This window comes from Physcomitrium patens, chromosome 20, assembly GCF_059467195.1.
Source record: "Physcomitrium patens ecotype Gransden chromosome 20, ASM5946719v1, whole genome shotgun sequence".
Lineage (NCBI taxonomy): Eukaryota > Viridiplantae > Streptophyta > Bryopsida > Funariales > Funariaceae > Physcomitrium > Physcomitrium patens.
Window position 1 is genome coordinate 14,355,684 of NC_143429.1, and position 72,089 is coordinate 14,427,772.

Below are 72,089 nucleotides of genomic sequence, written 5' to 3' on the forward strand. Positions count from 1 at the left end.
GTTTTGTCTGATTCACGGTCAAGGAGGCTTCACTGTTAGGGATTTTGGCCTGCTTTTGATCGTGCATACTTGTCTTTGATTTTGGTATACTTTACTGGGATATACGTACTGAGTGGGAGAAAGTACTTGAAGTGTCTTCTTTTAAGTCTACTTCATACTGAATTTACGTCCAATGCACAGATTGTGAACGGTTTAATTCTAGCCCATTCCCGAGCAGAGGTTAAAATGTCAGTGACAACTGTCTGGCTGAAAATGTGTGCGTACTAATCAATGTACGTGATTCAAGACAACCAGTGACACTCGAAGTCACAGAACATACGCAAGAAACATCAGACATCAACTTTTGTTCGACAAACTCGGGAACCAACGACGCTCAAAATAGAATGCCCTACAAGTGTAGTACATTAGTCCCTCAAACCTTGCTTCTAAGACAGGTATCCCAGCAAGAGCACTATACGAATTCAGTATGCGCTGACCTGTGTTAGACGAACAGACACAGACTCAACTCTTCCTGCCACACTTTCGGAAGGGTTCCGTTATACAACTGTATGACTGTGATGTAATCTTTGGCCGCCGCCCTAATTCCTGGGAACTATATTAAGCTCCAATGCGGCATTCTAATCAACTTACTTAGTTCTAGTAGTGTGTTTACTTACTGTACAACATGGTATCAGAGCGGATGGTTTCAACTGATACCCCTTAGCGCTCGAGTGGCCACTGTCCTGTTCAGGGTGTCCGCGTATTCGTGGCGGCTGAAGTAGAATCAGAGCCAGCTTCTATTGTAGCGCAACAACCAATCGTGTCCTTACATTCTTGAGTATCTACGAGCATGACAAGGCGTCAACCCAGAAAGAAATTAAGTCTTGGCAACAGACAGCGGCTCGCAGACTACACTGAGCCAAGGAGGCAGATCACTAATCAGAGGAGCAGCCATCAACGATGTCTCTATTCCTAAATCTAGCAGATTAGAGGGCCAAAGTAACCACGCTGTGTGGTCCTTTCGAATGCAGAGCATGTTTGAGAAACATAACCTTAGGAGGCACGTGAGCAAGGAGGCCAGCGTACTCATTTCCGATGATGATCTGAAGCTCCGGAGGAAACTGCTTCACGTAATCTTTGAATCTGTCAAAGATCCGATCATCCCTCTTATTCGTAAGTTCAACGACCCTCATTCTTGCTGGGAATACCTAAAGTCCAGATACGAGTCAAAAACCTGGTCACGCAGCATGATGCTTCTTAGGAATGAGGAAGGAAGAATCTGTGAGCATGGAAGAGTGCCTGATGGACGTGAAGAACACCGTAGATCAGTCGGCAGAAATAGATGTTGGCATTCCTGAGGATCTTGTCGTTTTGCTTGTACTCAATTCACTCCCATGCCCCTATCAACTTTTCATCAGAGCGCAGACAGCAAAAGACAGATTGCCCGCATTTTTTGAGTTAGAATCTAGACCAATCGATGAAGAGGTACAGATTGGTTTAGATGCAGAGAAAGAGGGAATTGGAGAGGCGTTGTTTGTATGTGGTCCCAAGGCAAACAGAAAATCAAGTCGCGACTACAGCAGGGCGGGGTTCACAGATCGACGAAACCCTACCGACCGGCGGAACAAGCCTTACCGACCAACGAAATCAACAAATTCTGGCGATCGGCCGAACCTAGAGAATATCGCACTCAGAAAGTCGAAGGGAGTAGCAAGGAGAGACAATCTGGGCAACGGAAGGGAAAAGAAGCAGATACTTGTAACTATTGCGGCGGACTAGGTCACTGGGAGCGCGACTGCGAGGTATTGGAAAACTAAAATTCGCAGACTTCTGATGTCCTAGATTGCACACACTTGTACACTCGCCCTGATTTAAGAGACCCTTGCACACAATACAGATACGGACTCGCACACAATACAGATAGAGACTCACACACATGCACACTGTTCATTCATGAACACTACAGAACTGTGTGCTATACTGTGTGGCAATGATACGATACATTCGAGCTTGGCATTGCTGTTTATAATGTGGGACTCCTGGAATCGGAATAATAATTACCCTTCCTTTTTCTGTTTAGCTCTAACTGTAAGTTGTTACATTTCGGTAAACGACTAGTTCCACCGTTTGTATCTGATCTTCGCATGAGTGTCTGTACGGTGAAATCATAATTGTGGGAGGCCCCATAATTCTGGTCCACTCTCGGAGGCGGTTTGATATTCAACATAATGCAGATCGTCCGAAGAATGAAAAAGCTAGATGGAAAACTTAAGGACCTCACACACGAAAAGAGCAAGAAGCTACACGTTAACTCGCTGGAGAGCGGTGATTCATCTGCCTCCGACCCCAGCAGCAAAGAAAACTATTCTTCAGGAGACAAACTCGAAACATATTTAGTAGAATTTGAGGCTCATACTATAGAATCTTCGTCAGGTTGGTTGTTAGATTCAGGGGCAATACAGCATTGCTCTCCAACCTCACTTCTCAAACTAATCAGGGCTCAATGATAGCAGCAGGAGGTGAATCAGACGGCAAGACGCAGGTGACGGTGGAATATAGGAACGAGGGGACGCACTGGTGCGATTGTGGGTGCGTACGGTGCACTCAATTTAGTTACTTTCAGTTGAAACAAATACTGATTTCCTTGTAGTGTGAGAGCGGCTGCTGACATGGATTAGCATCCTAATTGATAAAGTTTTTGTCAAAAATTAGTCAGTTGTGTCTGAATCAAGTAGTCCAAATTATCAGAGTATATGACAGATTTTTGTGAAAAGTTAATCAATAAGGACGCATACATTCTTTCCAGTGATGCTTGCTGAGGGTTTGCTGATCCCAACAATGAGGGTGCATCATGAGAGATTTGCAAGTTGCATCAAGCATCGAGGCAATACGTGCTTAGTTTGTGGAGGCTAAATCATATCATAAGTTTGAAGCTTCCCCTGCACTATTAAACTACTGTTAAAACTCCTAAAATTTGACAGTGTTGCTATTCTCTCGGGGTGATGGTGAATATCAAAGCCAGTGGCGGCCGCACTTTTCTGATTGATTTAGGCTTGATGTTTGTTAGTAGATGTAGCGTTTGTATAAAATGTGGAGTTACTTACCAGGTGTGATGTTTGTCATGATGTATTGACGAGAGGTTTGTTTCAGAGGGAGTTGTAAGGCGGGATGGTTGGGGAGTATGAGATTGGAGAGAGCTTGAATGCTTGGAGGGTGAGATATAAGATCGGCTCTGCTATAGCAAGAATTTGACAGACGGGTTGGTAAGGCGCGGATTACAGGTTTCCGAGCTCCGACTTTGGCATTCTGAATTGTGATCTTTGCGTGCTTATTTTTTAAAGATATTAGGGTTTGGAGTCTGTGATTACATTCAAACTTTTAGTCCGTTCTTGTTGTGCAATTGGCTTATAGCTAGGGCGTTATCTTCTTGGGCCTATTGCAGAATCGACCTCTTGAATCTCTTTTTGTACAAGCCAGAGACCTCCTACTTTGGAATTAATTGTAACTCATTACTCTTACGTGAAAGGGAAGCTTGCTCTTGAGGTTCCTGTGAAGGTAAGCCTTTTTCAAGTTGTGCGTTATTTTGGCAACTTCGGGCCTCTCCATGTTTGTGTATAATGGGTTTCAAAAGTAATCTGTTACTTTGTGTTTTGATTTCAATCTAAAAAAGCTTCCTTTGGCATTTCTCTTGATTTTATTCATCTGGCCTTAAAAGTAGTACACCACAAAAAAGTTTGTTTCCTTCTACATTTGAAGACATAGTTATCAGTAAGCAAGGGTGTTGTTGGGGAATGGAATTGGCTCTAGCAAAAATTGAACCTTTGTCTTACTGTTCTAAGCCTAAGCAATGATTGAGACCTTATACAATCTCCATAGTAAGGTCCTTCATGTATAAGGTCTCCAAGGTGGTGATCAAGTATTCAAATGAGGGCAGCAAGCTCTCAAGCAAAGTCATGACCACATCTTCATCTCTCACAGGGACATCCAAGCAAGTGAGTTGATTAGCAAGGGCTTTCACTTGGTTGACATGGTTCAACAAGTCCCCTCCCTTTTGCATCTTGCTTATGAAGAACTTGTTGCAAATGAAGAAGATGTTCGACAAGCTTCTCATCTCATGGATGATACACAATATATGCCATGTCCTTGTGGCTTCTTTGCAAGTTGGTTGATGTGAACAAGTTGATTGTCCACCAAGTTGAGTCCAATGATGGACATTGCCTTCTTATCACTGATCATAGTTTTTCTTCACCTTTGGGTCTTGGTCAAAAGATGGAGGCTCTTCGGTATCATCCACAATTTTCCAAAGATCCATGGATGCCAACACCAACTCCATGTTGAATTTTTTAAGATTGGAGTTCTCACCCTTAAAATTGTCAATGATCGTAGTACTCTCACCATCAAATGTGGCCATGTTTGCACTCAAATGGCCAAGATCAGCCCTTTCTAGCTCTCAATGTGCCCTATTGTACCTCAATCACTTCATTGAGCCCTTTTTAGGCTTCAAGGTACAATATGCATCTGAAATACTCAAATCAGCTCCTTTTAGGTTCAAATGTGCACTGATGCACCTCATACACTCAAATCAGCCCCTTTGAAGCTCAATCATGCACTTACGCACATCAAACACTCTAATCAGCCCCTTTGAAGCTCAATCATGCACTTACGCACATCAAACACTCTAATCCACACGTTCAAGACTCAAGTATGTTACTTTGTACTTCATCAACCAAATCAACCCCTTCAAGGCTCAAACATGTAAGGATGAATTTCAATCATTTAAGTGAGCTCCACGTACACTCCAATGTGCATGTAAGCATCTTATTACTTAAATCAGCACCTAATAAGAGCAAATCAGCACATACACTTTATGTAAACACTTACAAGGTCCACAAGCTTGAATGTGCACCATCGACACTCTTAAAAACTCTTTGTATTGTCCCGAAACACCTCTTATATTCCAACAATCTTCAAGGAGCACTTGCGTACCTCTAAAGGCTCCAAACACCTCCAAGTAAGGTCTTGTGCACCTCCAAAGCTCCAAATCAGGCCTCGTGTACCTCTAATATTTGAAGTGAGCTCTTATGCACCTCCATAGCTCTAAATTAGCCCTTGAACATCTCCAAAGCTCCAAACAAACCTTTGTGCTCGTCTAAAGCTCTAAATCAACCTTTGTGCATCTCAAACACTACAAAGACTCTCAAGACCTCTTCCTAACAACCTTGCACCAAAATCTCTACATATGCAACTCACATGAACAAGTACATGTGGCCCATGTGGCCCATGTGGACAAAGAAGTGACTTACTAGTTGCTTCAAAAGCCACTTAGGGGATGCTTGCAACCTTGAGTGGTAGAAAAAATAAAGGCCTTCGAAAGAAGGCAACATCTCACTCAAAGAATTGTTTGGCATACTTTGTGTATTCCATTTATTTATGCAACCATTTTTCTATTCTTTTGAACCTCAATAGATTATGGGCCCACTCATGTGAGTTGCGAGTGTAAAGTTTTAGTAGCAAGATTATTTAGAGGAGGTCTTGAGAATCTTTGAGCGTTGGAGAAATATTGAGGCAGATTTGAAGCTTTGATAGTGCATAAGTCTCATTTGGAGCATAGGATGCGCATGGATTGAATTGGACCATTGGAGGTGTTTTGGGATGGCACAAGGAGATTGTAAAAGCAACGATGATGCATATTGAAGAGTTTAGATTTTGTAAGTGTTTAAGTTAATGGATGTGCATGTTTGCTCTTAGAAGGTGTTGATTTGAGTGATTGAGGTGTTTAGATGCATATTGGAGTCTAGGTGAAGCTAATTAAAGTCATTGAAGTCCATCTTCCCATGTTTAAGCAAAGAAGGGACTAATTTGAATGAATGAGGTACAAAGGTATAAAATTGAATCCCGAAGGAGTGGATTTGAGAGTTTGAGTTGTACCTTTACACATTGGAGTGTACAAGGGACTTATTTAATTGGTTGTAGTATACACTTCCATGAGAAAGCCTTGATGGGATTGATTTGAATGTGTGAGTTGCTTAGTTGAGTATTACAGCCTTAAAAGAGTTGATTTGAATGTTTGAGGTGCATATATGCATCTTCGAGTCTAGAAAAGACTGAATTGAGTGATTGAAGTGCATTAGTGTACATTAGAGGCTAGGAGGGGCTGATCTTGGCCATTTGAGTATAAACATGGCTACATTTGATAGTCGGAGTGCTACGGTCATTGACAATTTTAAAAGAGACAACTTAAACCTTTGGAAGTTCAAGATGGAGATGGTATTGGCATCCATGGACCTTTGGGAGATTGTGGATAACACCGAAGAACCTCCATCCTTTGACAATGATCAAAAGTGAGGAAGGACTACGATTGGCATGTAAAGAAGACAATGTCCATCATTGGACTGAACTTGGTGGACAATCAACTTGCCCACATCAAAAATTACAAAGAATCAGCGAAAGCATGGTGTACTTTGTATTGAAGTTCAATAGAGGTAGAGAAATGGTTGTATAAGCAAATAGAACACACAAGGTTTGCCAAAGAATGCTTAAAGTGAGATATTGCCTTCTTTCAAAGGTCTTTTTTATACTACCAATTTGGCACCTTTCTAGTACCTTTTCAAGCAACTTGTAAGCCACTTTAGCCCACATAGGCCTCATGGCTGCCTTCATGACTTTTGCTACTATCTACTTGACTTTTCTACCACTTCTATGACTTGGCTTGGTCAAGGCAAGTGGACTGGTTCTACCTCTTTGACCATTCACCTCTCCTTATTTTCTCCCCTTTTTCTTTTCCTCCAATTTCTACCACGATACATATCTATTCATAATCCCCTAATAATTATGAGCAAATATAAACTCTAACACTCTCACTTTGCAAGTAATTGTCATCTTATAATCCCATGTCTTTTGCTAACCTTTGATGTGGCTTCTCGCAAATACATTGGTCAACACATCTACCACCATTTCTTCCGTTGGACAATACTTCAAGCTAATCTTGTTGCTCTCTAATTTCTCTCGAATGAAGTAATATTACACATCAATGTACTTTGAGCGTGAGTGATGTGTGGGGTTCTTTGCAAGTGTAATGCACACTTGATTATTACACATGATGGTCGTTGCTTGTTCCTGAACAAGCCCGACATCCATCAAAAGCTTGTCGAGCCAAATGGCCTCTTTAGTGCATTGGCTAGCGACCAAGTATTTTGCATCCATTGTAGATAAGACAATGGTTGGATGCCTCTTGTAATTCCACAAAATTCCATCAATTCCAATAAAGAATATGTACCCCGCTGTAGACCGATGCTCGCTTGTGTTACCGATGCAATCCGTATTACAATACCTCCCCAAAATAATGTCCTTACCACCAAGGCACAACTTGTGGTCCAAGGTACCTTGTAAGTATCGCATGATGTGCTTTACGGCACTCCAATGTATTGAACCAGCTTTAGATATGAATTGATTCACCATGCTCACCAAAAATGTAAAGTCAGCTTGTGTGCCCACCATGGCATATATCAAAGATTCAACTCCCACCTTGTATGACTTGCCTTCCATCTCACCTTGAACCGTCTCAAACTCTTCCTCCGAGAGCTTCAACAACTTGACATTTACATCAACTGGGTCTCAGTGGGATTACACTCTTTCATGTTGAAGTGCTTGAGAACCTCTTCAATGTACTTTCTTTGGCTCATGGTGATGGTGCGTGCCTCGTGATCCCTCTCTAATTCAACTCCAAGGTAATACTTTAACTTCTCTAGATCGCTCATCTCAAAATCCTCCTTAAATTTGGCCTTGAGCTATGTCAATTTGGCCAAAATACTAGCCAAGATGATTAAGTCATCTACATCGATGAGCACTTTCATCAAATACTCACCCCTATGTTTGATGTACAAAGAGTGGTCCGCTTCGCTCCTCGTGAAGCCCTCCTTGATGAAGAACAAGTCAATTCATTGGTACCATGCTCTTGGTAATTGCTTGAGTCTATACAATTACTACTTGAGCTTATACAGAAGACGATCAAAGCCTTCTTGCTCAAATCCTTGCACATAGTCTATGTTGATGACTTCCTTCAACTCTCCATTCAAGAATGTTGTCTTCACATCCATTTAGTGAATCTCCAAGTCTAAGGCCGCTCTAAGTGCAAGGATGTACCGAATGGTGGTAAACTTGGCTATAGAAGCAAAGGTCTGAAGGAAGTCCACTTCCGCAACTTGAGAATATCTTTTGGCCACCAACCTTGCCTTGTGGTGCATGATGTGCTTTGAAGCATTCTTCCTAGTGCGAAGCACCCACTTGCATCTGATGCTCTTGCGATCCTTTGGAAGAGCAGCCAATTCCCACATACGATTGGCCATGAAGGAGTCGTACTCTTTTTGCATGGCCAACTTCCATTTGCTTGCATCTTTTGATTCGATGGTCTCACACATGTTCAAAGGATCCTCCAATGATGCCACATTGGCCTACTCCACTTCATGTTGAGGCAAGATGTGATTCATCTACCACTCATCAAGTAGATGTATCTCCCTTCTTGGATACCCAAACTCTTGTGTGCTCTCTTCGTCCTCATTGCTTGTTGTGTATTATGATTTATAAAACTAATAATTATAATTATTTAAGTTTTGGGTAAAGCCATCCAAAGTTATAAATAAGATGAAACTCATGTACTTGTGAGCTAAAAAACTAGCTCATTCAATCATTTTTGGAGTAAAACCTATTAATTAGTATTAATGAGTGTTAAAATAAGATAATTAGTATAGGTGAAGCCAACGATTATGGCTAAGTAGGCGAAATAGGCCTCAAGAAGGTTATTTTTAAATTTAAAGGTAATTTAATTAGCATTGAACAAAAAAAAAAGGTCCAAAATTGAATTAAGATCTATCAAATCAAATCCTTGAATCCATGTAAATTAGAACTAGCCTCATCGCCAAGGGTCATGGAAGAATATAACATATCATGTGCTTTTCAACACATTGAAGTTAGAAGTCTTAGAATGATATTAAGAGGAGATTTTAGTAATTAGTGTCAATTATTCCAATCACTAATAAAAAAAAATCAGCAAAATCTACTACTACTACTACGGAATTTAATAGACCCAACTCTACCGATTTATTAGTGAAAAATTTCATCATAATTAGCCACATTAAATGAAGATATTAATTATTTTACTCCTTTTTATTTTTTTTCTTCATTGGTGATCCTTTATTTTCTTTTAATTTTCTTTTATTTTTAATGGTTTTATTTTTTGCCAACTTAAAAAATCGGTGCTACAACCTATCATTGGGAAGCAACTAGAAAAAGAACATTGAGTGGAACAAGGCCCTTGAACAATTCAGGAGAATTGGGAATTCCTTAATTCCTTAGGGAGTCTTGTTAAGTCTTTTTGGATAATTGTGGAATTGTCTTTAAATTGGGAATTGAGAGAAATCAAAACAAAAATTGGAAAAAAAAATTAAAATAAATAAATAAAATAAAAATTAAAAAATTAAAAAAAATTAAAATATGAAAACAAAAGGAAAAGGGAGAAAATCGCATGTCCACCTGAATTGTCAAAGTTTTTTTTTTTGGTTGCAAGAGAAAAGAGTCGCATCCAAGCTGGATTTTTTTGGAAAAAGAATAAAAATAAAAATAAGAAATAAGAAATAAATAAATAAAAAGGAGAAAAGAAGTTGCAAAAAATAAAAGAAATAAAAGGAAAAAAGGAGAGGGTGGCCATGACCTTACCACTCCTTTGACAAGGAGGCCAAAATTACTCAATATATTAGGCGGCCATGGGCTCGGCAGGGCGAAGTCGCCAAAAGTTGCTATTTTATTTTTTGAAAATTTTCAATTCTCCCCTCCCCCCGAGCTTGCGGGGGAATTTCGGATTTCCTGGGGGAATATTCTCGAGAATCTCGCGGCTGACGAAGATTTCCAACAGGGCTGTCGAGACAGTCAGAGTCTCTCGAATGGCGTCTAAATGGGATAGCGAGGGTGCAACGACGAGACAAGTGGCAGATTAGAGCGAGCGGAGCCCGGGTCGAGGGATGGCCATTGAGAGCAGCGAGCATGCGCGGCAGATCACGAGCAGGCCAAGGGCAAGGAGGCGCCGCGGAGAGAGAGAGAAGCCGTCGAGAGCAGCGAAGTGCGGAAGCGAAGAGGTCAGCGTGAACTAGAGAGTGGGAGACGAGTTTTTGAGAGAGAGGGGCTGCAGTTAATGGCGGAGCCCTTGCTGAAATTTTCTGGATGCACGTATGTAGATCAGGGGATCCCTGCTGTTCATGGGCATGTTGTTTAGATCAAGGGCTTGCTAAATTTTTGGAATGAGGAGCTGAGCATGAGCTGGAGGTAAAGAGACGGCTGGAAGTGCGGATCTGAGGAGCTGAGCACAATATGGCGGTGATGAGGTGAATGGGCCTTGAATTTGAATGTGAATCACTAGATGTGCTTGGAAGAATTGTGGTGACTTGTGAAATTTTTGGTGCTTCCGGTGGTGCAGGAGGGCTGCCGAAATTTGGTTATAATTCAAAGTTAGGCTGATTTAGGATTGCTCAATTCATGCCCATGTTGTTGACGTATTTTGAGCATCAAGTTAGCCTTGATCCCAAAAGTAATAATAGAAAGGCAATGCATGAACAGTTGTCTTGTTTAGGGCTAATATTCCATAGCTCAAATTTTATGTTACATTGATAAGTTCACCAAGTGTATGGTGGTTAATGAATGTGATTACTTGTATGGTTAATTAAGTTGCTGGACGCTTGCTCGATAGCTGGCGGTACATGAGTGGCGAGTCATGTATGTATTGTGAATGGTCCATTGGGAAGAGGGCAGAAAATCAACAACATTAGGGGAAGAAAACATCCGATTCGGATTAATTTTAGGAAGTTATGAATGTTTGACGTCTGGCTTGGAAGGGGAATTTAATTTCGAAAAATAAAATAAAATATAATTAAATTAAATTAAATTAAATGAATATTTTAAAAATAATATAAATATAAATATAAATAAAAAAGAAAAGAAAAGAAAAGAAAAGTAAGGAAAAGATAATGAAAAGCAAAAAAATAAAGACAGCAAGGCAAGGAGGATCAGTTGATTGAGGCGATTAATTGGGTTGATGGCTGATTGGAAATTGATTAAAGATAAGTAATTCAAAGTTGAGAATTTCCGAATAAAAATCAAGAAAGGATAAGGAAAAACATAAAAAGAAAATAAAAAGAAAATAATTTGAAGGCAACAAAAAAAATTAAAATTAAATAAAATAAAAAAATAAAAAATAAAAGATAAAGGAACCAAAAATAATTAATTAAGTAAGTAATTAAGTCATCAATTAATAATCCGATAAGAATTTTATAAAAAGTAATAAAATAAGTAATTTAATTAATTAAGGATCAACGGACTAAGTGGCTTAATTAGGGCTAATCGAGGTGCCATTGAATAAATTTTAGAGGATAAGTTAAGCAAAGGATACCTTCAGCCAAGATAAGAAGGATTTTAAAAGTTTAATTGAGTCAAGAAGGGACATTGCTTGACTAAACCTTGACTAATTGGATTGATTGAGCTCTTCCTTTGAATGATTTAGGACTAAATCTTAAATGATTAGGGCTAAATCCATTGTACTAGAGCTTGTGACTAATTTATCTTTCCACTATGGGAGGGGGGAGGGAGGGGGGATTTATTTAGCTCACATTATTATTGATATAATATTATTTGTTTACCCTTAATAGCTATTAGAACATTGGAAGGGCTTAATGGACTTTCAATTAGAGTCCTTAGTTACTATGGAATTGCTCGGTTGTTTTTAACTCATGTTATAATCATTTTTAATTACCTTCGAGAATTAAGAAAAGGTCATGTTGAACTATAAATCTTACTTATATTTTTATCTTTGAGTTGATTACAAATAGTTAGAGAGATTTAAAGTTTATTTTTATTACTAAAAATAGAAAAGAAGCAAAAAACTTGAAGTACTTTGCCATACTTTTATAAATAACTTCTTTAGATAAACATTACATTTGTAAATAGAATCACCTTGTTGTGTGTCAGGGACAAGAACTCGATGAAAGCTAAAGAGTAAGTGAGACTTTTCTCAAAAAGAAATAGGACAAAATAGAAATATGTATATTAAGAAAGAAACTGGAATGGCTATTGCCAAAATACAAGAAAACTAGAGACCCTTGAAACTAGACTAGAAGCAAGAAAGGAGTTGACAAGAGTGAAGAGGGCTTCACTCTTGCCTCTATATATACTATCTAACTAGAAGCCACGTGGCGATGTTCTATAAGACCTCCAATATATGTTGACTTTCTAGGCCACATGCCTTTGCTTGCAAGGCAAGTTTTCTATGGATGGACCACGTAGTTAGCTTGTTCTTTAAGCTTCCAACATGCGTGGCACATGGCTAACTTGTTGACCAAGTTTCTAACCTAAAAGTCAACTATAGACTCCTATAAAGTCAAAGCAGCGTCTATGAAGCTTTTAAGAAGCTTCTCTAGAAGATATTACACAATTAACCTACTTTTACATACTTTTATCTATTCATATAGGTAATTATATGTATGTCCGTGACATTACCCCCCCTTCTAGGGACGAGTTCCACGAGGAGCGGTGATTATATATTGAGAAAATCTAATATGCGGCGAATTATATTTGCTACATACTCTGATCTTTGTTCTCTTCGAAGATAGTTGATGGGTCCTCTTAGCCATCGATAGTGTCCCATTCCAAGGCGAGAAGACCACCCTGTTATTTGATCACTATTGAGGCCTTCATAACTTCCTCAATCTTGTGTCTTTTATAAGAGAGGTTTTCATCTTGGTTTTGATGGATGTCGTTGATGAAAAACTTTGACTTTAGCTGATGCATTTGCTAGATTCCTGGATGGCTCCCATGTGCGCTCACTAATATCATATCCGCGCCAATGAACAAGATATTCCAGCTTATTTCGGCGCCGCCTTGAGTCTAATATCTCTTCCACCTCAAATTCTTCATTATTATCTACTTCTATAGGAGGCGGTGGCATTTGTCTTCTTCCTTGTATATCCACTGTCTTATATGATTCAAGAAGAGACACGTGGAATACAGGATGGATCTTCATTGACTCCGGTAGATGTAACCGATATGCAACTGGATTGATCTGTTCAGAAACAGAAAAGGGGCCAAGCCTACGATAGTCCAATTTGTCACAAGGTCGAGTGGTCTTGATATTGCGACGAAGTAGCCATACCTTATCACCCACGTTGAGTTGTGGTTGCTCTTTACGATATACATCTGCATTTATCTTTTGTCGTTCTTGAGCTTTCTTCAACTGCGCCTTCATTATTGCATGTAACTCTGACAACCGATTTGCCATATCTTCTGCTGCAGGATTATCAACTTTTGAAAAATCAAAAGTATCAAGTCGTGGATGATAGCCATAATTGGCAAAGAAAGGTGTTTGTTGCGTGGAGGAATGTACCGTATTATTATAAGCAAACTCTGCCAATGGCAGAAGGTTTGTCCAATCATCTTGTTGGTAGTTGATGGTACACCTTAAATACTGTTCCAAGACTTGGTTTACGCGCTCTGTTTGTCCATCAGTTTGAGGATGGAAAGCTGAAGATAGCTTTATGTCCACTTTTAAAATCTTGAAAAGAGTCCTCCAGAATCTCGACACAAATTGAGTTCCCCTATCCGATATGATATCTTTAGGTAATCCATGATAGCGATAGATATTATTAATGAAAAGCTTAGCTGTTTCTTCACCTGTGATAGATTTTGTACATGGCATAAAAATTGCCATCTTGGTGAAACGATCTACTATCACAAATATAGAATCATAAGATCTTGAGTTTGGAAGATCTGTGATGAAATCCATAGAAACAGAAGACCATGGTTGTTCTGGTATAGGTAATGGCTGAAGAAGTCCGTAAGGTCGATGTCGAGGAATTTTTGATCTTGAACAAATATCACATGATTGTACAAAGTCTTTGACTGACTTTCACATTTGTGGCCACCAAAAATCTCTTGATATGAGTTCCAGAGTCTTATTATATCCAAAGTGACCTGCTGCTGGAAAGTCATGACGTGCTTGAAGAACACGCAAACGTGCTTTTCCTTCTGGAACATATAGGCGTCCTTCAAAATATAATAGATTATTCTTGAACTCGAACTTAGAAGAATCATGAGACTTGGAAGAATTATTCTCGATATCATGAATAAGAGGGTCTGAGGACATACTGGACTGGATTTGCTTGAGAAAAGTTGAATCAACAGTCAGTGTTGATTTCACTGCTCGGAGATGAAATTGCTCCGGTTTCAAGAGGACCGTTCTTTGTTGCTCAAAAGCTGCATCTCCTTCTTTTGGTGCAAAATAAGAACGTCTAGACAGGGCATCGGACAAACCTTGTTGTTTTCCTGGCCGATAAGTGATAATGAAGTCGAATCTTGACAAAGACATACTCCAACGAGCTTGACGACGATTCAACACGCGTGCTGACATGAAATACTCGAGGTTCTTGTGATCTGTATACACAGTGACTGGACTAGAAGCACCTTCTAGATAATGACGCCATTCTTGAAAGGAATCCACGATTGCAAGAAGTTCTTTATCGTGGATCTCATAATTGATCTCGGCTGCTGAGAATTTTCTTGAATGAAAAGCTATCGGATGAAGTTTGTCATCTGTTCCCATTTGTGATAAAACTGCACCCAAGGTAAAATCCGATGCGTCTGTTTCCATAAAAAATGCCTTGGAAAAATCAACACGATATAAGACTGGTGCAGAGACAAACGATGTCTTCAAGGCTTCAAATGCTGCTTCCGCTTCTTGATTCCATTGGAATTTATCTTTACTAGTCAAGCGTGTTAGTGGAGCTGCAACTCGTGAGAAGTCTTTGATGAAGATCCGATAGTAATTGGCAAATCCCAAGAAACATTGGACATCTCTCACAGTCTTTGGAATCTTCCAATCCATGATTGTTTGGACTTTCTTAGAATCCATCATAAGACCATCATTTGAAATGATGTATCCTAAAAAGTCAACTTGAGTAGTGTGAAATACACACTTTTCCATCTTGGCGTAAAATCCTGCATCTCTGAGTTTTTGTAATACTTGACGAACATGTATTTCATGTTCTTCAACATTCTTAGAATAAATCAGGATATCGTCTAGGTAGCAGACGACAAAATTGTCTAAGAATTCACGAAATACATCATTCATGAGATGTTGAAAAGCAGCTGGTGCATTCGTGAGTCCAAAAGGCATGACATTATATTCAAAATGCCCGTACCTGGTTCGAAACGCAGTCTTCCATTCATCTCCTTCTTTGATCCGTACTAGATTATATGCTCCTCTTAGATCTATTTTTGTATAGATCTTAGCTTGATTTAACTGGTCAAGGAGTCCTGATATCAAAGGTAATGGATACCTGTTCTTGATGGTGATCTTGTTGAGTCCTCGATAGTCAACACACATTCGTAAAGATCCATCTTTTTTCTTTACGAATAAAATTGGAGCTCCTGCTGGAGATTTTGAATGGCGTATGAAATTCTTCGCTAAATTCTCGTCAATATATGTCTTGAGTTCAGCCAACTCATCTTGTGATAAACTGTAAATTGGTCCAAATGGTGGCTGAGTTCCTTCCTTGAGATCGATTGAACAATCGTATGGGCGATGCTCAGGAAGAATATCTGCATTCTTTTTCTCAAAAACGTCTTGATAATCCTGATATTGACTTGGAATGCCACTTGAAGTCTTTACGCTTTCAGAAATAGGTGCAGCATAAATAGCAAAAGTTGATCCTTCTTTTGCTGCGTGTATAAATGCTTTTGCACCTATAGGTGTGAGTTTTACTATACTAGACTCATGGTTTTTTACTTTGTTAATAGAACTGTTACTAATGCTCTGAGGAAAATCAAGTTTACGAGAAATCCAATCTATTCGAGGATTATACTTTTCTAACCATGATAAGCCTAAAATTACTGGATTAGAGGGAGATCTAATTATATTAAAAATTACGCAACTACTATGACCATTTATTACTACATCTACAGGAAGTGTTTCGTGAGTTACATCTCCAGAAGACAACGGACGACCATCTATGACTTCTACGTGTACAGGTTTAGTTTTTTGTATTAATGATATTCTATGACATCTAGCAAATTCTTCATCTAAAAAACAAGATGAGGCTCCTGAATCTACCAAGGCAGAGGCTTTGTAATTATTAGGTCCTAAACGCACATCTATTATAAAACAAGGAGATGGTTTTGAGGAGAGGATAGGACCTTTATTAGAAGTTGTACAAGATTCCAGCCGCACGGTCCCTATTGTAGCTGGACATACTCGTTTTCTGACATACTGTCTTCTTTGACAGCCGTACTCCTCATTTTGTAGTTACGTCGCTTCTTTGGACAATGTTGAGCAGTGTGCTTAGGTTCTCCACAATATAAGCACAATCCTTCTTGTCGACGACGAGACTTTTCTTGCTCAGTAAGAGGTTTGAAACGTACCGCATCAATTTGCATATCCTCTACTTTCGAAGGTATGTGTTGAGGAGACGTCGGTGTCGCCATTGAATTGTAGTAACGTTGAGGCCCACTTGTGCGACTCTCGGATCGAAATTCAAAAAGTCGATTGTCGCACTTCACAGCAAAGTCAATTGCTTGACTCAATGTTTGAGGATCAGGTAAATTAAGCATCAATTTCTTTACCTCATATTGTAATCCGTAGAGAAATTGACTCACAAGTGCGGCATCATCCCACTTGATATCAGTTGCAAGTTGTCGAAATTGCGAAGCATATAATGTTACTGATCGATTACCTTGTCGCAAAATACGGATCTTGTTGGTTGCAACACGAATTGCATCATGTTCTCCAAACATGGATCGAAACTTTGCCAAAAAAGCCTCCAGATTATCCAATATTGGATCTCGTCGTTCAAAAAAAGATGAAAACCATGACAATGCTGAACCTGAAAGAAGTGTACCAATGAATCTTACTTGTGACCCTGGAGTTGGATAGCTCTGGGGTTGAAGTTCAATCACTAGTTGGACCTGATTGATGAATCCTCGAAACTTGGATCTGGTACCATCAAACTTCTCGGGTAAGGCAACTCTCGGTTCTCTAACACTCGAAGGGTGTTCCATTCTGGGAGAAGGGACATGGTTTGGTGCAGATGTTGAAGCAGCCCCAATCATCTCTATATCTTCACTTCCTACCATTCTTGTTGCTCCTTGTGGTGGTAAATTGAGTTGATGCATCGCAAGCATTAACTCCCTCAATTGTTCTTGCATCTGTGCCATTGCACTCTTCATTTCAACAAGCTCTGCCATAGTAGCACTTAGAAAAGAGAAGATGTCTAACAACGCTCAAAACAAATAGAAGAGAGGAATTGATAACAAAGAAAATACTAAGAACAATATCAGTTTAAAAGAGGGTAATCCGCAACTTCTAATGCGCTTATGTCTTATCAAGAAAAAGGGGTAATCCACTCTTAATCAAGAAAAGACAAAGCTCTGATATTGTAAGTGTACTCTTGTCAATCTGTCAGGGACAAGAACTCGATGAAAGCTAAAGAGTAAGTGAGACTTTTCTCAAAAAGAAATAGGACAAAATAGAAATATGTATATTAAGAAAGAAACTGGAATGGCTATTGCCAAAATACAAGAAAACTAGAGACCCTTGAAACTAGACTAGAAGCAAGAAAGGAGTTGACAAGAGTGAAGAGGGCTTCACTCTTGCCTCTATATATACTATCTAACTAGAAGCCACGTGGCGATGTTCTATAAGACCTCCAATATATGTTGACTTTCTAGGCCACATGCCTTTGCTTGCAAGGCAAGTTTTCTATGGATGGACCACGTAGTTAGCTTGTTCTTTAAGCTTCCAACATGCGTGGCACATGGCTAACTTGTTGACCAAGTTTCTAACCTAAAAGTCAACTATAGACTCCTATAAAGTCAAAGCAGCGTCTATGAAGCTTTTAAGAAGCTTCTCTAGAAGATATTACACAATTAACCTACTTTTACATACTTTTATCTATTCATATAGGTAATTATATGTATGTCCGTGACATTGTGCTACTCAAGTACTTCTTTGTATATATGCAATGAATTTACAAATAATCCTAATAAGTCTTTTGTTCTTATGTTTTATTTAGCCAATTAATGTTTAGCCCGATGCCAATCTAGGCAAATATTATCAAGAAGTTGTAGAAAGTAGTATCAATAATTATATTAGATTTTGAATGTATTTGTTAAAAATTAATGTATTGACTAAAAATTTCCTTAAAAATAAACAAACATCGATGATATGATAAAATTTAAGCATAAAATTTGAGAATGATTGAATTAAATAATAAATTTTAATCTCAAAGCAATTATTTATTACACATAGGCTTATTATTCCAAATACATTTATCACAAATATATGAAGAGTTTGAACCATTGAATTACATACGACCATTAAAAAAATAAATTGATTCCACACTTTATTTTAGACACTCTTTAAATATTTTGTTTGAAAGAAAATTCAAAATTATAATGAAATTAGAGATAATTATAAAGTCCAACAAAGATACCAAATATCTTAATGTCTTTTTTGATTTTTAAATATTGAAATCAACCCTAATTACACTGACTCACAAAATTGTCTTAATGTTTACTTATTCATCATACTTTTTTTGATATCTCCACTTTACATGCTCCGATTGATTCATACTTTGAAAACAAAAGTCAATAATATGTTTTAATTATACAGTGTAAAAGCCATAGCAATTGCGCTAGTACAAAACTTCTAGCCAAAAAAATGTATGCATGATACATTAAGACAATTTTGTGACTTATAAATCAATACTTTGTTGCGTCGTCCTTTGCCTTCAAATCCACCTCTACGTGGCAAGGCATGTTGTCCACTAGATTCAAAATCACTTCTTATGTTATGTCCTCCAATTCCTTCTCAACCCTCTCACACAATTCGATCATGCCGCTAGCTTCCATTGACTTCATGTTGAGTTGATGCTTAAGATGATCCTAGATATGCTTGATGGGATTCAAATCACATGATTGTGCTGGCTATTATAGTACCTTCAATTCCAAGTCCTCTAGGCAAGCTTTAGCCAGCTTTGATGTGTGTTTGGGATTGTTATTTTGGTAGAAGATAACGTCATCTATGTCCAACTTATAGTATTCCAAACTGCAAAACAACTTGTCATTGAGAATCTGATAGTAGAATTCAATGTTGAGATTATTTTGAATATTTGTGACATATTCAACGCCCTTTGCGATGATGCAGTCCTACACCATGATTGATCCTCCACTATGCTTTACTATGGCATTGCAAGTCTGGTTGGAGATTGACTCACCCCATCGCTTCCAACACCACACCCTGCTGTTAGAGCCAATCTTGTCGATCTGTATTTTATCAACGTCACAGAGACTAGACAATACATGTCTAATGCAAAGTTGTTTGGTCTGATGAAATACAAATCAACAAGATTGGCTCTGATAGTAGGATGTGGTCTTGGAAGTAGTGGGGTGAGCCAATCTCCACCCAGACTTGCAATGCCATAGTGAAGCACAACAGACGATCGATCATGGTGTAGGACTGCATCATCGCAAAGGACGTTGAGTATCTCACAAACATTCAAAATAATCTCAACATTGAATTCTACTATCAGATTCTCAATAACAAGTCATTTTGCAATTTGGAATACTATAAGTTGGACATAGATGACGTTATCTTCTACCAAAATAACAATCCCAAACACACATCAAAGCTGGCCAAAGCTTGCCTAGAGGACTTGGAATTGAAGGTACTATAATAACCAGCACAATCATGCGATTTGAATCCCATCAAGCATATCTAAGATCATCTTAAGCATCAACTCAACATGAAGTCAACACAAACTAGTGGCATGATGGAATTGTGGAAGTATCAAGGATAAAAACATGATAAAGATAAATAAACAAGTGAGACTTCTCTCAAAGAAAGATGACAAAATAGAAATAACTTGATATGTATATTAAAAAAGAAATTGAAATGACTATTGCCAAAAGACAAGAAAATAAGAGATCCTTGAAACTAGACTGGAAGCAAGAAAGAAATTGACAAGAGTGAAGATGCCTTCACTCTTGTCTCTATATATACTATTTAATTATGGGCTACGTAGTAACATTCTATAGGACCTCTAATACGTGTTGACTTTGTAAGACACATGCCTTGACTTACAATGTAAGTTTTTCTACATGTGGGCTACATAATTAGCTTGGTCTTCAACCTAACAACATGTGTGGCATATGGCCAACTTGTTGACCATGTTTCAAATTCCAAAAAGTTAATTAAAAATATCTATAAAGTCAAAGCAAAATCTATAAAGCTTCTAGGAAGCTTCTTATTGTTCTCGTTGTATTCAAGCTTCAATATACCCAAGCAATTGAATTAATAGAGGTAGGTTCGAATACAAGAAAAGATTGGTTATATGAATTGAGTCTGTTTGTGTGACAATTGACTATACTCTAATTATCTAAAATCAATTATCAAACTACAAAATATCAAGGCTTACTACTTCCATCTTAATTCAACACATAATTCATTCTATGACTATCAATTCAACAATACTTCCATATTCTTATCAGTTCATCTCCCACTTATTCTCTTTGCGGTTTATATAAATTCAATTACTGATCTCCAACTTACTTATTATATTCAATTTCTTAATTCATCACACAGAATTCAATATCTTTACTTAATACAACACAATTCGATAATCTCAATTCTCAAAGTCATAGATTTTCTCCGAAACGATTAGTCTAAAGCCATATTCTATAATATTCTAATCACACTTTCAACAATACTTTTCTCAATCACAATTCTTCATAAGAAAATAATAAAAACAAAGAAAATAAAGAGGTATCACCAAGCTTACCCTAGCTTATGACTCTCACAGTCTGGCCCCAATCTCCCTTTTCTCAACCTCTTTATCCTACCAAAAGATGGACCGTCGGCCAGCAGATTCCAAAGATTATGATCCTTTGAATTCTTAACCATTTGTTCCACTAACAACCTATTGTTACTAACTAAAGTGCCTAACCATAAGTCTAATTCTCAAGGTTGTCAATAACCAACTAGTAACTTACCACAAAATTTATTTACTTATTCTACATAGCTCCACTCCTAATTGTACAACGTCCTCACAAACATTATTTGGCCTCAACTTATAAAGACGAAGCAGCATTGGCATCTTTAATTAATGGCGTTGGCTTACCACCCTTTGAATTGCTGACCTCTTCCTTTGTTATATCTTCGTCATTTGCTTGGATATTCGATGGTTCTCCATCCAAATGCTGTCAAATCTTCATTCAACAAACCCAATTCTCATACCTAAGACTCAAGATGGCAATTTGGTTGTCGCGCTTCTCCAACATCTTATGCCATTCTTCTTTCAGTTTCAAAGGTATCACCAAAGGTGTTGTCGCTGAAATTGACGTATTGGTCTGCACTAAATTATTGGCCTCCTTTGCTAATGCGGCTAGTTTAGTGTGCAACATTGCAACCTCTACTTGCAGTCACTCTTGTCGTTCCTTCCAATCGGTTTCCATTCTTACTTTGTTACACATCATGTTCGCCATCATCTCCTTTTCTCTTATCCACTTCTCCTTAACCACAAAAGAAAATACGATGCTTGTCAAGAGCCCCCCTCTTACTTCTTACTATGGTCCAATCAATTGTATCAACTCCTCTTTTTGTAACAGAAAATCCGTCTAGGGTTTAAGTATAGTAAAATTTAAACCAATTGCCATTGATCCGTGTTATAAATTTAGTATCCATAAAATCTTCTAATTGCATTGAACCATTTGGAAATCCGTCAATAACTTGATATGGCCCATACCATCGAACTTAAAATTTTTCTAGAAAATTATTAAATCGACTATCATAAAAAAGTATCAAATCATTTGGTATAAAAGCCTTTGGTCTAAACTTACTATCATAATAAGTCTTCCTTCGTTTTTGTGTAGTTTTCATTATTATTAATGCATTGGCTCTAGTTTCATCCAATTTTTCCAATTCTTCTAAATGGTGCTGTAATGAATCATGATCTTCCAATCTATTATCTATAGCAATTTGTATAATTTGGACTTCCAATTCAATAGGTAATATTGCTTCCTGGCCATAAACCAATTGAAAAGGGGTAGCATTGGTAGTAAATTTATATGCAATACAGTATGCTTATAAAGTTGCAAACAACTTAGTGTCCCAATCTATTCCCGCTCCTGAAACTATTTTTGTTAAGATTTTATACAAAATTCCATTAGTCTTTTCCGTTTTTCCATTGGCTCTAGGATAATACAGTGTAGTCTTACAATGTTTTATCTCATATTTAGCTGCAAGTGCTTCGATTGTATTATTTATAAAATAAGTTCCTCGATCATTAACCAATTCTAGTGGACAATCGAACCATGTAATAATATTTTCATACAAAAAGGTTGCTAATGTACTTGCACTATCAGTTTTCGTAGATATGGCTTCAGCCCATTTTGTTATGTAATTTATTGCTACCAATATATACTATTTTTGTCCATTTCTCGAGGCTAGTACAGTTGGTCCCACAAAATCAATTCTCCATTTTTCAAAAGGCGCTTGAGCCAGAATTGGTACCAATTGCATTACTGAAGTTCCAGTAAGTTGACCCATTCTCTGACATGGGTCACAATGATGGACAAATTGGTAGGCATCTACAAACATTGTTGGCTACCAATAATCAGCCTGTAAAGCTTTACGAGTCATGCTGTCTTCTGCAAAATGTCCACCACAATTATCTAAGTGGCAACCTTCCAATATAGTACTCACTTCAATCTCATAAATACAGCATTGCAAAACTCCATCCTTGCCTTGTTTATATAAAGATTCACCAATCATCGTGTAAGGTGCACATTTTAATATTAAGCATCATTTAAGATTTTCATTAAAATTAGGTGGGAAGGTTTGAAATTTCAAGTATTGAATTATTTCACTATACTCTGGAGTAATTACATCTACCGCAAATAGTTCCGCATCATATAGTGCATCATTAATGGGTTCATTATCTAATATATTAGATAACCGAGATAAATGGTCTACATTGGAATGTGATTTTTCTTGTCTTACTTGAATAGTAAAGTTAAATTCGTGCAAGAGTAAAATCCATCATGCAATATGACCACTCAATTGACACTTATTAATCGTATATTTTAAAGCATCATGGTCGACATGGAAAACAAATTTATAACCAAAAAGATAATGTCAAAACTTTTGTATGGAATAAATCATCTCTAATACTTCTCTTTCAGTTGTTGTATAATTTCTTTCAGCTGCTACCAATTAACGACTTGCATAATAAATAGGGTGATCAAAACCCCGGTCATCTTTTTGGCTTAGTATAGAACCAATCGTGACATTAGATGCATCCACATAAACTTGGAATCATTTTGTCTAACAATATTGGTACTGAAACCAATTTCTTTTTTAATATTTCGAATACAATTGTACATTCCTTTGTCCAAAATGGACTGGTCCCATCGGTTAGTGGTTTCTTGAAGAGATTTGTCAAGGAAAGGCATATAATTGTGAATAAATAGATAAATCATCGATAATAACTGACATGGCCGACAAATGCTCAAACACCCATAATAATGTCTGGTTGCTTTAATTCTAATATAATCTTTATTTTATGTGGATCTATAGCAATGCCTGCCATCGAAACTATATGACCCAACAGTTTATCAGAATACACACCAAATTGGTATTTTTTTGAATTTAAAGAAATTCCATATTTGGCATATTGATTCAAACATTGACTTAGATATTCTAAATGCTTGTCTCTCGTACTAAATGTACAAAAATCATCTAAAAATATTTCCATTGAAATTCGTAGATAATCTTGGAACGCTTGCATCATTATCCTTTGAAATATAGCTGGTGCATTACAAAGCCCAAATGGCATAACTTTATAGGCAAAGGTCCCCTAATCCATAGTAAAAGTAGTTTTTAACTGGTTTTTTTTTACAATTTTAACTTGATTATAACCAAAGAATCCATGAAGAAATGAATACCATTCATTTGCACTGATAGCATTCAATTTTCTATCCATGAATGGTAAAGGAAAATAATCCTTCTTGATAGCCCTATTTAATTTGCAAAAATCTTGACAGATGCAAACTTTTTCATTCTTTTTTGGTACCATAATAATTGGTGAAATCCATTCATTGAAAGAAACTAGATAGATAAATCCGACTTTCTAGAGTTTATCCAATTCTTCTTTTACTATAAATGAGTATTTTGGATTAAGTCAATGTTGTCTTTAGTATACTGGTATAGCATTCTCCTCCAATATAATTCGATGCTCACAAACTTCAGTTGGAACTCTTTTTAAAGTTGCATACAATTATGCGAAAGCAGTTTTATGCATTAAAAAGTAATCCACTCAAATTTCTTTCTCCTTACCTTGTATACCATCATAAATCTGAATGATTTGGGGAGCCTTCTCTGTACCGAAATTAATTGGTTGACATCGTGGAATTTTAGGAGTCTCTGGAATAATGTTCTGCTCTATTTCAGAAACTTTCATAAAATTTGATAAATTAGAATTTTCCAACTCCAATTCCATAATACTAACATGATTAATATTCTGTCTATTCATCCAATATAATCATATGATCAGAATTGTCCATAACATCTGGAGGAACTAAGTACTCTCCCGGTCCCCTATACTGGTATTTCATTTTAGTATGCTCGACAACTTATCTTGTATCAGCATAAATTGGATCAAGTGCACTAATTTCTTCTTTTGCAGACTCATCTTCACAATCTGATGTGAATTCTAAACTGACAAATTGATTTTTTTGGTGATATTAGACAGGGTATATTTGAAGCATAATTTGATCATTACCTTTCCCAATTATCAATGTACCATGGCTCCAATCATTTCGAGCTTTAGCTTGATACAACCACGGTCGTCCCAATAAAATTAGGTATGACAATATAGAGCTTTGCAATCAAAAAATAATATAATCAATTTTGTAGATAATCTTCACAATTACTATATCAATACTTTGTAAAATATCCATAGGTTTAACTCGACAGGAGTCAACCATTCTCAAAACTACTATAGTAGGCAATAAGTCATCCATTGTAGCAACATTCATAAGTTTTACAGTAGATCCTTCATCTACTTATACTCTCGATAGTAACACTCCATCAATTGAGACATCAATCATTGTTGCACCCGAATCGGGATTCAAACTTATTTCTTGGATTTTTTTATTTCAAGATTTGCAACGAATTAATGAGGAATTCAAGATAGTTCGGCAGTCAGGTACTATTGCCAATAGTTGCTTCATAGAGATCGTGGGTTGTATGGTGCCAAAATCTTTTAGAATATCATATGGTTTTGTATTAGTGATAATTCTCAATGTCTGTTTCTTCTTCCGAGTCCTAGACACCGACATAAGTAAATTGATTTTCTCTATTTTAGAAATTGATAAAGCTACTGGAACTAAATTTGACGAAGCCTATAAAATTAGTTCTTTCAATAGGTAAGATTATTCTTCCAATTGGGTTGATATTGGTTCTTTGGAATTCACACCTCTGAGAGGATCTTTAAAGAAAAAGACGTTTTTTGAAACTGTATAGAGAACGGAACAACTTGAAATGGAACTGAAGCCTTCATAATCGGTACTTCATTAGGGTACTCAATCGATTCAGGTCTTATACTAAGTAAGGGGTCCATGTCAGGACCCGGATTGGATGGTTCCATAATTGGGTCAAATTGGCCCTTCGCTTCAGGCTCACTCAAATGTTGAATTAGTCCTTTCCCCTTTTTCTGACTCTTAGTAAGAACAGCTTGGATACATTCCACTTGATTTACCAGAGAATCTTGAGGACCTTGATTTATCTCCTCCATTTTTCCTTGGCTTTGGATCTGCTAATCCCGATTATTGAAATTAAACGGAGCATTACATTGATGATTAGTATATCCTGACTGCTTGCAATTCCCACATACAGGCGCATAATCATAACTGGCTCTGGGATTGGGACATTCACTAGTATAATGACTAATCTGTCTACAAAAGAAACAATGAAGTGGTCTTCTTGCACCCTCATCAGGCATATTGGGTATTTCTACCAATATATACCTACTAGGCTTGTTCCATGTATGGTTAGAAAATGATTCTGATTGTCCTATTAGTATAGAGGGTACTTGGTTCGATGACGCCAGTGGAGCATATTGCTGATACCTCTACTGCTCTTTCCCGTAGTTCTGGGGATTTGATGTAGATCCTTGATTAAAATTGAGACTTTAAAAGTAATTGAATGCTCGATTTTGTCGATTTGATCGATTTCAATTCCATCCATACGTATTTCTCATTTGAACTTGATTGACTTCCTACTAAGTCGGTGGGATCATGGTCTGATTACTGAATTGTTGTTGCCTTTGTAAAGACCAACAGTTTTGAGAAGGGTACTTTCTTCCACAAAATGTACATTGAATACCCGTTTGTTTAGGTGATGGACATTCCATATCAAAATGATCTTGTCTCTTACAATTATTACACCATACATTAGATCTTGTTTTAGAAGGCTTATGTCGTTTTTTCTTATCTTTAGCCAAATTCACGGCCAATTCTTCAATCTTCTTTATTAGATTTAATAACAAGGCTTCATTTGGATCTTTAACAGTCGTATATGTGAACAATTCTTATTGTTGATAGGTTGGCAATGTAAAATAAGGTGTCATTGTTGTTGGCGCTATTGCTTGGAGTGGGATAGCATTAATTGGTTATTACAATATAACATTCTTCACATTGGAGTCAGCCATTTGTGGATATTTACTCATCAACACATTTTCCGAGTGTATTTGTTGGCTTCCTGAACTTAGAATCATCGTGGCCCTCACTGTTAACAATTGGTCATAATGACATTCTTTCCACACCTTTACTCGAGCCAACAATGCCTCTATCGTAGTTGCTCGAGCTTTTTTTACAAATATTTTTAATTCTAGTGGATGCAAATTGTTAATTAATATCGACAATATAAATGCATCTTGCATTTGATTATTTGGCCATTTACAAAGTATATCCGCGACCCGACCATAATAGGACTCTATCAATTCTCTCGCAAACATCTTGCTATTCATAAAACTTTCTCTAAGTCAATCTTCAAATCCAATTAGTCTAAAATGGATTAAAAAGGCATTCTTCAAGGCCTCCTAATTGAAAAATCTATCCATTGGTTGCCGATTATACCATTCAAAAGCTATATCTTTTAAAGTTATTAGCAACTATCTCAACCAAATATCTTCAGTTCTACCATTATTAGCCACGCAAGCTATCAAGAATTGAAATATAACATGATCAAGATCAGAGCCCGGCCAACCACTAAAAGTAGGTAATGGTGTCACACTTGTAGTACGGTCTCCTACTACTCCCATTTGTACCGCAATTGGTACTTTTTGCACTTTCACGGCCATTGATGTTATCACTAGTCTCCTTGCTATTTGAATTTTAATTTTTCTTCCTTTGATTTTACTTGGACCTACAATTCTTTTTTGTTGTTCCCATAGGAGATTTCTTATGCATAATCACTCTTGTCTTTCTTTCGTTGTCGATTAATTCTTTGATAATCCTCTCCTTCATGATTATCACTCATAATCTTTCATTCTTCTTGTTAAAACCAATATTACCTTGAATTATAACTCACATATTTGCAACCTTAAAACTGGTTCTTCTCACGTTCTTATTCAACATATAATTCCATCTCCCATACAATCAATTTCTAACATTTCATATTGATATCATTTCCCCAGCAACAGTGTCAAAATGTTGTTCTTGTTGTCTTCAAGCTTTAGTATACCAAAGTAATTGAACTAATAGAGGTGGATTTGAACATAGCAAAAGACTGGATATAAGAATTGGATCTGTTAGTGTCAAAATTGACTGTACTCTAGTTATGTGAAATCAATTATTAAACTACAAAACACCAAGGCTTACTACTTCCGTCTTAATTCAACAAATAATTCATTCTATGACTATCAATTCAACAATACTTCCATATTCTTATCAGTTCATCTCCCACTTATTCTCTTTGCGGTTTATATAAATTCAATTACTGATCTCCAACTTACTTATTATATTCAGTTTCTTAATTCATCACACAGAATTCAATGTCTTCACTTAATACAACACAATTCGATAATCTCAATTCTCAAAAGTCATAGATTTTCTCCGAAACGATTAGTCTAAAATCATATTCTATAATATTCTAATCATAGTTTCAACAATACTTCTCTCAATCACAATTCTTCATAAGAAAATAATAAAAACAAAGAAAACAAAGAGGTAGCACCAAGCTTACCTCGGCTTATGACTTTCATAGTCTAGCCCCGATCTCCCTTTTCTCAACCTCTTTATCCTACCAGAAGATGGACGATTGGCCAGTAGATTCCAAAGGTTATGATTCTTTGATTTCTTAACTATTTTTTCCACTAACAACCTATTGTTACTAACTAAAGTGCCTAACCATAAGTCTAATTCTCAAGGTTGTCAATAACCAACCAATAACTTACTTCAAAATTTTATATTAGCACCTTCATCATTGCATGTAGCTTTGACAAATGAATTGCCAAATCTTTTGCAAGAGGATTATTAACTTTTGAAAAGTCAAAAGTATCAAGTCGTGGATGATAACCATAATTGGAAAAAAAAAGGTGTTTTGTAGAAGAATGTATCATGTTATTATAAGCAAACTCTGCCAATAGCAAAAGAGTTGTCCAATTATCTTGTTGGTATTTAATAGTACATCTTAAATACTCATCCAAAACTTGATTAATACGCTCCATTTGTCCATCAGTTTGAAGATGGAATGTTGAAGATAGTTTTATATCGACTTTTAGAATCTTAAAAAGAGTTCGCCAAAATCTTGATACAAATTGATTTCCTCTATATGATATAATATCCTTGGATAATCCATGATAGCGATAGATATTGTTAAGAAAGGGCTTAGCTATTTTTTCACTTGTGATAGATTTTATACATGGTACAAAATGTGCCATCTTGGTAAAACGATCTACTATCACGAATATAGAGTCATGAGAACCTGAGATTGGAAGATCCATGATGAAATCCATAGAAATAAAAGACCTTGATTGTTCTGGAATGAGTAATGGCTGAAGAAGTCTATAAGGTCGATGACGAGGAGTTTTTGAACTTGAACAAACATCACAAGATTGTACAAAATCTTTGACTACTTTCCACATTTGTGGCTCCCAAAAATCCCTAGATATTAGTTCCAAAGTCTTATTGTATCCAAAATGTCATGCTGCTGGAAAGTTATGACAAGCTTAAAGAACACGTAATCGAGCTTCACTTTCTGGAGTATATAGGCGTTTCTTAAAATATAGTAGATTCTTCTTGAATTTAAACTCGGAAGTATCAAGAGACTTCGAAGGATTTCTCTTAATATCATGAATAAGAGGATCAGAAGCCATACTTGACTGAACTTGACTAATAAAAGTTGAATCAACAGTTAGTATTGATTTCATTGCTCGAAGTTGAAGATGCTTTGGCTTCAAGAGAATTGTTTGTTGTTGATCTAAAGCAGCATCTCCTTCTTTTGGTGGAAGGTAAGATCGTCTAGAGAGTGCATCTAACAAACTTTGTTGTTTTTTTGGTCGATAAGTCATCTTGAATTCAAATCTTGACAAAGACATATTCCAATGGGCTTGGTGACGATTCAAAACACGTGCTGACACAAAATATTTGAGGTTCATATGATCCGTATACACTATGACTGGGTTGGAAGGACCTGCTAGGTAATGGTATCATTCTTGAAATGAATCCATAACTACAAGAAATTCTTTGTCATAGATCTCGTAGTTGATCTCGTCTGCTAAAATTTTTTTGGAATGAAAAACTATTGAGTGAAGTTTATCATATGTTCCCATTTGTGACAATACGGTACTCAAAGTAAAGTCCAATGCATCTATTTCCATAATAAATGGCTTAAAAAAATCGATGCGATAGAAGATTGATGTAGAAAAAAAGGTTGTCTTCAAAGCATCAAATGCTATTTGTACTTCTTGATTCAATTGAAGTTTGTCTTTGTAAGTCAAACGTGTAAATGGAGTTGCAACTTGAGAGAAGTCTTTAATGAAGATCTGATAGTAGTTCGCAAATCCCAAAAAGCATTGGATATCTCTTACCGTTTTTGAGATCTTCTAATTCATAATAATTTGAACTTTCTTAAGATCCATCATAAGTCCATTATTTGAAATGATGTATCCTAAGAAGTTGACTTCAGTAGTGTGAAATACACACTTTTCTATCTTGACATAAAGTCCTGCATCTCTTAGTTTTTGTAATACTTGGCGAATATGAAGTTCATATTCTTCTGGGTTCTTAGAATAGATTAAGATGTCATCTAGGTGACACACAACAAAATCATCTAAAAACTCCCAAAAGACATCATTCATTAGATGTTGGAATGCTGTTGGTGCATTTGTAAGTCCAAAAGGCATGACATTGTATTCGAAATGTCCATTCCTTGTTCGAAACGCAGTCTTTCATTCATCTCCTTCTTTGATGCGTACCAAATTATATACTCCCCATGGATCTATTTTTATATAGATCTTAACTTGATTCAACTAATCAAGAAGTCTAGATATCAAAGGTAGCGGGTACCTGATTTTGTTAGTGATTTTGTTGAGTCCTCGATAATCAACATACATCCACAATGATCTATCTTTTTTCTTCATAAATAAAATTGGAGTTTCTGTTGGAAATTTGAAATAGCATATGAAGTTCTTGGCCAAATTCTCTTCAATATACTCCTTGAGTTCAGCTAACTCATTTTGAGATAAATTGTAGATTGGTCCAAATGGCGGTTGTGCTCTTTCTTAAAGGTTAATTGAGCAATCATATGAATCAAGTTCTAGAAGAGTATCTACATTTTTTTTCTCAAATACATCTTGAAAATCTTGATATTGGCTTAGAATTCTTCTTGAAGTCTTTCCATCGGTAGAAATAGGTGTGGCATAAATGACTCAAGGTGATTCTTCTTTTGCAGGATACAAGAAAGTACTTGTACCTCAAATATAGGTTTTATTATACTAGACTTATGACTTTCTACTTGATTAACTACACTCTTAGTTATACTTTCAAAAAAGTCAAGACTATGAGAAGTCCAATCTATTTTAGGATTATATTTTTCTAGCCATGATAAATCTAAAATGATTGGATTAAAAAGAGATCTAATGATATTAAATATTACAAAGCTACTATGACCATTAGTTGTTAATTCTATAGGAAGGGTTTCATGAATAACATCTCATGAAGACAACGGATGACCATCTATGACTTCTACATGAATAGGTTTAATTTTTTTTACTAAAAATATGCTATGTCTTTTAGCAAATTTTTCATCTAAGAAACATGCTGAGGCTCCTGAATCTAGCAAGGTAGAGCCTTTGAGATGTTTAGGTCCTAGAATAAGATTTATTGTAAAACATGGAGAGGGTTCTGAGGAGAGGATATGACCTTCACTAGGCGTTGTAAAAGGTTCCAGCCGCACGATCTCTATTGTAGCTGGACAAATTCATTTTCTGAAATGTTATCTCCTTTGATTGCAGTACTCCTCATTTTATGGTTGCGTCGCTTCTTTGAACAATGTTGAGCATTGTGCTTAGGTTTTCCACAATATAAGCACAATCCTTCTGGTCAATGACGATTCTTTTCTTGCTTAGTAAGAGGTTTGAAACGTATTACATGAATTTACATATCCTCTACTTTCGAATGTATGTATTGAAGAGATGTTGGTGTTGCTATTGAATTATAGTAACATTGAGGTCCACTTGTACGGTTCTCAGATCAAAATTCAAAAAGGTGATTGTCGCACTTCATAGTAAAGTCAATTGCTTGACTCAATGTTTGAGGATCAAGTAAGTTGAGCATGAATTTTTTCACCTCATATTATAATCCGTAGAAAAATTGGCTAATCAGTGCAGCATCATCCCACTTGATATCAGTTACAAGTTGTCGAAATTGTGAAGCATACAACATTATTGATCAATTGTCTTATCGTAAAATATGGATCTTATTGGTTGCAACACGAATTGCATCATGTTCTCCATACATGGATTGAAACTCTGCCAGAAAAGCCTTTAGATTATCCAATATTGGATCTCGTCGTTCAAGAAAAGATGAAAACTATAATAATGCTGAACTTGAAAGCAGTATACCAATGAATCTAACTTGCGATCCTAGAGTTGGATAGCTTTGGGATTGAAGTTCAATCACAAGTTGTACTTGATTGATAAATCCTCTAAATTTTAATCTGATGCCATCAAATTTCTTGGGCAAGGCAATTCTTGATTCTCTAATACTAGAAGGGCGTTCCACCATAAGATAACGGACATGATTGGGTGCAGATGTTGAAGCAGCTTTGATCATTTCTATATCTTCACTTCCTGCCAGTCTTGTTGCTCTTTGTGGTGGTAAATTGAGTTAATGCATCGCAAGCATTAACTCCCTCAATTGCTCTTATATTTGTGCCATTGCACTCTTCATTTCAACAAGTTCTGCTATGATAACACTTAAAAAAGAGAAGATGTCTAATATCCCGAAGACAAATAGAAGAAAGAACTTGAGAATAAAGAAAATACTAAGGACAATATCAATTTAGAAGAAGATAATTTGGAACTTCTAATATACTCATGTCTTATCAAGAAAAAGAAGTAATGCACTCATAATCAAGATTAGATAAAGCTTTGATATTATAAATGTACTCTTGTCAATCTGTCAAGGACAAGAATATGATAAAGACAAATAAATGAGTGAGACTTCTCTCAAAGAAAGATGACAAAATAGAAATAACTTGATATATATATTAAAAAAAAAACTGGAATGGCTATTGCCAAAAATCCAAGAAAACTAGAGACCCTTGAAACTAGACTGGAAGCAAGAAAAAAGTTGACAAGAGTGAAGAATCCTTTACTCTTGTCTCTATATATACTATCTAACTAGGAGCTACATGGTGATGTTCTATAGGACCTCTAATATGTGTTGACTTTATAGGACACATGCCTTGACTTACAAGGTAAGTTTTTTACATGTGGGCCACATAGTTAGCTTGGTCTTCAAGCTAATAACATGTGTGGTACATGGCCAACTTGTTGACCACGTTTCTAATTCCAAAAAGTCAATTAAAGACACCTATAAAGTCAAAGCAACATCTATAAAGCTTCTAAGAAGCTTCTATATGAAATACTATAGAATTAACTTTCTTTTACCTACTTTTATTTACTTCTACCTATTTATATATGTAATTATTGGCTTACAAGAGTATGTCTGTGACAGCGAGAGGGTTGAGAAGGAATTGGAGGACATAAGCCAAGAAGTGATTTTGAATCTAGTGGACAACATGCCTCGCCTCATGCAGGTGGTTTTGAAGGCAAAGGGCAGTACAACAAAGTATTGACTTACAAGTCACAAAATTGTTTCAATGTATCATACATACATTTTTTTGGCTAAAATTTTTTTACTAGTGCAATTGCTATGGCTTTTACACTGTATAATTAAAACATACTACTGACTTTTTTTTTCAAAGTATGGGCTCCATGAAGGCATGTAGAGTGGAGATATCAAAAAAAGTCTGATGAATAAGTAAACATTGAGACAATTTTGTGAGTCAGTGTAGCTTTGAAGTTTTATAATAAGCTCAAAGAGACAAAAGGCAACTAACCTACTTGATACAACATGAGAGATAATTGTGCTTCTATTCTGTTGCATAAAAGAGTTCCACCTTATGATTAGAGACTGTAAAGCTTTACCACACTTAATAAGGATAGGCAATCAAGCTCTTCCATATCTAATAACAATTAAGAGCAAACTAAAAGGAATATTTAAATCAAAAGAAGGGACATTAAATTACCCATACAAGGTAATTTTATGATATCTCTATTAACTCCTAAAGATCCATGACTAAATTTCTCAAATAGTGCCTCAAAACTATATTTATTTATTTTGCCAATAGCATATAATATACATAATGATTCCTTTGCACTTATAATTGCAAGACCTTGTTGAAGACTACTAGAACAATACGTGAAGATGCTCTTAGAATTCTTGATAGCATGGATTGGAAGATCATAGCATTTGAAGGAAGGTAAGTAATTTTTTTGCACCTTGATTTTATAACATCGCAATACTAAGTTTTCTTGATGAAATGAATTTTGTATACTATAGAAAGTTGCCATTCATCACCATGATAATCCATTTGATATAAGGTACTTGACTACAAAATTTATAATTAAACAAATGTATATAGCCTATTTAAATCAATCTTGCAACAAAAGAGGATTTATAATCATCCAAATTACCTTATTAATTCTATCCAATTATAATAAAAGAATTAATAATTCAATGTTCCAAATCTAAAGTATCATGGTTGTAATAAATTCCATCATCCCTGATTAGTAGATAATTTTTCCCAAATTAATCGGCCTTTAACAAATATTTCTTTCATTTCCTTCATTTTCCCAATTTAGTCCTACAACCTAAGGAATTTGCAAGAATTTCCAGGAAAATCAACGAATTTCAAATTTCCCTAGTAGACTAACTTACGTATCAAGATTTCAAATTTAGAAGTCCTTTTCTTCATCAAAATCATGGTTTGGGAGATATTTCCTAAGAATCCTTTTCCTTTTTCTCTTTAATTAATTCCAAAGTCCAGTGAGAATTATCCGCATTTAAAAAAATAAAAATAAAATAAAAATAAAAATCAGGAAAAATTGGAAGGTGGCGGGCCTGCCAAAGGCGGCCATTGTTTTTTGCCAAGTCCAATTTGGTGTGGTAGAAGAATTAATCGAAATTGTTTTACTTTCTCTTTCCCCACAATCTTGCTCGGGAGGGTTTTGGTTTTTTAGTAATCTGTTTCTTTGTGGACGTTGGAGGAAAATTCTAGGATATCAAAGGAGACAAGTTGTGCATTGAGAGATGGGTAGGGCGTGGATCCGCCAGAAAGCGGTGCAGCGAGGAGCAGGAGATGCATAGTGGAGTGGGAATCGGAGAGCGAGGGCGAGATCAGGGGAGTTCTGGGGGCGTTGCCGGGTCGGCAGTAGGTGGAGAGAAGGTTGTAATGCGGCAGGAGCGCGAGCAAGGAGCACTAATGGGAAGCGCGAGAGAGCCATGATGAGCAACAATGAGGGTAGTGTGAGGGTTTAAGTGTGACTTGGTTGAGGCGAATCCGAGGTGTTGGTGAAGGAAGGGTAGAGAGCGGCGGTGCTGCTGAGTTGGGAAGAGAAATAAGCTACGCTTGGAGCTGGAGAGAGATCGAGGGAGTGGCGCTTGGAAGTTGCGGGGGAGAGAGAGAAAGCGCCGGTTAAGGTGATCTTACGGCGGCCGCAGCTTCTTGGCTACACGATTCTAGGCCTTCAGCCAACTGTACAATATTTCGTTGAACAGGGTGCAAAGTCGGAGCTTTTGGGCAAAGTCATCTCCACTTCTCCTCTTTGTATCTTAGCCTTTGGATCCCTCACAACTTTCTTCACGAGTGCATAAATGATATGGTTTTTTGTTTTTTTACAGCTCAAAAATTTCCGGATGCCTGACAACGTTGATGTTTGACAGCAGCCTCTAGATGCCTTGATAGCCTCATCTATACACAATTGTAGAACCAATTAAGTGTGTGACAGTTGGCATGTGAAGTCTACTGAAAGATGGGGCCCAATTACGGCATGCTGCTATGTCTCCACAGGTGAATTATGACAGGTAGGTATTGACAGGAGTTGTTCCATCTTGTTACTATTTTGGGCCATATCTATATGCCTGTAGCTTTGACTTTTTCTCCTTTGCTTACCTCTGACTTTCACATCTAATACGTGTGGTGGAAGTGAAATTCAAGGAGCTGGAATAAAGGATAACGGAGGTCAGCACTGAGTGGAGCATTACTGCGGGTAGTGGTGGTCGGCCAACCTTGGTAAGTTTCTTTAGATTCCTTTTGCACATTTAGTCTCAGAATTAGGCACTTCTTTTGAAGTGTATTTGACTTTTCCTCACCTCAACCCTCATTGATTGATGTGCAATCTACAATTCAACCGGCTGGGAGTGTCACTTTTGAACACAACAACCTTCAAGGGCTAAATCATTCTATCCTCAATGTTGTCACCTCAAACAACCTCTTCAACCCTAATAAGTTCCTGACTGAGGTCAGAGAGAGGGAATTGTAGCTGACTGCTTGCCTCTCATCAGTCACAAAACTAGGAATCATCACCACTAGCTCACAAGCATGCAGGCTCTGCAGCACTCATGTGCATATGTTGAGTGTGGCGTAGAATTCAAAGCTCGAGGCATGGGGGTCTCAAGTGTAGGTTTACCCCTTTCTTATATTACCTACATCTTCTTTATGCCTTCAAGTCGAGTTGCATAGTTGGCCATTGCTAACTAGTTCAATGTGATGTGTTGGACATTTTTGAGTTATAACTATTCTGGTTATGAAGCGTGATATCTTTCTAGTGCATGACAGGTGCTGGTGTGCGCGCAATTAGACGATTCGGCAAGAATGGTCAGGAAAAGGTATATCTCTGAACCTTAACCACTCAGTTTCCATGTCTAATAACCTGAAGTGTATTTGAAAAAGACGTTCTTGGATATTACGCTTCATGCATTGTCCATTTAGCACAAACGTTCATAGCTGTTACAAATGGAATTAGACGTCAGGAATTTGACATTCTCGCATACCTGAGCTTTGGGTGGGATCAGCAGGAGCTATTTTATTTGCCTTCAATGCTTGCCTGGGGAGGTGTGCAGCTCTATTTAAAGCTTTGTTCACAGCTCTCTTGATACCTCGTTCCCAAAGTTGAGAGTTTTGTAGGTGATTGCTGAAGCGCTTGATCAAGGCTGCTGCTCCAGCTTTGAATCTACAGAAGATGGATTCCCAACTGCAATTACAGATGATATTGAACAACACACTTCTTCAAAAAAATATCAATATACAACAACTCCACATAATTGATAGAATCTCTTCCTGCTATTGGTAGAATCCAATTCCGCTGAAAGATGACAACAAACCATGAATCAAAACAACAAAACCAAATCCTTACCACTTCACTCTCTAGATCCTTGAGGTTGATCGTAAGGTGCACATAGCCAGTTCTAATTGCCTCTGTCACCATATAGCCCATCATTAGAGCAGAATAAAATCAAGGTTGTTAAATCAAGCTTGTTAATATATTTTACAATCTAGTGCGGGTCAATAATTTTTAAAGAAGAAAAATACACATTTTTGCAGCCGTATTGTTCTGGGCAGTACTTCTGGATAGAGAACACTCACCTGAATAGTTGAGATAGCTTCAACCCTATCAGCACCTGTCATGCACTAGAAAGATATCACGCTTTTTGATGATCCTCCTCCATTCTTAGGCAAGAAGGTTGGTCTAGGAGGCTAGGGGGTGAAAGGCTCTGGCCCTCCCATGTTAAAAGGCAGTGAGCCCCCTAGGCAACTGGGGATGGCTAGGTGACCGAGCATGTGACAAGGTTGGCCATTCCTTCCCTTCCAAAATCAGCCCACCACCAAGGTAAGGCATGGATTTTATAAAATCAAGAGTAGATGTAAGATGAATAGAACACATAACATTCTTTCCTTGCTCTTAAAAGCTATTGGATCAGTGGAATTGTGGAATTCGCGTCTAAGTGAAATTGTGTTGTTTGCAATGAGCTGGTTTAGTTTTGTTAAGGAAATCTTACTTTCATTGACAAACAATCTGGGCGTTATTGCACTGAAGTGGCAGATAGGTCTTTGACATTGGATTCTGCCAAAGTGCTTTTGAGAATTATCATCTATTTGTCATGCACAATTTTTTTGAATTAAATGAATTGAAACACTTTATTGGATGATTGTGAGGGCTTTCGGAGTGATAACAAGCATAGAATGTTGGTTACCACTTGATGGTGGTGCCCTTCTTATTGTCAAAATGCGGTGAAGCTTGTGAGTTTTTTTATTTTAATCTTTTAATTTTTAGTTTTTCAAAAAAAAAAAAAAAACATAGTAGAGGATTGGATTGGTTGATATACTACTGAACTTGTTGTTGTGATTGTTGTCACGTGATTTCACCTTATTTCGCTGTTGCTTTATGGTTGCATTAAATTTGGAATTCAATTGCTTAGCCTTTTCTCTTCGTCATTGCAAGTGAAGGAGGGACCGAAGAAATACGCAAAGTTGGGATCTGATCTACCTTACAGTTGTTCTCTACCTTGATTCGTGGAGGTTTACTTCCATCACGTTCAGCATGGTTTATTTCAGGTTTTACTTGAGAACTTCATAGTCTCCCTGGTACAATAGTAAAGAATAGTCCTTGTGACAACTTGTAGCTAAAAAGATCGAATTTGGGCTTTGAGTCTAGAATTTTAGCTGCGGTTCCTCTTTGCAAAGGTCCTAATCAACATGTCATTAGGATTTGGCTCCATCTAGTATCCAATACCTTACCGTAAGCTTTTTTATTTGTGATTGCATCCAAGCCACATCTTCATGCTTCTCATTTCATATCCTACAAGTGTTTTTCTGAACTCCTGCACCTTTCAAAAGCTATACGCCATGTCTTAGAGAACCAAGATTAAAAACGGTGATACGGAAATCAAGAATATGGCATAGGCTTACGAAGTGACCTCTAGTTAATTTTATGAAAGAAAGATTAGCACAAAGCTCATCAAGAAACTCGGAGTTCATCCTTTAGTAGGATCAAATAGTGGATGAAATATGAATTCCAAGTGAATGGTGATGTGCAATTTTTTTCATTTATTTTTGTGCCATATAATTTCCACTAACTTTTATGTAATAGTCTCTAGAATTCTCTCTAAGGATTTGCATTGTTCATTTGTCCAAGTTCCTCTTTTGTTAACGTCGTGCGCAGTAAGCACGACCTTGGCATGAGGAGTGGGGCTCATAAGCAATGTTGGTTGCCACTTAATGATGGTGCCCCTCTTATGCAAACTCTAGCCACTCCTGGAACATAATGCTGCGACACATCGTACTAAGACCTTGACTTCTAGAGTGGAGTATGTTTAAGGTGGTGTGATCTGGAAAGGGTACCTTCGGCATGCTTGTTGAGTTTTTGTAGGTATTTTTTTTACAATGTAATCTTAGAGTGTAATCAATTAGAATTTGGAGCTTAATTCTTGTGTTTTTTTCATTGTGTAGCACGTCATGCCTCGTCAGAGCGAATGTGGAAACGAATTGTTGTACTAGTGTGAAGCATGCAAATGTGGACAAATGCCATGCAATAAACAGCATATCATGCGCCACAATAATGGCTGGCGTCATAAGCTACTTGCTCAACTTATCCTCAATCAATCACAATTGAAATTATTTGAGGTATTATATGACCATGAAAGCAATAGGTATGTTTGTACCATTTGTGATTTTATTTTGGCTGGCTTGCAGCGATTTTTTTTTTTTAAAAGTCACCTCTCTTCATCTGATTTCACTACGGCAGCTTGTTGAGTTTTGTTATTTTTATTTTTATTTGAAAAGTCACTTCTTCATATGATTTCACTTCGGCATGCTTGCTGTGGTTTGGTTTTTATTTTTATTTTGAAAAGTCACCTTTGTTCATCTGATTCCAATTTGGCATGCTTGTTGATTTTTTTTATTTTATTTTTTATTTTTTTTTACCTTGAAAATTCACCTCTTCATGTGATCTCCCTTTGACATACTTGTTGATTTTTGTTTTTTTTATTTTTATCTTGAAAAGTCACCTCTTCATCTAATTTAGGGTTTAGCAAGTTCAATGGTGGTTGGTATCTAGCAAAGTGTTTTGTCTTAACAGGTTTTAGTCATCCTCAGTTTTGTCTTTATGATTTGGTTGAGAAGTTTCCTTACGAAATATTTGGATATTTTGAGCAATTTTTTCCAACTACAATAGAAAGACTTGAAAGTTCTAATCAATAAAGGAATACTGGAAGGGGAATGCAGATTTGCAGGTACCCCTTTCACATGTTTCTCTTTGACTCACGATTATAATTGTAATCCTCATGATGATGTTAACGACTATGGTTTCGGCATCATCGTGTGGCTTTACCCAGGCACGTTTTTACTCAATGATATATATATGTGTGTCTTTGTGTAGATCTTGGTAAAGTATTCTTTTATTTGTTCACATTTGTTTAGATTTTTAGCAAAAAAACCAAAATATTATTCTCAAGTTTTTAGTTGTAGAGTTAAGGAAGATGTTTTTGGACAATTTAAGGTGATTGATGCATAAAAACCAATATTGTCATGCATATTTATTAATGATACAAATTATGCTTTATATGTTAAGTAGACAGCGGTGTTGAGGTGAAAGACTTTCCATCGATTTAGTTACAGTAATACCATATGTGTTTCAAATCACCAAATGGTGCGGCTCTTGTGGTGAATTGCAACTCGACGATGCATTGTACCACTAGTAATGCACAGATTGGCGCATTGGGCATGGCATTTGTCCAAAAGAGATATGTCTTAACAAAGTTGAAGATGATTTTAGAACAGCCGCATTCTGTATAAGCTATTGCATATATGAATGCAAAGGAAAAATATGAATGTTTACTTTTCTTTTTCTTTCCACTTTCCTTTCACTTTTTAATTAATTTTCCTTACCTTGGATTAATTCTTTTTATCAATTAAGCATAACTTCTTCAAAATTGACCCAAATTGAACGTTTTCTTTGGCTAGAATTAATGTTTTTTCATGATCTACATAATGAGCTTCTCAAAACATGACCTTGACCATTCTAACCACATGCAATGATAGGACCAGCAAAGAATCACATGCCAAACCAACACGTTTGTGCTCCAATTGACCAATTACCACCAACAATTCCAATTAACTCATACAAGAGTGATTTAATGTCGTAAACCTGACATCGTTTTCAACTCATGAATTGCTTAAACAAGGATATCTCGGTTTTGGACTAGTGATTAACCATTAACCTTTGTGCATAGCTGACGCCAATGCAATGAAGCATTCACAAGCTCAAATTTGCCCTAACTTATAAATCCTAAGGAAAATCCAACAGCGCTTCCGCACTCAATATGAGATCCATAAAATTGTGTAAGAATTCAAGCAACATCTGATCAATACACCACTTCAACAATACACCATGCCCACGTAACACACAACAAACCTCAAGATGAAGCGTGCTGAAAATTCAGCTCCAGCTTCTACGTTGGTCCTTCCTCACCCTCACTCTTGCCTTGTTCTATAGCTTGGCTCCGTCATCACAACTCCTCACGCTTCCCCTTTGCGCCACGCCGTTGCTGTCCCTTACGGTACTCGCATTGATCTTGTTCGGGGCTCGCCGCAGCCGCTCTATCACCACATCGACGTCGACGTCGACATCGCACAGAGCCTCGCCTTAGTCGTCTCCGCCGTAATCTCGACGTCGCTTGGTTTTCAGATGCCAATGCCACTCTCTTGCTCATCGAGCTCCTAAAGACCTTGCTTGCTCTGATCTTCACAATCGCGCTCCTCTTCCGCTGCCGATTGGCCTCCTTACTCACACTCTCGACGCCCTTCCGCCAGCCGCCCTATGACCGTGCTCATCACCTCCTTCGGCTGGTGCTCACGACTTCCTCCTTCCCACTCACTTCGCGCGCTGGGCACTTCCCTCGCATGACCTAACCACGCACTCCTTCTTCATGCTCCAAGATCATGCCGACCCACACCCCGAGCTCACCCAACTCCTAAATCTAGTCTCATTGTCCTGGCACACCACGTCTCTTTCTCCCTTCTCCCTACAGCAGCGCTTCCCCTCTCTCTTGCCCTTGATTCCTCAAATATTTCCAAAAGATTCTCCTTCAAAACTCAAAATCCACCTTCGCAGGCTCAGAGGGAGGGAGAATTAGAATGTCTACTTCACCTTCATTCATGGCTGCATTGGCTGCCACCTATTTTCCCCTTGTACTTTTATTTTTATTTTATTTTATCTTTTCTTCTTCTTCAATTTTGATTTTGATTTTGATTTTTCTTTGTATGTTTATTTCCTCCCACCCCCAATTATTGGGTTTGGTCCCTTCTAATTTCTTTGGAATACAGTCCTATGTGTCTTCTTTGAACAATAATTCATTAAGGGCCCTAAGGAATTAATCAATTCCTCAATCCTATGGATTAGTCACTGAACCCTTTTGTTTTTCTCAAATTTAATAATTTACCGGATTCAAATCTACAACACCGGTCTTTTAAGTGTTTGGAAGAATTAGAACAACCGGTCCAGGCTAATTTCAATTAACTTTTCTACTAATTAATGTAAATGGGCTCGGTCCTGTCTAACCTCATGATGCTTGTAGATGATTGATTAATTTTTTTACTTTTATTTTTTTCCCCTTTATAGTTGGATAAAAGTTGAAATAGGTTACTACAAAAAACTTAAGAATTCATTCCAAGGCCCTACTAATTCCAATGTGTTAAAAACACATGGTAACTTGGAAATTTTGTCATTCTTGATCATTATTTTAACTCTAATTTCTACGGATCAATATTATTAATTCACTAACTCTAACTTTGTTTTATGGCATTTTCCTTGATTGAATAATTTTAAATTGCTTCCAAAACAAGGAATAACATTGTTTGGGGATAATTGTCCCCCTTAACCATAATTTTTGTATCTACCCTACTAATTGTCATAGATTCACACTAACTAACGCTAAATCATGGGATTTGGTAAAAAAATGACAAACTAAGCTGTTTTTCGGGCTCATTGTAAGCAAAGTTTTGGACCACCAAGGAGTTAACAATAACAAGAAAATAAATAAAAAGAATTAAATTAAATTAAGAAAATAAAAAAATAAAAATAGTATCAATTTGATCTAATTTATAATAGCATAGGCTAAGTGTAAATACCTGAAGGAGCCACAATTTTAGTTAGTGTTAATTAGTGGTAAAAATAGCCCCATTAGTTGTAAAATAAGTTTGATTAGTGGTTAGTAGTACTATAGGATGATAATTAGTGTTGTAAGCTTAATGGACTCCACATAGCCTTAGATTAGTGTAGAGGGTAAAATTAGACCTAGAATTGTTCTAAAGCTTCAACTTGGGTCAAAAATTAGTTTAGTTATGAGATAATTAGTGATTTTGGAACTTACATAGTTGTAGAATTGGGGTGCTAGTAGAATAGTTAGACTTGCAAGAAGCAAAAGAGACAATGGGAACAATTAAGTGATAGAATTAGAAGTCGTGAATTAGGTGTTATTTAGATTGCCAATCATAATCAAAGGACAAAATGATTTTGTTTAATTAGTTTTAGTTTAGTTAAACTTTAGTAGCTAGTTTTACTTAGTGAAAGAGTAAAGATAAAACTTTCAAATTGTAGATACTTATTTTATAAGAAAGAAAAGAAAAAAAAATTGAAAGAAAAGAAAGAAAAATATAAAGAGAGATGGGAAAAAATGGTCAAGAAGGCTTCCATGGGAAGAACCCTTGCTAATCCTTTTTATAGATTAATTAGAATTAAAATTATAGTGAGACTAGCAACTGGTTTAGTACATTGTTTGGTTTTCAAAGATCTAGAACTCGGATTAGGACGTATGAATAGTCATTCTAGAGGTTTCAATATATTTTGAATACATTGGTGATATTAGATTCATCAAAATTGCTTTAGTTTGGAGGTTTTAGGTATGTCCAGTTCTAAAATCGGGTTTAAGACTTAGAGTTACTTTGGGCCCTTGATCTTGATTAGGGTTTTTTTGACTTGGATGGTGGAGATGTGGCCGCTATCCTTGGGCCTCCTCCTACTTGGATAAGAGGGCATGGGCGGCTACTCTCCTTCTCTCTCTTCTTCTCTTGGACAAGCTATGCCAAGCTTTTTTTTCCAACCTTATCTCTTATTTTAGGCTACGGTTAATCATATGTTGCAAATTAGATAATTATAGATAGGATGTGAAATTTTAGCAGTAGTTAGATCTTATTGTTAGCTTTCTAAAGATACTAGGCACGATTGGTTTGGAGCAAAGACTAGGGAGTTTTGACAGTTTTAGTGTCATGGGAGTCTATTGGTGGGTAAATTCAAAGGACCCACTTTGAAAGGCGACTGCTGGTTGTGAATCAAAAATCTTGATTCATATAGTATTTAAAAAAAAAAACTTAGTTAATGTATGGAATTAATAGAAATTTAGCTTTAGAACTTAATAGTTAAGGCGTATTATCTTTAAAATAGTCTTATCTATTTGTTAGTGGTAGGGTGCAGCCATTCAACCATCCTCGGCTTGGATTGTGATTCATTTAGCAATATAATTAGAAATTTAGAGGGAACTTGATGGTTACTTGAAGAATTAAAAAAAAAATTAAATTTGAAAAAAAAAAAATCCAATTTAGCTTTTTTAGCTTATCAAGGTTTTTAGCAATAAAAAATGTTTTGTATCAGTAGAAGAAATTTTGAATTATCAAGTGACGGAGTTGCAGTTTTGGAAGTTCAAGTGAAGATGAAGGAAAGGTGAAGGTGATTGCAAGGCCACTTTGAAGACCTTAATTTTTAAGATCCAATTTGAAGAAAAATTCAAGAGAGGATGAATATCCATCAAGCGAGAGTCACAGGGACCATTGGTAGATGAATTTTTAGATTCAAGTAATTGAAAAGGGTGAAAAACGGTGTGGTAAAAGAAGGACCAGCCCTTTGTGTGGTAGAAAAGTCGGCCATTTGGGTAAAAATATAAAAGGGGGGCCATTTAGGGTTCTTCCTTTGACTTTGGTGGCTTGGAGCTAGGGTTTGAAGGAGTTGCTTTGGATGGCCGCCCCTCCGTTCTCTCACTCTCTCCCTCTCCTCCTTGGAGCTCTCTCTCTCACCTAGGATCTGTGTGTGTTTTTGTATGTTTTTTTTATTTCTCCTCTCTTAGTCTCTAAGAATGTAGATGGGGAGTGTTTTTGTGTCTTGCAGTTGAGTTGGAAAACCTCCTCGGATGTTGTTAGCTAAAAGGCCCTCTTTAAATATTAAATATAATATTCAGTATTTTTTTCTTATAGAAATTTCTTCTAGCTTTCCATAGCCGTTTTCCATTTTTGATTTGGAGAAGTGAGCAAGAAGTTATGAATTTTTGAAGATTAAGGAGATTTTAAGGTGATCATTCGAGTGGCAGCGGCTATATCTGATCTACCATCTAAAAATTAATTTTTAATTTCTAACTAGATATTTTTTTGTAGATTGCTAAAGTAGCTTTCTAAAGCCGTTTAAAATGTATGATTTGGTGAGAAAATGAATTAGACATGATTTTTCAAAGATTAGGTGTCTAGTTGAAGGGTAGTTACTGCCTATGTGTGCTGGATCAAGGATGCAGGTCTTAAGTAGGATAGTAAACGTCATTTCATATTTTTACCTTATAAAGGACTTTAGTAGCTTTCTATATCTATATTACATGCATGATTTGAGTGAGAATTAAATTACTTATGAATTTTCAAAGTCTGACTTGAGTTTTGGGAGTTTATTTTGATGGACTGTGTTGGAGCAAGGCTGTGGGATTAAGGTACGCTTGTAACCACAATGTGATATTTTTCTTGTATATATCTCTTTAGTAGCTTTTTAGAATGGTTTTACAATTGTAATTTTGATAAGAATTGAATTACTTATGAATTTCTAAAGATTAGGCACCCAGTTTTGTGTTTTATCAATGATAGTTTTTTGGATCGAGGCTGATAGAGTAGGGTCAGTGCGACACCCTAGTTTGATAATTTTCTCTTATAGTTCTTGGCAAATCATTTCCATTGGGTAAGTCAACCAAAATTAGTCGTCATAGAGGAAGGAAATCTAAACCTATAGGAAGAATGCAAAATGTTGAACAATATGACCTATTGGAGGATTTAGGTAAAATTAAAGCCGATATTTCAATAAGGCAGTTATTGGAAATAGCTCCCTATTATCGATCCTTACTACAATCTACCTTGATAAGGAAAAGAAATAAGCCAATAGTCAATGAAGTATCATTGAGTATAGATCTTGGAGTTCCTATGCTGGATGTTCACATTGATGGGTTGATAGTGACTAGTGTCCAATTAGATGGAGGGTCAAGTGTTAATCTAATGAATAGAGATACCATGTTGGCATTGCATTTGACAGGGTTAAAAGAAACCAAATTAGTATTACGAATGGCTGACCAAAGCTGGATAAAACCTATGGGGATATTACCTACAATAAAAACTATAATTGCAGGTATACTCTATTGGATTGACTTTATTGTTTTTCAACCAAGCTCTTCATGTGCGTCATACCTAATACTATTGGGCCGTCCATGGCTATATCAGGCCTAAGCTATTGAGGATTGGGGACGAAATTTGATAATTATTGGTGAAAATAAGAATAAAGTAACAATGAGTACGTACCTAAAGCGTTATTCTGGTGAAACCCAATGGAAATCCCTTGAAGTTACATTTGATCTGGAATATGATTCGGATGATGAACAAGAAGATTTAAGAGCTCATCAGATTCAAGCCGGTCACAAAATTATTGATCATCACCTTTTTCATATTGGAAATTATGTGGAGTTAAGCCTTTGTAAATTTTATATCCCATGTGGAGAGGAATCTAACTTAGATAAAGCCATTTAGTCATGGCTAACCAATAGACTAGTATACTCAATTGATGATTTACCATCAGAGCTAGAACTGCCCTATGAAAGTGAGTCTTTATAGAAATATTCTTCGGATGCTACTCCAATTAATAAACATGTCTCCAAGGACCAATGCATGGAGATAAACATTGGTGATAAAGATGAAATTAAAATCATACACATTGATTGTGAATTGACCAATGTGGAATTAAGAGATTGAAAAATATTTTTTAAGGAATGTACTTCCAACTTTGCTTGGAGTTACAAAGACCTAAAAAAGATTCTACCAGAGGTGTGCCAATGCCACATTAATTTGGAGGAAGGATCTAAATCCATTAAGCAAAGGCAACATAGGTTAAATCTTAAGTACTCCTTGATAGTGAAGGAAGAGATTGATAAGCTATTGGAGATTAGATTTATATATCCAATCCTTTTTTGAGAGTGGGTGAGTCCAATTGTGGTCATTTCTAAAAAGAATGGAAGGATCAAAATCTATTAAGATTTCAGAAGAGTAAATTCTGTAACAAAGAAAGATTATTTTTTCCTTTTTTTTATTGATACCATATTAGACATCATAGTGGCCACGAATGTTACTCATTCTTGGATGGATTTCTTGGTTACAATGAAGTGAAGATATCTCTAGAAGATCAATTAAAAATTACATTTACAACTGATTGGGGTACTTTTGCCTATAGAATGATGCCATTTGGATTATGTAACATCCCAACTACCTTCTAACGAGTGATGACTGTGACATTCCAATAACTCTTAAGATGTTTTATGGAGATTTTTCTTGACGATTTCTAAGTGTTTAGTAAGAAGGAAGATCATAGAGAGAAATTAACATTGTATTTGGAATAGTATACCAAATATAGCATATCTCTCAATACGTCAAAGTACCAATTCATTGTATTCTATGGAAAATTGCTTGGTCACATTATGAGCAAAGAAGGTATAAGTATAGACCCTGATAAGATAGCCTTGATTGTGAATACCCCTAGACCTACCACCATTACTGGTGTGCGGAGTTTTGTAAGCCTTGGCAATTACTATAGGAGATGTGTGGAAAATTTTGTAAAAATTGCAGGTCTTCTTACTAATTTACTCAAGAACTTGAGAAGGGAGAAAGTCCTATCTGGATACAGGAATGTGAAAAAGCGTTCATCCAATTGAAAGAGAAATTAAGTACTACACCTATTTTAATTCCACCCAATTGGGATGAACTCTTTCACATATATGTTGATGTATCCAACATTGTATTGGAATGCGTATTGAGCCAAAAAGATAACGACAATAGGGATCATCTAATATATATTTTGCCAGTCGTCAATAATAACAACTGAGAGAAATTATTCAACAATTGAGAAAGAGGCTTTGAGTATGGTATTTGTAGTACAAAAGTTCAAGCATTATCTATTAGAATATTCCTTTATCTTCTATGTAGATCATAATACCCTTAAATACTTAATAAACAAGCTTGATCTAAGTGAAAGATTAGCTCGATGGATATTACTATTCCAAGAATTTAACTTTATAATTGTGGTAAAGCTAGGCAAGAGTCATGCAAATGTGGACCATCTATCCCAATTGGAGCTACTACCAACAGAAAAGTTAAGTCCAATTGATGATAATTTACCTAATGAATAATTGTTTGAAGTTGATGTAATACATCTAAAGTATCAAGAGATTTTGAAATATTTAACTACAAATAAAGTCTCATTGGATTTTATTCCAAAACAATTTAGTGCATTAGTGCACAAGTATTTTTCATATACTCTAATTCACAATACATTATACAAAAGAGGAAAAGATGATATTTTAAGGCAATGTGTATATAAAAATGAAGTCCATTGATATTAGAAGGCTGCCACATGGATGTGTGTGGGGGCCATTTTGTTGGAGAAGCTACTACAAAGAAAGTCCTATTGGCAGGTTATTGGTGGCCAGATTTATTTGAAGATTCTAATTATTATACTTAGAAATGCAACCCCTGTCAATGAATTGGAAAACCTATTCCTTCTTCCACAATGCCATTACAACCCTTATTGATTTTAGCCTCCTTTGAAAAGTGGAGAATCGACTTTGTTGGATCAATTGCGCCAACCACTAGAAATGATAGAAAAAGATATATATTAATATTATTACAGACTACGTAATTAAATGGGCAAAGGCAAGCCTTGTAAGAAAAGATGATGCAAAAATTGTAGCTAAATGCTTGTATGAAAATATTTTATCAAGGTATGGATGTCCAAAAGAGCTCATTACTAATGGAGGGACACATTTCTTAAATGAAACTATTGAGCTACTTACAAAAAACTTCTTTATTAAACATAGAAAAATTAGTCCCTATCATCCACGAGCCAATGGACAAATGAAGAAAACTAATGGGATCTTATGTAAAATTCTTACCAAGACTATTGCACGCTTTTCCACTGATTGGCATGAGAAGTTGTAAGAAGTCCTATGGGCATATTAAACTGCCTACAAGGTAATAACCAAGTTTACCGCCTTTCAATTGGTTTACAGCTAGGAGGCCATAATTCCAATCGAGTTTGAAATTCCAACCTCAAGGATAGAAATTGATCATAGAATAGATGATGAAGAAAGTTTGAAGGATTGATTAATTAAATTAGACTCATTAAATGAAGAAAGAAGAATGGCGGTCTACAATACTTACGTAGCACAATAAAAATGGAAACCCTTTTATGATTCAAAATTGAGGCAAAAAGAATTTAAAGTAGGAGATTTGATTTTCTTTTATGATAGCCGTTTCTTTAAGTTTCCAAGAAAACTACAAATGCATTGGATTGGATCCTATGAAGTGGTAGATATAAATTCCAATGGATCAACCTAATTAAAGGATTTTGAGGGGAATTTACTTCCTACTTGAATTAATGGTTATAGGCTAAAGCTCTATTTATCTTAAACCAAAGATGGCTTAATAGATGGATGTGGAGGGAATAATATTAATTATTATTATATACCTAAAAAAAACAAACAAATAAAATAAAACAAATAAAATAATTAAAAATTATTATAACTACAGTGACAAACAAAACTGAGTACAAAATCTGAACACTCATAGTTCATTGATCCTTCCAACTGACACATAAGTCAATTGATAGAATTACTTTTTTATTGTGTGTATTCATCCAGTCTTCTATATGGATGAAAAATCTCATTATCATTTGAGGTAGGATTTATGAGAAAAGTGTTGTAGAAGCACATAGACGTGCGTACTCAGTTTTGATTGCTTCTTCTTGCTGAATTTCGAAATTTCAATGTACACTCCTTGTTGCAAGATTTGAGGGCATTTTTTGTTTGTTGTATTGCTCTTGTTGTGTACTATCTATAATAAAAGTTGATTTATCAATTGTATCTCTATGCCTCGGTTGTGTGAATCATTGAAGCACCAAGCATTGGTGCAGCTTAGGAGTGGTATTTCTACAAGAAAAGTTGCAGACTCACTTGGAATGAATCAGTCTTTAGTAGCTCATCTGAGGAGGGAGATTAGTGGTGAAATAGAAAAGGAAAGAGGAGGACGTCCAAAGGTTTTAGGAGAGCAAGAGAAGCGACTTGGTGTGCACCTTGTCACTACTGGTTGTCTCAAAACGGCAAGTGCAGGTGCAAAATAACTTTGAGAAAAAACAGGTAAACACTTCTCAGACATCACCTTGAGGCGTGGTTTGAGAGAAGCTGATTTGGGTCCTTGTGTGCAACAAAAGAAGCCTCTACTTGCCAAAAGACATGTTCTTGTAAGGTTGAGTTTTGCTCATAAATACAAAAATTAGATTGTTGATGATTGGAGACGGGTTATTTTCAGTGATGAGACAAAGATTAACCTAATCAACTCAGATGGTAGGTCTTGGTGTTGGTTGAGAGAAGGAGAATGACCTTGACCTAAACATGTTAGTCAAACTATCAAACATGGTGGTGGTTCAATTATGATTTAGGATTGTATGATTGCTTTTGGGCCGAGTGCTTGGTATCAAATTGAAGGTAGAATGGAGCAACACTTGTACAAAAAAATTTTAGAAACCTACTTACAAAGTACCACACAGAATTACAACTTAGATCCTACTAAGGTGGTTTTTTAACATGATAATGATCCCAAACATACGACAAAAAGTGTTCAGTTTTGGCTCTCTTCACAACCATTTCAGCTCCTTCGATGGCGAGCTCAATCTCCAGATTTGAATCCAATGGAACATTTTTGGGCCCTTCTCAAACAACGTTTAAGCCAAGTCACTCCAAGGCCAAGAGGTGTTCAAGAATTGTGGAAGAATGTTTGTAGTATTTATCCTAGTTTTGATGCAAAAGATTGTGAGAAACTATACAAAAGTATGCTAAGAAGGATTTCAGCTGTTTTGGAAGCAAAAGGTTATTGGACTAAATATTGAAGTTTGAAGATTTTCTTTAAACAATACTGAGTACAAGACATAGTTATTGATTTGACTTTGTAGAAGGATGTTTAGTTATCAATTTGATGTGCAACTTTGTACATGTGTCTTGTACACAGTATTGTACACAATTTATAAAGCAATCATTGAAATTTCTGTAATTGCTCTTGAAAGTTGGCACTTCAGATTTTGTACTCGGTTTTGTTTGTCACTGTATATAATTAATAAGCATATATAAATAAATAAATAAATAAATAATTAAAAAAAATTATATTCTAATGAGTAGATATGGTTCAGCAATCTTCAATATCAACGCTAATGGGACGAAAAGTATTGGATTAGCAATAGAGACACGATGAGATGCCAAATTAGATATGGTATAGTAAAATTAGTCAGTTGTGGTAGGTGATATATTCACCAAAGACCAATGCATGGAGGTTTACACTTGATTTTGGATAGAACATTGAAGGCACAAGGATCCGGTGTCTTTCAAGGATACTAGCTTATTAATGTACGAAGTTTGACCTAGCGTTGGATATCAAATTGGGGACGAGGAATATACAGGATATGTAGATTTATGCCAAGATTTCTTATAGATCTACGTAGATGTCAATTTCAAGAGAGCAGATTTTAAATTTAGTGAGAATAACAAGTGATACCAAGATGATTGGAGCAGCCAAGATCATCAAAAAAAAGTGACAATGTTTGTAGGGGTACAAACAACTGAGAGGGAGGTTATGTAGTAAGATATATAGTTAGTTTTGAACCGATTGGTGAATTTTTTTGGTTAAGTCATGAATAATTGTCAATAGGTGTAGGAACCAATATATAAATAGCCTTTTTTGAATTAGTTAAGTCCCAATTGGGTAGTTAATAAGGGTGGATCTGATTGGTAGGTGAAAAGGCAAGAGTGAAGCAACACCACCAATTGAGAGAGTATTAGTTTTGAGAAGGAATTGATTGGGATTTAATTTTTTCATGCCATGAAGTGCCGAAGCTTCTTCCTAGTGATAAGAAGTTTTTGTGTTTGAATGATGTGTTGATGCTGTGGAAATTGGATTGAGAATTATATTACCAATTGGAGAATTAGTGTTGAATTGTAAAACTTATTTGGAGAAATACTTATATAAATAAATAAATATATAATTAGAAATTATAAAGTGTTGGTGTAAGTGTGTTTGGTGACTGAGATAAAGTGAAATTGTGAGCATTGTCGTGTATTGTAATTGTATATTGGAATATAATTTAACGCCACGAATTGGAGAACCTAAAATTAGATTACTTTGTGAATGTTGTGGAGAATGTGATGAAGATAAAGTCTCAAAAGATGACAAGTTGACTCTAGAAGAATACCGATGATATTATTAATGATAAATTGAGATTAAGGTACAAATTATGATCTAAAAAATAATTAAAGAAGAATGTTGATTAATATTATAAATACCTCAAATTAGGTTTGAGACTCCCATAGTCAATAGTTTACCCAAACCTATAATTCCACCTCCCTAGTGAATGAATTCAACTCCCATTGTATAAATTCTAACTTGGAATAAAATACTACTTAACATGTGGTATTGGTTGTTGAATGGGTGAACCATAGTGCACATGTGAAGCCTGGCCTAACGGCACGGTTCTGATGCCACTATCATTCATGTTATCATTAAATCTTATGTTATGAACTCATGTCATCGTGGTCCAAAAAATGAAAGTGATGTGCACTAGTAGTGGTCTAGTAATTCTAATTTTAACGTGGTAATGTGGTAGAAGTAAAATCAAGTAAATAACCAGAAGTTTAAGTGAGTTAATGAAGTAACATGTTAAAGCCTAACTTATTTAGGTCAAACTTAAGTTACTTAGATTTAAGTTATTTACTTGGATTAATTCAATTATAGTGGGTTAAAGTTTAAGTTACTTTGAATTAAAAGTTAATTATCTTGAGATTAAATGTAATTTATCTAGGTTCATTATAAGTTACTGTCTAAGTTAAAAATAAATTAATGTGTTGTTAATTAAAATTTATTTTTATGATGAATTAATTTACTTTTAAGAAAATTTTAATTTATTTTAAATTAAATTAAATATTTTTAATCGAAGTTTGATTAATTTAGATTTATTTAGTTATTTTTATTGTAGTTTAATTAATTTAGTTGGAGATTAATCAATCTAGTTTAAGTTCAATTAATTTAGGTTGAGTTCAATTAATTTAATTTAAGTTGAATTGCCAAGGTTTGAGTGGTTTATCTGAAGTCATTCACATTAACTTAAGTCAAGTTGTCCTTGGCTTGGGTTTGGGCTTGTTCACCTCAATTTATGACTATTTTCTACTTAATTGATTAGTTAGGGTGAATTTTGGTTCATACTAAGGTCCGGTTAATTTAACTTATTAAAATTAAGCAGAGTTAATTTAAGCCTAGTTAAAATTAATTTAATAATTTTAGCTCATTTGAAAAGACATTAACATTACACAATTAATTTAATTAATTTCCAGACCTTAAGAAAGGTCTTGGTTAGTCTGATATTACATGTCTGTCTTAAATTAGGAGTTGAATCCAAGTTTATCATTAGAACTTCGTAGGTGGTAGCTCTTCCACTAAAGATGGTTATTTTGCCTCATAGAGGGGCATGGTAATTATCTTACCCTTGATTCAAAGGCGATGGCCCATAATTTGGATTACCAATTGGATGTAGCTGAGGTAGTGGGTGCCACGTGCAGAACTGTTTAGTGTGGTTTGGCTAACTACAATTTGTATACCATAATCTCGAGGAATGCCTACCAAACTCTATTAGTGGAGGTGGTTGGATTGGAATTTGGTTTTTCATCAACAATGTCATTTGATTAGTCAATTTCTTCACCTCTTGAGTAAATTGATTTTTCATCTCCTTCTGGCTATTTCTCAATTCTTTCCTCCATTGAGATTCTTTTTTGGAGTAAGAAATGGCTGATACTATTGATGGTCTTTTAGCATTGAGCAGGGATAAATGTAAGTCTACACAAGCAAGCAACATGGGTATAGATCCATTCATTGATTGTACTGAAGATGGATTTTTCCGGATATTAATGGAAATGAAATCAAGAATTCCTTAATCCTTACTATGCCACAATAGTTCATGTCTTATGTTTTGCCTATATATTGACAGAGTTACGACCTTAGCTTCTTCTAAGGTGGTAGGATTAACATTCAAAATCTCCTTAATGGTTTCCTCTTTGGAAAATCCTTAGAAGAAGTATTGTGTGAGTGTTTCATTAGTGAATTAGGTACCTATGAACCAATTAACTACTACGTCAAATCTACAAATGTAGGAAAGAATATCCTCATCTTGACCTTACTTTACAGAAGCCAAGGTCATTGGAACAACGCTTTGTCCCACCTCAAGTCTAAAATTCTCTAAAAAGACTCGCATGATCTCTTTTCACATAATAAAGTTAGCTAGATGATTTCTATTCCATTTATAAGCTTCATCCTTCAAAGTAGTTGAGAATCATACAAGATAGTAACTAGGATCTGAGATGAGACTTATAGGCAATACTTCGATAAACCTCTCAATATGTGATGTTGGATCCTCATTATTAGAGCCTCAAAAGGTGGGCAAGTTGGCTGGCATGGTTATGGACTGCAATCATTTTGGCAAGAAAATGGGTAGGCCCCTTGGCTAGATAGAAAGTGCCATAGGAAGAAGCATCATAGGCACATCCTCAATGTTTTCAAAAGTCCCCTACTATTGAAGGTAGTGATCAGATTATACTTGGGTTGTTTGAGTGCAATGTATTAGAAGTATTAGATGACTCAGAAGATGAGGAAGACAAGGGATGTGAAGGAGAAGTTGGTTGGACATTCAGGTGGACTTTTAGAAATCCATTGAATGGGTCAGATGTATTGGTAGGTGGTACACTAGGTTCACCAAGCGGATTCACCCTTGTGAGTTTTTGTGTGTGAGAAGGTCTACTACATCTCTCCATTGACTCTTCTAATAATGGAGTTAGAGAAGGTCTTTGGGATCTACTAGCTCAGGACATCTACTCTAAACAATTGGTTTAACCTTCATGGGTGGTTGTACGCTAGGTTCGATCCCTTGGTTATTAAGTATGCTACAGTACAAATAGTATGAATTGTACAATTTATATAAAATGTGAAGGAAAAATTTGATTCCATTGAAAAGTAATTATTGGCCCATATGTACCAACAATCTTTATACATGTTTCTAAAAGAAAAACATTCAAAAAATGAATTTAAACTCATGTTTTGGGACCCTCACTGAAAATCCACATTTGTCAAATTTATGTATTATATAGTATTGCCTAGCGTAATCAAATAGTCGGGCATGGTAGTCAAGGAGTAAGAGATTATATATGACCCTTTAAAATATGAAAATCTCATCTTTAAGGCAACCTAAAAAGTACAAATATAAGAAATCCTAAACTTTGATAGTACAAACAATACCAAATTTGTACTCATTTGGATGCATTTAATGCATGCAATCATTTTTTTTTATACAATCTTCAATACATACAAGATATGTGACTATGTCTAATCATTCTTTTTACAAACAAATAATAAAAACTCAGGTAAAATTGGGTTCAAACTTTCATACTGCGTACAAATTGTATAGTGATAGCAAATTCATACAATAGTAGCGTAGGACCATTCTCATGCCTTTACCTATGTGGTCAATGAACTTCAAAAAGAAAGGACCAATCGACCTTGTCCCATACATGTTCACATAGCCGGTCCTCTTCACCTACATGGTTCACTGCTTGCAGCTCTATAGCTTCCTTAGTTCATTTATAATGCTCAAGACTAGAGGATGATCACCAAAAGGGATTGGGCCATCCTTTTGGAGTGGGGTACACCTAATTCTACCTCCACTCTCCTACGAATTGTATGTAGGCTATCCAATTTTTAAGGCTTGCTCTATCTATGGCTCAAAGGTGGGGTGTTGGCTTAGTCTACAAACAATGATCCTCTTAGTCGATCTTAATATAAATTAATATATGAGATTACATTATGATTCCACAAGAAAATTTGACCTTATTATTATCTTATATCTCTTTCAATTTCTCCTACAAGAAGTAAACAACAAAAAAAAATAGGTAGGGCTTAACTCTGAATGAGGTATACCCACTATAATACTATCTGAGACAAACCTAGGTTGCAATCAACCTAGGCAACAACAAAAATTATCTTGCACTTTTCACAAAAGTCTAAATTAATTAATTTAAATTTTTTTGTTCAATTGAGAAGGAGCTTAAAGTATCTCAAGCAAGCCCTGCAAGCCAACTGAATAATTAATCGATCCTACGCAGACTAAATAGTACTTTAGAGAACGTGTAGTGTCATACCTTATGTCGCGCTCTTACCATCAGCACTCCAATACTTCTTTCAACCCCTCTTCTACATCAGTTCATACGGTAAGGTTCAAAAACTTATGCATTTCAAACCAACCATTATTAATAATATGCCTTTTAAGCCCTAGAAATTCCTCGCTCTTGGTGAATGCACTAAAAATGATTTATTAATATTTAGTCATCTTGGATATTAAAAACAGTGGCAAATTCCAGTGCCAATATTCAGGGGCCAGTTAATGTCATCCATTGCAAGCTACACCATCGAACGTGACAATAGCATATGTTCCATCGACGTCATCGAACCAAATATCCTTTATACTAATGGAATGACCAAGATCATTTTCTAACCCTTCATGGAACTAGCCTAGTAAGTATATACCGGTGGAGACACCCAATATGCCTAATGGGGGTCCAAGAAGACTACTTCATTGTTTTCATTGCAGACAAATTGGTCGTTATGCTAGTGAATGTCCCAATCCTAGTGCCAGTGATAATTACGTACTAGTGTGTGGGAATAGCAAGCCGTTGGGGCATACTTATCAGCAATGTAATGCTTTATTCAATTTCAATAATTGTGATCAACAGATCCAAAGCGAGGGAAAAATTGAGGGAATAAATCGAGGTCCTCAAGATTCATCGATAAATCAGGTGGAATGAATTCGAGCCATTCTTACAAGGAGTCGGCAAAAAGAGAAAGAACCAATTCAATATTCGGATGAGTTTGATGTGAAGGGCCAATTTGACCCAATTATGGAGACATCCAATCTAGGTCCTGGTATGGGCCTCTTATCTAGTATGAAACTTGACTCGGTTGGGCAATCCAATGATGTCCCGAATATGGAGTCTTCGGTTCCATTTCAAGCTGCTCCGTTCTTTAAGTTGTTTCAAAGAAATGTCTTTTCCGTAGAAAGATCCTCTTAGAGGTGGCAATTGCATGGAGGTGGATCTGCTATTCCAATTCAGAGTCTAGGGCAGAAGAATAGGGGACCTCACGAAGTTAAAAGAGAGGAGAGAAAAAAGAAGGAAATATTCAGAGATCAAGATTTTGGGGTCGGAGAGTTAGCTTCAAGCTCCTTCAAAAAGTATAGAATTAGATTTCAGAGGGTTTGGAAGGACTTTGCGATCGTTGCTTAAAGTCAATATTTGTATTGGTGAATTGGATTTTTATAATAAAGTAAAAGCTAGTACTCTTGACTGTTTTGTAAAATTGGAGAGACATCTTTGGTTGAAATTTTAGAGGTGTCTAAATGGTTGAGTATACTAAGTACATGCAAAAATTTGTGTTAATTTTAGAGTATAGATAGAGGATATTTGATCATTAATATAAAGAGGTATCAGAAGTTGGCATATTGAAGTTGTTTAGGATTTTTGTAATATCTGAGATCTACCAACTGGAATAAGGTGAATTTTAACATGATAAGTCGAGGACTTAAAGACAGAGCTGCACACATAGTTTGAATGAGAATTAACAATCAAAGAAGGAGAAGTTGCAAGTTAAAGTTTGTCATCGACCTTCTAGGCGGCAGTTAAGGAACTTCAGCGTGGATTTACGGTGTTCTTGCAATCTGTAAGTTGGATTGGATTGAACTTCTAGAACATTTAGAAGACTTCTAAAGACACTAGTGGTAGAAGTCTTACAACAATCGAATGATCACATTGAGAATTACAACTTATCAAGGATTAGGATTTAAAAATAAATAAATAAAAATAAAAATAAAAATAAAAAAATAAAAAATAAAAAATATATGAAATAGAAATAAAAATAATAAATAAAAAAAGAATCTATCCTTATAATATTGAGAAGCTATTAAAAATAGTATTCTAAGTACTTTGTATTGGGATTAAGCTTTTATATTGAAATCCAAAATAATTTGTGTTTAGATAGTTGAAACCCACTAGACTACTTAGATACTTGCAAAACATCATTTTATCTTCCATAACCAGACGCCCAGTGCGTTCTCAAGCTAGATAGCACATAATATGACATAAGAGGTGAACTTGACTTGAAACGCTTGAGGTGGGAGGTATTAGAATTCATTTATTTTTATTTTTTTTTATGAAAAACGAGAATAAAAATTTTGAAGGAGCTTCAAGTGGAGCTTCTTCTAAAGAACAAGATATATACATGGATCCATCTATTGCTGGTATGTTTCAAGCCTTATCATTATCTATGCAGCAACAGCAAAGCAATTATCACAAAAAAGCTTTAGCAACCAAAGCATTGCAAGCAATGGTCAATAAAATTGATCAATTTGATAGAAGGGATATTTCAAAGTATTTAAGATGTTATGTTTGGAAAATAGAATTAAATCACGTTTTTGAGAAGAAGATAGTTGAAATATTTGGACTTGCCACGATACCAGAAATAAGAAAGCATATTAAGTCAATTATGGAACATTATAGAAATTCATGGGAGATTTTTTCACATGCATTAAAAGATGAATATTTCTTGGAGGACATTGATCGTGCTACTAAAAAACTATTTCTAGAATGGTTTGAGCGGCCTAATAAGAATTTGCAAGCAATAGAGCTACCAAGGAAATTTCAGAGGTAGTATTCTCAATTACCAAAGGTAGAAAAATTGACATTAAAGTCGAACAAGGTTGAATTATTTTTTCAAGCTGTTGATGGAGAATTACAAGAGAAATTGGAATTGCTTCTTGAAGACAAAGAAGAAGATGAAGGATTGACAACAAAGAAGAAAAATATTAAAAATGCGGTGGATTTGCTTGCAAAAAGTGAAAGGAGAAAAGATAGGAGTAATATTCCAAAAGCAATACAAGCACCTAAAATTCCAGTACATACAACTTGACCAACAATGTCTACTATTCAACCTTCAACATCTTTATCGAAGAAAGGAGAGATGGAGATTGAAGAAATTATATGTGGAATGCGAGATCTTCAAATTAAATTGGCAAGACTTGAAGAAAATACTTCTACAAATAATTTGAAGAATGTTTCAAAACAAGGGTATGTACAAAGATATATCTGCTGTGATGACATTTCACATATTAGGAAGGATTGTAGTAAATTTAATAATATGGTGCAACAAAGAGTTATTTATTAGAAAGATGGAAAGATTGCATTAAAAGATACAGAGAATCTCCTTCAAACCAATTTTGGCAAAAGAGGTTTGAGAGCATTGATTTAAGATTATTTAATAGAATATGGAATAGCAACACAAGAGAGTGCAAGTTATAGTACTAGATTCGATGATGACTTTGATAGAAGTATAAAAACTAGTGAATTTTGGGCTTCTACCATTTCCACAATGCAAAAAAGAAAAATGCCTCGGGAAGCGTTGTTGAGGACAGTAGCTACAATACGAGGTGCAACAGGTTGAGAAGATCTTGTTCAGTTACTTTCAATTCATGCATATATTACTAAGAGCCAACATGAAGCTTTGATGGAAGAAAAGAAATAAGGAAATTTTGATGATACAAGAGAAGAAAATTCTTCTAAGATGCAAACTCGAGGAGACAAGGCTCGTGAGGCGGCTTCATAAGAATTACCTATAAAGGATACTTCAGCATCATTGGAAGAAAAAATAAAGGAGACGAAAGAAAAAAATAAATCAATTGCTTATAAGCTACTTTCTGATATTGAAGCGACAACAAATTTAAAAGGGGTGTTGGAAGAACGTATATTAAATGCTAAGTTGGAATTCACATTGAAAGAAATTTTAGAAATTACAAAGAAGGAGTTTCATGATGTTATCATTGACAGCATTAAGCGAAAGAGGCAATTAATGGGCAAAGCTAGAATGAGTCATGCTATTGATGCAGGATTATATAAAGATGAGGAAGAGGTTGATAATGGTTACAAGCAATCGACAAATAAAAAGAATGGATATAATCAACGAGTACGTGTTGAAGATTATAGTGATAAGGAAATGGAAGCTTCAAGCCATTATACTCGAAAATATTGGACAAGAACAACTATTGAAGTATTGGTGAAAGTAGGAGATATAGAAGAACCAACTATTGCTTTAGTTGACCATGGTTCTGAAATAAATCTTATGTCTAAGGATCTTTATAAGAAGCGGAAATGACCAATTGATATAGAACATGGATGGATAATACGAGCAGCTAATAACACATGAGGCGAATTATATGGAGCTTGTTCAGATGTCAAAATTTGGATTGGAGATGTTGTAACAAAATAACATTTCTTTATTCAAGATACAACGTCTTATCTATTGATTTTAGGACAACTTTATGTTACGGTGTCGTATTGTGACACGACTATATGGTGAAAATATGATAAAAAAATGATATTTTAATTAATATTCTATTATCATGGTTCAACAAGCATTCAATATATTTTACAAGGCTTTTATAAAAGCTTCTAATTCTATTTTCTTCACTTAATAGCTAGTAGATAAAAACTAGTTAGTAATTTTACCTTCTAGGCTATAGTAACTTTTTTATTGCCCTAAAAAGGCCATAAAATGATAAAGAAAGGATAAAAAGGATAATTTATTAGCATGGTTGATACTAGGATTAAGTTGAGGGTAGGATCGGGCTATAAAACCACTAGGATATATTAGATTGATATCCGGGGGTCGGCCGGATATGAGACAAGGTCGAAATCCGACCTCCAGCCACTAAAACGGCTGCCTAGGGCAAAATACGGGGTTTTTCAGATCGGATTTTTGGATCGAAAAGCTAGCTTCAAGCTCTTCTTAAGGTCACTAGTTTGGTTTCATTAGGATTAGTGAGGGGAGAGCAATCGCTGCTCAAAGTCGGTGTTTATTTTGGTGTTTCGGATTTTATATAAAACATTGATGTTTTGCATTCTCAATCGGTTTGTGCAAGTCATGTAGCATCTATGGATCAAAATTTGGTATTGTCTGGATAATTGGGTGTGCTAAGTGTATACAAAAATTTGTGTTAATCTAACGATGCAATCAAGAGATATTTGGGTTTTAGTACAAAGGATTGTTGGAAGTTGGTAGTCTAGGGTTGGATAGGGTTTCTGTGATATCTAAAGATCTACTAGTTGGATCGACGTAATTTTTGGCTTGATAATAGAAGATTTGGAGATCAAGCGGCTATTCAATTTTGAGCTGGAGTTAACAGTTGACAAAGGAGAAATCACTTCTGGAGTTTCTACATCAAATTTCAAGGTTGCAGCCGAGTGTCATCAATGCGGTTTTTTGGCGTTTTCTTGCAATTTGTAAGTTGGGTTGGTCTGAAATTTTCTGAGCATATAGAAGGCTTATACTGGTATTTGGATGCAAAATTTCACACTAAGTGGACGGTTGGATCAAAAGTTACAGCTTGTCAAAGCTCATTGGCTAGGATTAGGGCTTGTTAAGAAAAACAAAAACAACTTAATTATAAAAGAAATAAAGCAATTGGAATATTGTATGGTTAAAATGACTATAAGGAGTGTTTTTAAATACTTGGAAATTGATATTTCAATTATATTCTTCATACATGGATAAAATCTATTAGGGTTTCTTTGTTATTTGCAAAAACAACTATACCTTCAACAGTCAGATATCCAATGTATTCTCGAACAAGACAACACGTAATACGACATAAGTGGTAAACCCGACGTGAACGTTTGGGGTGGAAGGTATTGGATTTTGTATGTGATTATTTGGATTGATGGTGTAAGATGACAAGGTTGATTTTAGAGTTTTTGGAAGACTTGGAGCTTTGGAGGATATTTTGAAAAGCAATGGTGATATTTGGATTAGTATGGAGTATATTATGGCTTTATAGACATCTTGGGGCATTTTGAGGTATCATAAATTATTTATTGGAGCATTTCAAGGGATATTTTTTTAACATTGTAGAAGAAAATGGAAGATATTTTAATGAAGTCTTTGGATAGGTTGAATACTTTGGATGGACCAAATGTTAAAGAGTTTTTTGAGGCTTTTTGTATATTCATGGAAGAACAACAAAAGATACAAGCAATTGAAAGGGATATCACAAAGGCATTACAAGGAATTTTCAACAAATTTCGGAGGTTTAACGGATGCAACATCACTAAGTTTTTACAAGTTTATACATGTGAGATGGAGACATGCCAAATCCCTGAGGCAAAGATGATTTCAAGCTTTTATTTGGCAATTGAACCTGGGATTCATAGAAAGGTGAAGACATTACTTGAAAGGGGTGTGGAGACATGGTCAAAATTTCAAGAACTTTTGAAGAAAGAATTTATTGATGCAAATGAGGATGAGATTACCAAGCGACAATTTTTGGATTGGATAGAATTACAACCAGGCATGCATATGGATCTTTATGAATTCTTTAAAGAATTTGAAAAGAGGTTTTATCAACTGTCATCCTCAGAGAGATAGTCATTGGATGCTATAAAAATAGAAGTATTTTTAAATGGTCTTGATGATGCCATGGGAGACAAACTTTTTATACTTCTTGCAGATGAGTCTACGGAGAGTGATTGTACTAACAATTGGGAAGAGTTGAAAGAAGCAACAATTCTTTTAGCAAAGCAACAAAGAGCACAAGCTAAAGGAGTTGGAGTATGGTCTAAGAAATCTTCTACTTTGGCTTCTATATCATCTTTATCAATACAAGGAATTAATCTTGAAAAAAGAGAAATGGAACAGCAATTAGAGGACTTCAAAGGAGGAGCGAATTTTTTGCAAATAAAAAAAAGTGGATCTTTTATCAAGGATGGTGAAGGAAAGAACAAAGACTTTGATCAAATTATTACTATGGAAGGTCAAAATATCAAAAAAATTGAAGGCAATATGGAACTCAAGGATTTAGAAATTAATGACAATAAGGATGAAAATTATGGCTATTCTACATTGAATATGTTTATGCAAGTGGATGATGGCAATTTGGATGGAACATCTCATGGTGGTAAAAGAGATTATGGTGAAAGTTGCAAGATTTTTCAAGAACATGAGGTTTCACAAGGCTATGAAATTTTTCAATATTATGAAGTAATACAACATATTGAGATAACACAAGGTTATGATGTTTCACAAGGATGCATTCAAGAAGAAATGAAGGATGTTTTACAAGGATACATTCAAGAAGAAATGATAGATATTTCACAAGATAATGTGGCGAAAGAAGATTATAGAATCAAAGGTAAAGGTACTAAATCAATTGCTTTAATCAAGTTAATTGTGAGTACTAATCTTTTGGACCAAGATCAAGGTTACATGGATAATGCACATGTATTGGGGGCACAATTGGATTTTGATAAGAAAAAGATTCATCATGAAGTGTGAAATTCAAAGGTTGAAAATCTAAAAATCTTCAAATATAAAGACATGGGCAATGGATTTAAGGATTATATGGACGTCTTAAATCAAGCATGGAATCAAAGGAACAAGAAAAAAGATGCAAGCAAGATGTATGTGGCCATATGGAAGAAGTTTCAATTAAATCTTTCCATCTCAAAATTTGTACCTCGCCAATAGTTTGGTCATGTACAAAGTTGGATGTTTCCAATTTACTTGTACAAGATGGATACATGGATTTTTGGTATTGGATAAAGAATAATGGTGTATTGAATTTGGCACATACCGGAGGATGTGCAGGTTAAGAGGGGGTAGATGTCGTGTTGTGACACGACTATATGGTAAAAATATGACAAAAAAATGATATTTTAATTAATATTCTATTATCATGGTTCAACAAGCATTCAATATATTTTACAAGGATTTTATAAAAGCCTCTAATTCTATTTTCTTCACTTAATAGCTAGTAGATAAAAACTAGTTAGTAATTTTACCTTCTAGGCTGTAGTAACTTTTTTATTGCCTTAGAAAGGCCATAAAATGATAAAGAAAGGATAAAAAGGATAATTTATTAGCATGGTTGATACTAGGATTAAGTTGAGGGTAGGATCGGGCTATAAAACCACTAGGATATATTAGATTGATATCCGGGGGTCGGCCGGATATGAGACAGGGTCGAAATCCGACCTCCAGCCACTAAAACGGCTGCCTAGGGCAAAATATGGGGTTTTTCAGATCGGATTTTTGGATCGAAGAGCTAGCTTCAAGCTCTTCTTAAGGTCACTAGTTTGGTTTCATTAGGATTAGTGAGGGGAGAGCAATCGCTGCTCAAAGTCGGTGTTTATTTTGGTGTTTCGGATTTTATATAAAACATTGATGGTTTGCATTCTCAATCGGTTTGTGCAAGTCGTGTAGCATCTATGGGTCAAAATTTGGTATTGTCTGGATAATTGAGTGTGCTAAGTGTATACAAAAATTTGTGTTAATCTAACGATGCAATCAAGAGATATTTGGGTTTTAGTACAAAGGATTGTTGGAAGTTGGTAGTCTAGGGTTGGATAGGGTTTCTGTGATATCTAAAGATCTACTAGTTGGATCAACGTAATTTTTGGCTTGATAATAGAAGATTTGGAGATCAAGCAGCTATTCAATTTTGAGCTGGAGTTAACAGTTGACAAAGGAGAAATCACTTCTGGAATTTCTATATCAAATTTCAAGGTTGCAGTGTTGTGTTGTAATACGAGTATACTGTGAAAATATAAAGAAAGAAGACTTTTATTAATATTCACTTACCTCAAATATTGGGAGCAACGACCAATTCCAGTATAAATACTGAGTGGCTAGGTTCAATCACCTCGTTACAGTCAGCTGGGGTTTACTGAAATGCTCCGTTCGATTCCAATAACGGGAGTCAGCAGAAAGGGAAAGGACCAATTCACACGATGGGTGAGCCTAGTTCGAAGAGCCAATTGGATCCAATTTCAAGACATCCAATCCAGGTCCTCTTATCCAATATGAGACCTAAATTGGTCAGGCAACCCGATGCAGTCTAATTACGAGAAAATCCAAGTCTTACTATGAGCCTCAGCTAATCTGACGCGAAGGACCAATTTGATCCAATTACGGGAACATCCGGGTCTTACTACTGGATTCTTATCCAATATGAGACGTGAATTGGTTGGGCGACTTAATGTGGTCCCGATTACGGGGTTTCAATTCTGTTTCAGGCTGTCCTGTTCTCTGTGCCGTTTCAGTGAACGTTGTTTTCTGTAAAAGGATCTCTTAAAGGTAAAAATGGAGGAGAAATCTCTGACGGCGAGAGCCAATTTTGGATCCAAGCTCTGACGATGGGAGCCAATTTTGGATCCAAGACGGAAGATTGAAGAAATTCAGAATTAAGATTGAAGAAATGAGAGGGGAGAGAATGTTTTTTGGGGGGTTTTGAAGGATCGGAGAGAGAGCTTCATGCTTCAGGGCGGGAAAAAAAGACAGAGATTGGGGTTTTTTTTCTTCATAGGGTTTTGGGAAGACTGAGACAATTGTTGTTGAAGTCAGTGTTGTAATGGTGAATCGGGATTTTTAATGAAGTGGGTTTGATTACTCTTGACTATTTTGTGAAATCGAGTTACGTCTGTGATGAAGAATTAAAAGGGTGTCTCTAGGATTGAGTATGCGAAGTGAATGAAATTTATTGGATTAATCTAACGAGATAGTCAGTGGATACAAGATCATGAGTATAAAGTGGTATCGAAGATTAGCAGTTTGGGTTGTTCGGGGTTCTCTGTAACATCTAGAGACCTACCGGCTGGGACAAAAAGGACTTTGGCGAACAGTCGAACGGCATCCGTATAGATTTACGGTGTATTCTTGCAGTCGTTTATATTCCAACAGTCAAAAACCGATAGAATGCTTGAATATTGGCGAATCTCTATACTACCTTCTACAGCCAAATGCTCGGCGCGTTCTCGAGCAGGAAAGCATGTAATACGATAATGGCCGAGTGTCATCAGTGCGGTTTTTGGGCATTTTCTGGCAATTTGTAAGTTGGGTTGGACTGAAATTTTCTGAGCATATAGAAGACTTATACTGGTATTTGGATGCAAAATTTCACACTAAGTAGACGGTTGGATCAAAAGTTACAGCTTGTCAAAGCTCACTGGCTAGGGTTAGGGCTTGTTAAGAAAAACAAAAACAACTTAATTATAAAAGAAATAAAGCAATTGGAATATTGTATGGTTAAAATGACTATGAGGAGTGTTTTTAAATACTTGGAAATTGATATTTCAATTATATTCTTCATACATGGATAAAATCTATTAGGATTTCTTTGTTATTTGTAAAAACAACTATACCTTCCACAGCCAGATACCCAGTGTATTTCCGAACAAGACAACACGTAATACGACAATGGAAACATGGATGGAAACAAAAGTATTTGACAATGGTTCTGCTTATGCAAGGGTACATAGTGAAGATAGAAGGAAAGCTATACAATTTCTGATACTATCTTCTAATCATGAATAGAATCGAGATAGGTTGAGGGAGAAACCATTGCCAAGGATTATTGAAGGATTTAAGGATTTTGAAAAACTACCACTATAAAGCGGGATTATGGAGGTACAAAAGCAGAGGTACTCTCACCAGATGAAGGTGCCTTTGATGCAAGTTTTATTGGTATTTTTGAGAATGGAAATATTATTTATAAGAAAATTGATGATTTTAAAAGTTAAAAAAGAAAAAGATTATATAGTATTGAAAGGAAATTATGTAAGTTAAAGACATAAGAAGATAATGAGAAGGTTTTAGGTGTTTATGAAGAAAATGGATTGGAGGATTCTTTAGAATTAATTATATCTATTGGATTAGTAGATAATGATAAGATTGTGGAAATTCATTCGATGGAGGTTTATTCTATACTTGAATCTTTTCAAGCACCAAAAGTTATTGTAGAGACAAAATATAAAAAAGTAGATAAAAAGGTAAAAACCTGTTGTCGGACCTTTACCAGAAGATTCTAAGGAACAAATAGAAGAAGCTCAAAAAAAGAGAGTTTATGAGATCCAAAGAAGATTGAACATCACTTTACAAAGGAGACTTTTGAAGAATTGAAGATTGGATGTGATGGTTCTTTATTTCCAACAAAAATTGAATATTTTAAAAAAATGCTTGCAAAATGAGGTAAATCATTTACTTTTGGGTCTTGTGAAATAGGATGTATAGATCCTAATGTTGTTGCTCCTATGGTTATCTTTACAGTACCTCATGTGCCTTAGAACTTAAGGCCAATTCCACTGTCGAGAACACATTCACCTAAATTGATGGAATTATTGAAAAAAAAGATACAAATAAAAATTTTGGAGCCTTCTTTTGCTCCATATTTTAGTCGTTGGTTTATGGTGCCTAAGAAAAATACATTGTTATGTTTTATTCAAGATATGCAGCCAATGAATGCAGTAACTATAAAAAAATGCATGTATAGGACCTTTAGTAGACGACTTTGTAAAAGCGTTTGCGGAAAGGATAATTTATTCAATGGGTGATTTATATTTGGGTTATGATCAATTTCAACTTGCGTATGGAAGTAGAAATCTAACAACAAGGAGAATGCCACTAAGATTACTTAAAATGTGTACTCTCCCACAAGGTGCTACTAACTTAGTTGCACATATGATGAATGGGATGAACAAGGTACTAAGAGACTTCATTCTTGAAAAAACTATGCCTTTTTTAGATGATTTTCATATCAAAGGATGTAAAGAAGAAAAAAAAGATGAAGCTTTAGATGAAAAGGGGTATCGCAAATATATTGATGATCATATACAAGATTGTGAAAAGATTTTAATTCGACTTGAAGAGGTTTATCTTACTCTTTCAGAAGCAAAATCTACGTTTGGAGTGTAAAAAATTCTTATTGTTGGAGATTTTTATGGATTTTATGGCAGAAAGCTAGATCCAAGCAAAGTTGATGCAATTGGAAGGATGAAGGATTCATGTGACTCTTTAACAGAAGTACGCAAGTTTTTAGGAGCTTATGTATTTTATCATATATAGATACCTCATTATGCTCATATAGTAGATCCATTGTATGAATTATTACGTGAGGGTTATCACTTTAAATTGGAAAGAAAGCATACTAAAGCAATGCAGAAGCTAAAAGTGTTATTGGTGATACCTCTAATTTTAAGAAAAAATGATTATGACTATAATAGACAAGTAATTCTTACTCTGGATACTAATCCTATTACTATTGGATGGGCTGTGGATCAAGATGATTCAAGTGGAAATAGATTTGCAGTTTGATTTAGAGTTAAAGTTTTAAGTACTCGTCAACATACATATTCGCAAGTCAAAAGAGAACTTTGGAGAGTTGTTTTGGCTATGAAAGCTGAAAGGGATTATTTGATTGGTGCAGCAGTAGTAATTGAAATGGATTGCTTGCCATTACTTGGAATGATTACTAATTGTTTAACACTGGATATTGCAATGTTAAGATGGATTGCTTATATTAAGTCATTAAATCCAAAATTTAAGCCTGTTGCTAGAAAAGACAATTTAATAGCAGACATGCTATCAAGAGCAAGATATGAAAGTGAAGACAAAATGGTTGAAGATATTGATGATGTTGGATCAAATTTCTATTCAGTATCAAATCTTAACAAAGAAGATAAGCTATTTCTTGAAGAATTTTATGGAGGAGAATTATTGGATATTGATCATTACTTGAATATCTTGACTAAGCAAGAAAATTGGTCTACAAAAAATTTAAACAAATAAGAAAAAAATCATATGGATTTTTGCTTCAAGAAGGATTCTTATGGAAGAGACCAAAGAAAGGAATTGGAATGCCACAAAGAGTGATAGGCAATAAGAAAGAGAAACAAAAATTATTAAAAGGATTTCATTATAGTTTATGGGCAGGACATAGAGGAATTTGGGCTACTTTTGCTAAGCTTAAAGAACGATATTGGTGGAAAAATATGTATCAAGATGTGCTCTTATTTGTAGAGTCATGTGAAATTTATCAAATGTATTCTAATATACGACATCGAGATGGTCTTCATCCTACATATCCTTTAACTATTCATTTTAAATAGGTTGTTGATTTGATTATTATACCAATCATTATTTTCATTACAGATAGATTGGTCGTTATGCTAGTGAATGTCCTAATCCTAGTACCAGTGACAATTATGCGCCAATGTGTGGGAATAGCAAGCAGTCGGGGCATACTTATCAGCAATGTAATGCTCTGTTCAATTTCAATAATTGGGATCAGCAGATCCAAAGCGAGGGAAAAATTGAAGGAATAAATCGAGGTCCTCAAGATTCATCGATAAATCAGGTGGAATGAGTCCGAGCCATTCTTACAAGGAGTCGGCAAAAAGAGAAAGAACCAATTCAATATTTGGATGAGTTTGATGTGAAGGGCCAATTTGACCCAATTATGGAGACATCCAATCTAGGTCCTGGTATGGGCCTCTTATCTAATATAAAACTTGACTCGGTTGGGCAATCCAATGATCTCCCGAATATGGAGTCTTCAGTTCCATTTCAAGCTGCTCCGTTCTCTAAGTTGTTTCACAGAAATGTCCTTTCCGTAGAAAGATCCTCTTAGAGGTGGAAATTGCATGGAGGCGGATCTGCTATTCCAATTCGAAGTCTAGGGCAGAAGAATAGGGGACCTCATGAAGTTAAAAGAGAGGAGAGAAAAAAGAAGAAAATATTCAGAGATCAAGATTTTGGGGTCGGAGAGTTAGCTTCAAGCTCCTTCAAAAAGTATAGAATTAGATTTCAGAGGGTTTGGAAGGACTTTGCGATCGTTGGTCAAAGTCAATATTTGTATTGGTGAATTGGATTTTTATAATAAAGTAAAAGCTAGTACTCTTGACTGTTTTGTGAAATTGGAGAGACATCTGTGGTTGAAATTTTAGAGGTGTCTAAATGGTTGAGTATACTAAGTACTATTAAAAATTTGTGTTAATTTTAGAGTACAAATAGAGGATATTTGATCATTAATATAAAGAAGTATCAGAAGTTGGCATATTGAAGTTGTTTAGGATTTTTGTAATATCTGAGATCTACCAGCTGGAATAAGGTGAATTTTGACATGATAAGTCGAGGACTTAAAGAACGAGCTGCACACATAGTCTGAATGAGAATTAACAGTCAAAGAAGGAGAAGTTGCAAGTTAAAGTTTGACATTGACCTTCTAGGCGGCAGTCAAGGGACTTCAGCATGGATTTACGATGTTCTTGCAATCTGTAAGTTGGATTGGATTGAACTTCTAGAATATTTAAAAGACTTCTAAAGATACTAGTGGTAGAAGTCTCGCAACAATCAGACGATTAGATTACGAATTACAGCTTGTCAAGGCTCGTTGTCTAGAGTTAGGATTTAAAAGAATAAAAAAATAAATAAATGAAATAGAAATTAGATTAGAGAGAGATCTAATGATATTAAATATTACAAAGCTATTATGACCATTATTTGCTACTTTTATAGGAAGGGTTTCATGAATAACATCTGTAGAATAAGTAGTTATTTGCTGATTTGTAGATACTTAGTTTATAGTATAAATAGGGATAGATGACTGTTGGAAAGGTAGTTCAGTAGTTAAAATGGATGAATAGTTAGAAAAAGCAGTTTTCATTAGAGATGTAGCAGTTGGTATCTCGTGGTAGGATAAGGAGGATGAGAGAGAGGAAGAAACGGCCATTACTGTGATAGTGTGAGCCGGGGTAAGCTTGGTGCTACCTCTTTTCTTTTGTTGTTATGTTCTTTGAAATAAGAGTATTGAGAGTTTCTGAATATTGTGAAGTGAATCATGGAATGAAAGTGTGATTGGAATTATATATTATTGAATGAGAAGAAGAGAGATTGAATGCTGAAATCTGAATGTAGTTCAGCAGAAAGAGTGAATCTGTGGTTGTGTGAAATACTGTAATGTGAATGGTAGTTCTGTGTGAAGAATTCCAGTAATTGGAATGAGGGTAATTGTGTGCTGAAGCTATGAAGTTGTGGTATTACAGTTGGAGATTATAAGAGTGAAGATATATTGGTGGAAATAACAGTTATTGGTATGACTGAATTGTTGTAAGGAAGAGATTGATAAGTTAAAATGAGAGATTATAGTTTTCTTCTGTGCTTAGACAATGGAAATAGAGAGGATACATTGGAGGTAATTAATTGTGTGACCCTAACGTGAACGCTTAAGCAACTAGTCACTCTCCGTGTTCGAATTCCCCTATACAGGTTTATTTTGGGAGGTTCCTTTCGGAATAAGTAAAACGAGCAACCACATTTTGGTGCCGCTGTCGGAGAGTGATAATAGCTTTGAGTGTTAGGAATTAATTACAAACGTGTGAGAAAATGGGCAATGGAAGACGATTTCAGTAGTGTTTGAAGAAAGATTATGGTTAATAAGAACGAGAGCATTGCATCGAGGATATTAAATCAGTTGAGAAAAAGGCAGGGAAGAGCGCAAGGAAGGAACTTGCATAGAGAGGAGCAAGAACGTAATCTTAAAAGGAAGCATCAACAGAATTGGATTAAACCATGGTTGCAAGCTTGTTGGCGCATCCGAACATATCAAGAACCGGACAGACTGTTAATTCTGCAGTCATATGTACCGTTAGAAAAACTGCCAAGAACACTCGCGGGAAGTTTTGTTAACATTCCAGTGGAAATCTTGAGGCCGTTAACTGAAAGAGAAGGAGGCATAGAAGTATTTGGTACTCCATTGGGTAATTTTCTAATAAGGGGTACCGTTGAAACGAGCAATAGGGGCTCTGCAGATTGGCATGAATTGGTCGCCAATAAAGGCAACTATATCGTATTTCAAAATCCAACTTTTTCACCTGCAAGTCAACCAACAAAACTATTTGCGGAGAATAACAGTAAAGCAAGGACCGTTGAGAGCTCGGTAATTAGAGTAAGGGAAAGCAGAGATTATTTTAAAACAAATTTCAGAGGAACAAAAAATTCAATGGCGGCAGGAAGACCAGCTGTTTCGATTGCAGTTCAAATGGGTACCTTGGGCGATCATACGACTAGCGTTGCACCATTACCTACTTTTCGTGGTTTGCCAGGTGCGGAC

The 72,089-nt window shown here is 35.8% G+C and overlaps 1 protein-coding gene and 3 long non-coding RNA genes across 6 annotated transcripts in view; 1 reads left to right on the forward strand and 3 right to left on the reverse strand.

Annotated features, from left to right (window-relative positions):
- Positions 1-1,172, reverse strand: part of LOC149987310 (uncharacterized) — a 1,232-nt gene extending 60 nt beyond the window's left edge. Inside the window, exons 1-2 of the long non-coding RNA XR_016498797.1 lie at positions 1,032-1,172; positions 1-821 (exon numbers count right to left, since the gene is read on the reverse strand). The exon at positions 1-821 is cut by the window's left edge and continues 60 nt beyond it. This is a non-coding gene — a long non-coding RNA (uncharacterized LOC149987310). The remainder of the gene's footprint in view (positions 822-1,031) is intronic.
- Positions 1,173-6,999: 5,827 nt separating this feature from the next.
- On the reverse strand, positions 7,000-8,017 carry LOC149987311 (secreted RxLR effector protein 161-like). The gene is made up of 2 exons (XM_090245091.1): positions 7,927-8,017; positions 7,000-7,586 (listed from the first exon to the last, which is right to left on the reverse strand). The coding sequence occupies exons 1-2, from the start codon at positions 8,015-8,017 to the stop codon at positions 7,000-7,002; spliced, it is 678 nt and encodes a 225-aa protein (XP_090101217.1).
- Positions 8,018-34,849: 26,832 nt separating this feature from the next.
- On the forward strand, positions 34,850-36,966 carry LOC112273158 (uncharacterized). Of its 3 annotated transcripts, none has more exons than XR_016498958.1 (5): positions 34,850-35,718; positions 35,852-35,926; positions 36,199-36,313; positions 36,473-36,522; positions 36,806-36,966. It is a non-coding gene; the product is annotated as an uncharacterized LOC112273158 (long non-coding RNA). The 3 variants fall into 3 exon arrangements; XR_002966926.3 differs by lacking the exon at positions 36,199-36,313 and having other exon boundaries at positions 34,861-35,334; positions 35,536-35,718; XR_002966924.3 differs by lacking the exon at positions 36,199-36,313 and having other exon boundaries at positions 34,863-35,718.
- Positions 36,967-37,049: 83 nt separating this feature from the next.
- LOC141044558 (uncharacterized) lies at positions 37,050-41,818 on the reverse strand. The gene is made up of 6 exons (XR_012216133.2): positions 39,035-41,818; positions 38,432-38,514; positions 38,028-38,275; positions 37,693-37,757; positions 37,280-37,498; positions 37,050-37,111 (listed from the first exon to the last, which is right to left on the reverse strand). It is a non-coding gene; the product is annotated as an uncharacterized LOC141044558 (long non-coding RNA).
- Between the last annotated feature and the right edge of the window lie 30,271 nt (positions 41,819-72,089).

What these genes read in the sequence shown, in the direction of transcription:
- LOC149987311 (XM_090245091.1), bottom strand. Translation starts at nt 8,017, where the DNA reads ATGTGCAAGGATTTGAGCAAGAAGGCTTTGATCGTCTTCTGTATAAGC. An exon ending in AAGCAATTACCAAGAGCATG is followed by an intron (nt 7,587 to 7,926) that starts GTACCAATGAAT and finishes ACTGAGACCCAG; the next exon opens with TTGATGTAAATGTCAAGTTG.